At 35.1% G+C, this 72089-nt stretch overlaps 3 protein-coding genes across 6 annotated transcripts; 2 read left to right on the plus strand and 1 right to left on the minus strand.

Moving 5' to 3' along the window:
• Positions 1-18793: 18793 nt before the first annotated feature.
• On the plus strand, positions 18794-22246 carry LOC107951374 (luminal-binding protein 5). Its single transcript, XM_016886405.2, has 8 exons — positions 18794-19011; positions 19526-19793; positions 19887-20101; positions 20203-20445; positions 20529-21008; positions 21115-21269; positions 21390-21472; positions 21560-22246. The coding sequence occupies exons 1-8, from the start codon at positions 18954-18956 to the stop codon at positions 22056-22058; spliced, it is 2001 nt and encodes a 666-aa protein (XP_016741894.1). The 5' UTR covers positions 18794-18953; the 3' UTR covers positions 22059-22246.
• A 389-nt stretch (positions 22247-22635) lies between these two features.
• Positions 22636-24326, plus strand: LOC107951375 (probable nucleoredoxin 3). 2 transcript variants are annotated; one of them, XM_016886406.2, is made up of 3 exons: positions 22636-23021; positions 23168-23653; positions 23736-24326. In XM_016886406.2, the coding sequence occupies exons 1-3, from the start codon at positions 22917-22919 to the stop codon at positions 24315-24317; spliced, it is 1173 nt and encodes a 390-aa protein (XP_016741895.1). In that variant the 5' UTR covers positions 22636-22916; the 3' UTR covers positions 24318-24326. The 2 variants fall into 2 exon arrangements, with proteins under 2 accessions (XP_016741895.1, XP_016741897.1); XM_016886408.2 differs by having other exon boundaries at positions 22882-23021; positions 23145-23653.
• Positions 24327-24508: 182 nt separating this feature from the next.
• On the minus strand, positions 24509-28102 carry LOC107951376 (uncharacterized). Of its 3 annotated transcripts, none has more exons than XM_016886411.2 (11): positions 27737-28102; positions 27485-27637; positions 27155-27208; positions 26954-26980; positions 26407-26518; positions 26274-26330; positions 25972-26082; positions 25335-25406; positions 25028-25138; positions 24827-24878; positions 24509-24683 (listed from the first exon to the last, which is right to left on the minus strand). In XM_016886411.2, the coding sequence occupies exons 1-9, from the start codon at positions 27869-27871 to the stop codon at positions 25107-25109; spliced, it is 753 nt and encodes a 250-aa protein (XP_016741900.1). In that variant the 5' UTR covers positions 27872-28102; the 3' UTR covers positions 24509-24683; positions 24827-24878; positions 25028-25106. The 3 variants fall into 3 exon arrangements, with proteins under 3 accessions (XP_016741900.1, XP_016741899.1, XP_040942224.1); XM_016886410.2 differs by having other exon boundaries at positions 25326-25406; positions 27737-28090; XM_041086290.1 differs by having other exon boundaries at positions 25326-25406; positions 26407-26494; positions 27737-28070.
• Positions 28103-72089: the final 43987 nt, after the last annotated feature.

Here is a 72089-nt window from a genome sequence, read left to right on the forward strand (position 1 = left end):
TAAGATCTGTAAATTTTTCCAAAAACTAGACTCATATATATTTCTATCACAAAATTTTAAGAATTTTTTGTCCAGCCAATAAGTACAGTTTATTATTTAAAGTCTCCTCTATTTTTTCTGTTTGACAGCTTCGACCACTCTTCACTAAAATTTAATTATCTTTTGCTACCAAATTCAAATGAGGTTATTGTTTCTTTCTTCTAAAAATAAATTCAACAAGGAATCCAACCATATAAATTATGTTCCTTAAATTTTTTTTACAATTTTTAATGATTTTTACAATTCAGAACAGAATCACGAAATTAGTCTAAACTAGTCTTACAAAAATATAAATATCTCTAAATAAAGAATTCATTTGTTTTCTATGTTTCTTTTATATGAAAATATATTCAATAATCTTTAATTCCATATCTCATTCCACTTCTAGTTCAACTTCTACTATTTTTGTTGATTTTTCAAATTCACTCCCTTGTTGCTGTTTTAGACTGTTTATCCCAAATTTCATTCTTCACTAAAATTTCTTATTATCAACTTTCAAGACAATACTTATCCATATTCATCTTATCAAAAATTCAATCACATATCTAATCACATATCTAACTCATAATTCAAAACTCATATATTCATATTCCGGTATTATCCCACATTTTTTTTCACGTTAAATTTCATTTAGCAAACTTGCTTCTCTCGGTGAACACTTCGGAAAGTAACAATATCCGGTGGTTGTAGCACATAGCTCCACACTATTGGGCTAACATGTAATTGTGGCATACGCACTTAGCGCCAATTTTCAAATTAACATGTATAACCATAGCATATCCACTTAGCACCACGTTACATGTTTAACCGTGGTATATCCACTTAGCACCACGTTAATGAATCAATATATGTAACCGTGACATATCAACTTAGCACCACGTTAATGAATCAATATATGTAACCGTGGCATATCCACTTAGCACCGCGTTACATGTTTAACCGTGGTATATCCACTTAGCACCACGTTAATGAATCAATATATGTTGGCATATCCACTTAGCACCACGTTACATGTTTAACCGTGGTATATCCACCTAGCACCACGCTAATGAATCAATATATGTAACCATGGCATATCCACTTAGCACCATGTTACATGTATCAATATGTGTAATCGTGGTATATCCACTTAGTACCACGTTACACGTATAACCATGGTGTACCCACTTAGTACCACATTTTTTTATTCTGAAGGTTCAACCGAGATTTCCTCATTTAATCTCAATTCATCAACCAGAAATCACCGTTTGTGTCCATTAATTGAACAATACTAAAACTTATTTTATTTGCACTCTCTTCACTAGTCCATTTCATTTCACATATCAAACATGTACTCATGAGTTTCGAGTACGTACCTGTGCTATCTCTTAGCACAACCACTCATGGAAACAGGATAATCATATGCAAGATCTCATATTCTCGGTAATCACCCATTTCTTTTAAATATCATATTCCATCAAATTTCTATTAACATCAAATTCAATACAATTATAACAAATTATATTTCATGTATATCAATAATAACATGAATAATAGGCTTATTAAATCACGTGAACTTACCTCGGATCCAGAAATGGCAATTTATCATTCTAGTCCATAACCTTGTATTTTCCCGATTTAAGCCCAAATCTCGATTTCCTTGATCTATAATATCACATTTAGCCTACTAATTAGTCACACTATTCATATGGGTCTAAAAAAACATGTTTTTACAAATTTTCATTTTGACCCCTAAACTTTTACATATTTTCACTTTTTCCTCAAGGTTCAGAAATTAAACTTCTTCCTATTTTCTTATGTTTCATGACATGCTGATCATTTTTCCCATATATAGCAACATCAAATTCTCACTCTAGCATGTACTTATGAACATTAGGTATTTTTACTAATTATGTCGCTTTACTCGTTTTCACGTAAAATCGCTTAGCAAAAGTTGTTTAACACAATTTCAAGCTTCATATTCTACCATTAAACATCAAAATACATGAATATAATTCATGGGTAAATTTTTAAACATAAATCCTAGCTCAAAATAATGGTAAAAATGAGCAGATCATGTTACCGGGATTTCAAAAATACATTGAACATTAAAAACGGAATTCGGAATCACTTACTATTAAGCTTGGAATCTTGGTCAACTCCTAACCATGGCTGCTCTTGGTACATTCTGCTGTAGCAAGAAGAAAGGGACACATTTGGGGTTTAAAATTTGTCTTTTAATTCATTTTATCCCTAAATGACCAAAATGCCCTTTTTACTATTCTTTCAAAATTTACTCAACCAAGACCATTTTTGTCCAAAAATTTATACAATGGTTTAATTATCATTTAAGGACCTCCCACGTAAAATTTCATGACAATTAGACATATCTAACATGTAAAACTCAACTTTTGCACTTTTTATAATTTAGTTCTTTTTTCTGAATTAAGTGCCCAAACGTCGAAATTTTCAAACGAAATTTTCACGAAATCATTCCGTGAAATCGTATACCATAAAAATATAATAAAAATGAAATTTTACTTATCGAATTTGTGGTCCCGAAACCACTGTTTCGACTAAGCCCAAAATCGAGATGTTACAGCTCGTACACTTCTCTGACTTATAACTCTAAAATAAACTAATGTTACACGGCCAAGACACACGCTCGTGTGCTTAGCCCGTGTATAATTATTTTCAATTCGAATCTAATGCAGCTTTTTACATGGCCAGGCACATGCCCGTGTACTGTGGCTGTGTTCTTCTCACGACACGCCCGTATGTCTGCCCGTGTGGCCATACCTGAGCATTTTGTTTACCAAATTTTTAGATGCAGAGGACACACAGTCTACTCACATGCCCGTGTAAAGGCCGTGTGTCTCAAACGGTCTGATCACACGACCGTGTGCTAGGCTGTGTTGACTCAAAATGAACCTTATAGTCCAAGTATATCAACCCTGCAAACTTTAATAACAAGCAACATAAAATTCAATCTTTCAACCAATCCAAAACATGATTAAATACATCCATTTCACATTAAAATCATTAATGTTACGATCTAACTAGAGTGCATTAGTAAGTGTTTAACATAGAACCTCCAGACGTATACTTTGGTATCATTCAAAATCAATTCAAATTAAACTATGAAAAGACCATATTATATGGCATAGGTCTTCATATATATATAAACCTTTATCATCCTTACACTAATAACATTTATACTCAAAATAACCTCAAAAGATAACCTAGGTACATGCCATTACTCAAAATAAGATATATCACCAAGTATTTGAGTTCAGGCTTGTCTTGGATGTTGAGTTGTTAGTAGCTTTCGTACCTAACCTGTACACGAAAACAACCGTACTGTAACACCCCAAACCCGAGACCGTCGCCGGAGTCGAACACGAGGTGTTAACAGACTTCAAACCACTTATTAGAAATTTCCCAGACAAGCTGCCAATCTGCGTACGAGTCGCATTAAAATTCATATCTTGAGTTATGAAACTCGAAATCCAGTTATGTAAATTTTCCCTAGAACTAGACTCATATATCTATATGGTAGAATTTTTGTAGAATTTTTGGCCAGGCCAATTAGTACAGTTTATTGGTTAAAGTCGTCCCTGTTCCTGGGTTCGACTACTCTGACCTTTGTGCATTACGACTTAGATATCTCCCTTTACAGAGTTCCAATACTTATTCCGTTGGTTTCTAATGAAACTATACTCAAAAGGGAATCTATACATATAAAGCATGACTTCTAATTGTCTCTGATTAATTTAGGGTGAATTTCTAAAGTCGGGACAAGGGATCCAGAAATCGCTCTGGCCCTGTTTCACAAGAGTTTAATTATCTCCTAACATACAGCTCATATGGTCATTTCGTTTCTTCTATATGAAAATAGACTCATCAAGCTTCGATTACATAATTTATTCATTAATTAATTCCATTCCTACTATTTTTAGTGATTTTTTAATCTCACATCACTGCTGCTGCCAGCATCTGTTACTAAAGCAACTATGCCTATTTCGTGATTTCTCCTTGATCTAACTAGTAATTCATCATACATATCACAAATTATGATCATGACTAGCCATGCCAAAGGCTAATCATTGTCAAACATCTCCCTACTACACTATTGCCATATCATGAATTTTAACACCAAAAATAATCAACCATGACATATGGCATAAAAATCGAATTACCAAGACTTGCGACCTAACATTATAGAACCAAATCCAACCGAACATTTATGCCATTTTCGCATGGCTAAAAGTTTACATACCAAATTTCAACAAAACATATTAGCCTATACATGCCGAAATGTTCTCCTAGACCGACTAAAAAGAAGATACCAAAAGTTGCTAGCCGGTGTGATGACTTCGATGACAGTCCCGAGCACGCAAAAAGACGAGTCCAAGAAACCTAAAGTAGGTGACAAGCAAACACCGAGTGAGTATATAACTCAGTAAGTCATAAGCATTACATTGCCGTTCAGTAATAATATATCATAAGAGAAAATAAATAATGCGGGATTAAAGTCCTCCATCCATACCCAAACTGTGCTATAATTCCTTAGGCATTTCGGTTCGATCTCATACCAAGCCCTACTTTGACATTTCATACATTACACCATATGACATTGGATGCATTTATCTTCAAGTATAATCACCACATAGGTTCAAGACTTACCAAGCTCAATTCCAAATATAAATAAAATGTCTATTCCTCATGAGCTCAAGGTGTTTACTCGTACCGCTGTCCATGATTGACTCAATAAGGCCGCACACTTAGAGCATGTATATTTATTAGAGAATGTATAATAAGCCCGCACACTTAGTGCTTAATAGTCGAACTCGCACACTTAGTGCTATATAATCGAACTCGCACACTTAGTGCTATACAATTTGAACCCGCACACTTAGTGCCAATCTCATGATCATAAATGTTTACATCCGCACACTTAGTGCCGAAACCAACAACTCAATACATCTCACCTCTTTTCTTTTTCATTCAATACTTTCATCACCCCATGCATACATGTATATATATATTTATCATTCCATTCAGCATCATTACATAGACGTTATGACCATTTGAATTAATACAAAATATATGCTTAATGACTTACCTTGTGTTGGGTAAGACGGTTCCAACTCGGCTACTCGATGATCTTTTCTTTGCCTTTGCTTGATTCTCCTCCATTAACTCTTTGAGCTTAATCAATAAATCAACTAGTTTAACCACCTTGCTAAATATTTATAATCCAATTACACATGCATATGTTCGTTAGTATATTCGGCAACCATCCTCACTAATTACCCATTTAGTCGATTATACACATAATCAAAGGTAACCTCACGAATGGGCATACTTATGTATATATATACACTTCCGAATGGGCATCACAATTAGATTTAACACCACCTTCATACTCAATTAGATGGCCGAATGTATGTACAATGTCAACTATAACATCATTTAAACATCTAATTTCATCTCATGAACACTTGATCGAATTTTCCTAATCTAGCATATTTTCACATCTATTTGTAACATCATGTAAATCCACATATAACTACATTTCTTAAGTTCCACATCTTAATGCCTATTATAGCCATTCTCATAGTCTAAATCTAAAAATTGGCACATCCACCTTTCAACCATGTTAGCCGAATACTCATTCTCTTCTTAGTCCTAAATTCGGCACCTCCAACAAAGTGACTTAACAACTTCAACTTTCATGCTAACATAACAAGCAATTTAACACATACATATAACTAACATGTTAATAGCATCAAGGCATCAACTAAAATTTTTAAGCTTCTTAGTCAAAGCCTAACTCTCCGACAACCCCAAATCCAACCATGGGATAGATAGAATTTAGACTCATCACCCAAAGGTTGTGTAAACTTCCAAAAATATCATTGAACATACCTTGATCTAAAGGACCACCTTGGCCGAATCTTGCTTCCTCTTCTTCCTCTAGTTACGACAATTGCAAAAGAAAGAAAACATGAACACTCCTTCTTCCCTCCTTATTAAGCATTCAAACTCCCTCATTTTCATGCCACAACATCAAACACTCCTCCTAGGTACAAGCAATGGCCGAACTTCTTCAAAATTTTTCTCCCTTTCTTTTTCTTGGTTTTTCGGCTAGGAGATGGCAAGTATGAACACCCCTTTTTTTTGTTCACTTTCCTATTATTATTCCCATCATTTGTTAACTAAAAAAAACATATTAAATTAGAATGAGTGGAGCATCATCACTCCTTGGCCGGCCACCATGTATTTTATGGGTAATTTGACATGCAAAGCCATGCTTCCTCTCCCTATTATTAATTACTCCTTATAATTCATCTATCATCTTTTCTAACTTCGTCAACTAGGTCCTTTTCGAATTAATTCACATTCCTAAAGCTAATATTAAGCATTTAATTTCTCATATATTCACTGTCACACAAAAATTTATGTAATTAAAACACAAAAATAAATTTTTGGCTCGGTAATGTGGTCTCGAAAGCACATTCCGACCAGGGTCTAATTAGGGTTGTCACAACTCTCCCCCACATAAGAAATTTTTGTCCCCGAAAATCTTACCGGTAAATAATTTTGGATATCGATCCTTCATAGAGTCCTCAAGTTCCCAAGTGGCTTCTTCAATTTCGTGTTTATGCCACAACACCTTCACTAATGGGATTTTCCTATTTCGCAACTCTTTTACTTCATGCATCAAAAGGCGAACCGGTTCTTCTTCATAACTCAAGTTAGGCTGAATCTCGATCTTAAATGGAGTGATTACGTGCGATGGGTCGGACCTATATCGTCGAAGCATCGAGACATGGAAAACATTGTGAATCTTTTCAAGCTCAGGGGGCAAAATTAATCGGTATGCAACTGGTCCAACTCGTTCGGATACTTCATACGGACCGATGAACCTCGGACTTAGTTTGCCCTTACGACCAAATCTAAGCACCTTCTTCCAGGGTGAAACTTTGAGAAATACTTTGTCTCCAACCTGATATTCAATGTCTTTTCTTTTCGAATCCGCATACGACTTTTGACGATCTGAAGCGGCTTTCAAACTTTCACGAATTACTCGAATTTTCTGCTCAGTATCCTTAATCAAATCAACCCCAAAAATTTTACTTTCACTAAGTTCAGTCCAAAATAATGGGGTACGGCATTTACGACCGTATAAGGCCTCGTAAGGTGCCATCTTAATGCTTGATTGAAAGCTATTGTTGTAAGCGAATTCAATCAAAGGCAAATATCTTTCCCATGAACCACAAAACTCTAAGACGTAACATCTCAACATATCCTAGTGTATCTGAATTATTCGTTCAGATTGGCCATCAGTCTGGGGATGAAATGTGGTGCTAAAATGCATCTTAGTACCCAACGCTTCTTGTAACTTTTTCCAAAATCGCGATGTAAATCTTGGGTCTCTATCCGACACGATAGAAATAGGTACCCCATGCAATCGAACAATTTGGGAGATGTATAATTCTGCCAATTTATCGAGCGAAAAATCTGTACGGACAGGGATAAAATGAGCAGACTTGGTCAATCTATCAACAATAACCCAGATTGCATCTTTCTTGCTTGATGACAATGGCAATCCAGATACAAAATCCATCGTTACCCGATCCCACTTCCATTCGGGTATCATGATTGGCTGAAGTAATCCCGACGGCACTTGATGTTCCGCTTTTACTTGTTGGCATATCAAACACCTTGAAACAAATTCAGAAATGTCTCGTTTCATACCGGGCCACCAAAATTGACGTTTCAGGTCATTGTACATTTTAGTACTACCTGGGTGGATTGACATTCGACTACTGTGAGCCTCGTCCAAAATCATCGAAATAAGTTCCGAAATTCTTGGAACACATAATTGACCTCTGAACGTCCAGCAATCATTGTCGTCAATCCGAAACTCCGATTCCTCATTCAAAGCACATTCAGCTCGTTTAGTGACCAATTCAGCGTCGACTTTCTGGGATTCAAGTATTTGACGAATCAATAATGGTTTGGCCTCTAATTCAGCTACTAGCACCCCATCGGGTGAGACGGACGAGTGAGCATTCACCGCTCTCAAAGCAAACAGTGCTTTCCGACTTAAAGCATCGGCAACCACGTTAGCTTTTCCCAGGTGATAATCAATAACAAGTTCATAGTCTTTCAACAACTCAAGCCAACGTCTTTGTCGCAGATTTAGATCTCTTTGAGTCATCAAATATTTAAGACTTCTGTGGTCCGAATAAATATGACACATTTCCCCAAACAAGTAATGCCGCCATATTTTCAGGGCGAACACTATGGCTGCCAATTCAAGATCATGGGTCGGATAGTTTTTCTCATGCGGCTTTAATTGTCTCGACGCGTAAGCCACAACTCGACCTTCTTGCATCAACACACAACCTAGCCCTAGTAAGGATGCATCACTATAAATGACAAACTCTTTGCCGGACTCTGGTTGTACTAGCACTGGAGCTTCGGTTAAACAGGTCTTTAGTCGATCGACACTCTTCTGACAGTTTTCTGTCCATTCAAACTCAACATCTTTTTGGAGTAGTTTCATCAACGGTGCAGCTATCATCGAGAAACCCCTTACAAATCGTCGGTAGTATCCGACAAATCCCAAAAAGCTCATAACTTCAGTAATATTCCTCGGAGGTTTCCAATCGAGTATGGCTAAAATTTTGTTCAGATCCACTCTAACACCCGATGCGGACACCACGTGCCCCAAAAAGCTAACCTCTTTCAACCAAAATTTACATTTACTGAATTTTGCGTATAACTGCTTGTCTCGCAAAATCTGTAATACTAACCTCAAATGCTCGGCGTGTTCGCTTCACCTTGTGAATAAACTAAAATATCATCAATAAACACAACCACAAATCGATCCAAGTATGGCCTGAATACTCGATTCATTAAATCCATAAATACCGCAGGGGCATTAGTGAGCCCAAACGGCATGACTAAGAATTCGTAGTGACCGTACCTCGTTCTAAAAGCGGTTTTGGGTATGTCCGAGTCTCGAACCCTCAACTGATAATAACCAGATCTCAAATCTATCTTGGAAAATACTGAGGCTCCCTTTAATTGATCAAACAAATCATCAATACATGGCAACGGGTATTTATTCTTTATGGTCACTTTATTCAACTGACGATAGTCGATGCACAATCTCATGGTTCCATCCTTCTTTTTCACAAACAATACGGGTGCGCCCCATGGAGAAAAACTCGGTCGAGCGAAACCTCTATCCATCAATTCTTGCAATTGAACTTTCAATTCCTTTACTTCCATTAGTGCCATACGATACGGGGCTATTGAGATTGGCGTGGTACCAGGTACAATCTCGATGCCGAATTCCACCTCTCGAATCGGTGGCAACCCCGGTAACTCCTCAGGAAAAACATCTGAATACTCACAAACCACTGGTACTGATTCAAGTTTCCTTTCCGTCTCTTTGCTATCAAATACATACGCAAGGTATGTTTCACACCCCTTTTTCACATATCTCTGAGCGGTCATTGAAGATATTATCGCTGGCACCCCCTTCAAATCGGTAGACTCAACTCGAACTACCTCATCATGTGCACTCCTCAAATCGATGGTTTTTCTTTTGCAGTTCACCACTGCATCATGTACGGTCAACCAATCCATACCAAGAATGACATCAAATTCGTCAAATGGTAAAAGCATCAAATCGGCCGGAAAACAGGACTCTCGGATTATTAGAGGGCATCTCTTACACACTTTATCAACAAGTACGTATTGACCCAAAGGGTTTGACACTCGAATTACGAACTCAGTAGACTCAACAGGTAGAGTCTTACTGGATGCTAAGGTTTCACATACATATGAATGAGTAGAGCCAGGGTCAATCAATGCAATCACATTAGTATCAAAGAGAGTGAAGGTACTAGTGATGACGTCAGGGGAGGATGCCTCCTCTCGTACGCGAATGGCATCTGCTCGAGCAGGAGTACGGTTCTCGGCTCGAACAGCCATATCAGAGGCCCCTCTCTGACTACCACCCCTCCCTCCTAAAATTCTCGGTGGTCTACCTCTAGCTGTCACTCCACCAGGTCTTGCACCTTGAATCATATTCTTCTCATCAAGCTCCGTGCAATCTCTAATGAAGTGGTCTTTCGAACCGCATCCGTAACAGGCCCTGTTAGTAGACTTACCCCAACATTCACCTAGGTGTCGTCTTCCACATTGGGGGCATTCAGGTTTCTCTTGACGATTATTGTCCACACTAGCTACCGAAGTAGCTCGGGAGTCCGTCGATGGTCGTGCTCTGATGGAAATTCCGCAGTCGTCCTCGACTTACTAGTGTCCTCCCTGAACTTCTTTACAGCCGAGAACGGAGCTTTACCCGTCGATCTTTTACGATAGTCTCTAGCTTCAAATTCAGCCTTCTTCTTCTCCTTTCCAAGTTCTTTCGCCTTGCAGGCTTGTTCGACTAGTGTTACGAACTCCTTTATCTCCAAAATACCCACTAGTAGCTTTAAATCTTCATTCAATCCTTCTTCAAATCTTTTGCACATAGCAACCTCATCGGCCACACACTCTTGGGCATACCGACTGAGTCTTACGAACTCATGTTCGTATTCAGATACTGTCATACGGCCTTGCTTGAGTTCCAAGAATTCCTTACGTTTTTGATCGATGAACCGTTGACTAATATACTTCTTTTGAAATTCCGTTTGAAAGAAATCCCAAGTAACTCGTTCGTTTGGGACTATGGAAATCAAGGTCCTCCACCAATAGTAGGCTGAGTCCCGCAACAAGGATATAGCACACTTTAGACATTCATCGGGTGTGCATGACAGTTCATCAAACACCCGAATGGTGTTATCAAGCCAGAACTCGGCCCTTTCGGCATCATCAGTAACTATGGCCCTGAACTCCTCAGCCCCGCGCTTCCTAATCAAGTCTACAGGTGGCTTACTCAGCCTCACAGGATCAGTAACTGATGGCATTACGGGCTCTTGGGGTGGATTATTCAAATTCGGGAATTGTTGGACAGTTGGATTGGTTCGGGCATATTGCGCGACCCACTCATTCATCATGGTAAAGAAGGCTTGTTTAGCCCCCTCACCTTGATTATTCGCAGATGACTGAGGTTCAACAGGTGGCGTCCCTTGTGCAGGAGCAGCCGCTACACTTTCAACGTCATCCGCCAAGGTTCTCTCTACACCGGGATCCATTTACTAATCAAAACAAAATTTTAACTGTCAGAAGTCATCACACATTTAAACATTAACATTAAGGCATGTATAGCTAGACTCATACGTGCTATGGTAGTCCTAGAACCGACTAAACCATAGCTCTGATACCAATTAAATTGTAACACCCCAAACCCGAGACCGTCGCCGGAGTCGAACACGAGGTGTTAACAGACTTCAAACCACTTAGATATCTCCCTTTACAGAGCTCCAATACTTATGCCGTTGGTTTCTAATGAAACTAGACTCAAAAGGGAATCTATACATATAAAGCATGACTTCTAATTGTCTCTGATTAATTTAGGGTGAATTTCTAAAGTCGGGACAGGGGATCCAGAAATCGCTCTGGCCCTATTTCACAAGAGCTTAATTATCTCCTAACATACAGCTCATATGGTCGTTTCGTTTCTTCTATATGAAAATAAACTCATCGAGCTTCGATTACATAATTTATTCATTAATTAATTCCATTCCTACTATTTTTAGTGATTTTTCAATCTCACGTCACTGCTGCTGCCAGCATCTGTTACTAAAGCAACTATGCCTATTTCGTGATTTCTCCTTGATCTAACTAGTAATTCATCATACATATCACAAATTATGATCATGACTAGCCATGCCAAAGGCTAATCATTATCAAACATCTCCCTACTACACTATTGCCATATCATGAATTTTAACACCAAAAATAATCAACCATGACATATGGCATAAAAATCGAATTACCAAGACTTGCGACCTAACATTATAGAACCAAATCCAACCGAACATTTATGCCATTTTCGCATGGCTAAAAGTTTACATACCAAATTTCAACAAAACATATTAGCCTATACATGCCGAAATGTTCTCCTAGACCGACTAAAAAGAAGATACCAAAAGTTGCTAGCCGGTGTGATGACTTCGATGACAGTCCCGAGCACGCAAAAAGACGAGTCCAAGAAACCTAAAGTAGGTGACAAGCAAACACCGAGTGAGTATATAACTCAGTAAGTCATAAGCATTACATTGCCGTTCAGTAATAATATATCATAAGAGAAAATAAATAATGCGGGATTAAAGTCCTCCATCCATACCCAAACTGTGCTATAATTCCTTAGGCATTTCGGTTCGATCTCATACCAAGCCCTACTTTGACATTTCATACATTACACCATATGACATTGGATGCATTTATCTTCAAGTATAATCACCACATAGGTTCAAGACTTACCAAGCTCAATTCCAAATATAAATAAAATGTCTATTCCTCATGAGCTCAAGGTGTTTACTCGTACCGCTGTCCATGATTGACTCGATAAGGCCGCACACTTAGAGCATGTATATTTATTAGAGAATGTATAATAAGCCCGCACACTTAGTGCTTAATAGTCGAACTCGCACACTTAGTGCTATATAATCAAACTCGCACACTTAGTGCTATACAATTTGAACCCGCACACTTAGTGCCAATCTCATGATCATAAATGTTTACACCCGCACACTTAGTGCCGAAACCAACAACTCAATACATCTCACCTCTTTTCTTTTTTATTTAATACTTTCATCACCCCATGCATACATGTATATATATATTTATCATTCCATTCAGCATCATTACATAGACGTTATGACCATTTAAATTAATACAAAATATATGCTTAATGACTTACCTTGTGTTGGGTAAGACGGTTCTAACTCGGCTACTCGATGATCTTTTCTTTGCCTTTGCTTGATTCTCCTCCTTTAACTCCTTGAGCTTAATCAATAAATCAACTAGTTTAACCACCTTGCTAAATATTTATAATCCAATTACACATGCATATGTTTGTTAGTATATTCGGCAACCATCCTCACTAATTACCCATTTAGTCGATTATACACATAATCAAAGGTAACCTCACGAATGGGCATACTTATGTATATATATATACACTTCCGAATGGGCATCACAATTAGATTTAACACCACCTTCATACTCAATTAGATGGCCAAATGTATGTACAATGTCAACTATAACATCATTTAAACATCTAATTTCATCTCATGAACACTTGATCGAATTTTCCTAATCTAGCATATTTTCACATCTATTTGTAACATCATGTAAATCCACATATAACTACATTTCTTAAGTTCCACATCTTAATGCCCATTATAGCCATTCTCATAGTCTAAATCTAAAAATTGGCACATCCACCTTTCAACCATGTTAGCCGAATACTCATTCTCTTCTTAGTCCTAAATTCGGCACCTCTAACAAAGTGACTTAACAACTTCAACTTTCATGCTAACATAACAAGCAATTTAACACATACATATAACTAACATGTTAATAGCATCAAGGTATCAACTAAAATTTTTAAGCTTCTTAGTCAAAGCCTAACTCTCCGACAACCCCAAATCCAACCATGGGATAGATAGAATTTAGACTCATCACCCAAAGGTTGTGTAAACTTCCAAAAATATCATTGAACATACCTTGATCTAAAGGACCACCTTGGCCGAATCTTGCTTCCTCTTCTTCCTCTAGTTACGACAATTGCAAAAGAAAGAAAACATGAACACTCCTTCTTCCCTCCTTATTAAGCATTCAAACTCCCTCATTTTCATGCCACAACATCAAACACTCCTCCTAGGTACAAGCAATGGCCGAACTTCTTCAAATTTTTCTCCCTTTCTTTTTCTTGGTTTTTCGGCTAGGAGATGGCAAGTATGGACACCCCTTTTTTTTTGTTCACTTTCCTATTATTATTCCCATCATTTGTTAACTAAAAAAAACATATTAAATTAGAATGAGTGGAGCATCATCACTCCTTGGCCGGCCACCATGTATTTTATAGGTAATTTGACATGCAAAACCATGCTTCCTCTCCCTATTATTAATTACTCCTTATAATTCATTTATCATCTTTTCTAACTTCGTCAACTAGGTCCTTTTCGAATTAATTCACATTCCTAAAGCTAATATTAAGCAGTTAATTTCTCATATATTCATTGTCACACAAAAATTTATGTAATTAAAACACAAAAATAAATTTTTGGCTCGGTAATGTGGTCTCGAAACCACATTCCGACCAGGGTCTAATTAGGGTTGTCACACGTACACTGAGTAATCACTCAATGGTATTTCTATAAATCAATACTTAAATCATTATTAACAAAAAATGCATTTAAGCTACTAACTTTCAAATATAATAGCACTAATTATATTCAAAGTTCTTTCTCAATGAAACATTCTGTTCAAATTAATATCAATCAATAACAATCGATTTTCAGTAAGTAGCACAGTCATTCAATAGTCCAATACGGTAATTTACCCCTATTAACATAACTCGGACCTTGATGGATACACGGATTCCAACCAAACACACCAGTACGGCACTTAGTGTTTCATCGGCATTGCCGAAGAAAACAGTAACAATACTGCACATAGTACCTCATCGGATTAAACTGAAGTATCAGTAACAGTAGACATACAAAGTGCTTCATCAACACAAAGTCGAAGTAATGGTACGACACTATTAGTGCCTCATCGACTCAAGGTCGAAGTATCCCTGTACACTTCCAATCGTATGGCATGCCAATTATATCCAACCTAGCCCGACACTGTTAATAGGGTATTTATTTCACTTAAATTTTTAGATAACAGTCAATATACATTGCAATTCAAATATTTACAACTCAATTCGATTCAATACAATAATAGCATTACTTACCTCTATATTACTTACCATATATATATGTAATAAATGCAATAATAAATTTTAAGTTCGGTTTATAGAAATACAAACCGTAATTTTTCGGATTACTCCTCGTTAACTTTCTCTTTTCCTTTCTTTGTCGATGTCTCCTGTACTACGTTAGATATAGAAATTAAATAATTTATACTATTAATACAACAATAATTCACAACAAATAATTGAATTTCTATTTAATTCATACCTAAATTTTTCAATTTAATACTAATTAACACATTTACTTTTATCACTCAATTCATACTTCATTTCTATTCGATTTCCTATCATATTCTCCTTAAACATTGAATATTCATATAAAGCCCTAATCTCAAGTTTCCTTCGACTTAGTCCCTCAAACATAAAACTTATAGCTTCTTTTACAATTTAATCCCTTAATCAATTCTAACTTGAAATTTATTCAATTAAATCCCTAATTCAACAATTTTTTCAACATAACCCATATCTAAAGATCTATTAACTTTCAAAATTTCCATTTACATCAAGTAATATTTGTCTCTAGGATTCCAAAAACATCAAAATTATAAAGAAAGGGACTTAATTGACTTACCAAATTAAGCTTGAAGCTTCAAATCCCTAATTTTTTTCTCCCAATTCCTTCTCTGTTTCGTTTCTATTCTTTTTATTTTCTTTTTTTTATTTCTTTTATGTCTTATTATATGCTTTATTTTATTATATTATTTTATATTAATATATTATTATATTAATTTCTTAAATACTGAGCATATAATATATGTACATTATACATACACATGGAATAATATTTTCCATACATTTGACACTATTCCCTTTTTGGTTTATTTACTAATTTAGTCCCTTTCAATTTTCTTTAGTCTATAATTAAACTTTTACACTATATTCAATCTAGTCCTTACACTAAATTAATCTTAATTCAAGCTAATTCACCCAGCCAAAATCTAATTAATCACTCAACAAACATTTGTAAATATTTCTAATAAATATTTACGAACCCAATTTTCAAAAATAGTAAACCAGAAACTCGATTTCTGATACCCATAAATTTCAGGTCATTACAGACCATTTCTCCTCATCACCAATTCAGTTGACCATATGTGGCGTCGCGGTGTTGACTGGCTTGACATCGTGATATGACAAACTAGTTGGTGACGTCATGATGTCAGCCCTGAACTTTTAAAAACTTTGCAATTTGGTCCTATTTCGTGCTCGGGTTAATAAAATAGCTTTCATAAGCTCGATTAAGACCTGTAATTGATATTTTAGCACGAAATGAGTGTAATTAATATTGAAATTGCATGTTTGGATGATTGTTATATTATGTATTTGATTGTAGTTGCTACAACAACAGATGTAGTATTCTGTAGCTCAGATCTAGCGATCGGGTTGGGCGAGGAGTGTTACAAGTTGTCTTTTCGTATGATGATCCGACCACATAATACCACTTAGTATTAGATTAAACATTAGACAACCATTGAGCTAATATTTACTTCTATTTTTCTTTGCATGCAAAAACTGTACGAGGAAATTATACAAAGAATATTAATGTAATCCATGAATCATTTAATTAACCAATTTGTTCAAAAACAATTTATAAGTGTACATAGACGAAAATACTATACTTAAGGTAACAGATCCAATATCTCGGTTGAGGCAAGTCATAATAGGGGCAAGTAATAGTGGTGGCCTTTTATAATCGAGATGTACAAGAGAGAAATACAATTAGAGTTAAAGGGACAATAGAGACATAAATTGAGACAAATGTTTTAAAAGGGTGAACTAGCCAATAGAGAGATTAGTTGGGAATCAGCCGAGGCATTGAGACAGTTCCGAGACAATCAAACAAGTGTCATTCCGAGGACGCAAAAAGGGCATTGCAAAAATGGGTGAGGGAGAATGTCACGGGGCGAGGACCAAAGTGCATGATGAATGCACGCAGAGCATCCCATGGATGTCAGCTGATTAAATAGGGCTTATTTGACCCACTTAAACTGGCATCGATTTGTGGAATCCATGGAGAAGCCTATCTACTTGAAGCCTTAGTGGCCCAATGAAACACTCCAGTAAAACTAGAGTTACCATGGTTAATGTAAATCCTAAAGGATAAGATTGTATAGAGTTTAAATCCCTTAGGTCTCTCATCTTGTAGATAGACACTAATATTAGTCGTTGATGTAATTTAATCTATTCCATTGAATCTAGGGGAAGTAAATTATAAATAGAGGCATTCCCTCTCATTTATAATCACTTCATCCCATTGTACTTCATTTATTCTTAAGTTATTTGAGAGTATTTACTCAAACACCTTATGTGCATATCTTTCTTGTGGCTTTTTAGTTCTTTTGTTGCTTTTGTCTTTAAGTTGCTTCCATTATATTTTGGTGCCTTAGAGAATTTTTGTAAGAGTTTTCATCTTTCAAGAGTTCGGCTAACTTAGGCAGATTTAAAGCAAAAAAAAAAAAATTGCCTACAGTCGCACGGTTTGCAAAACTTAAGTTCTAGCCTCGTGACACATAGTGTTGAATCTCCCACCTATCAATATGGATCCTATGGCATGCCAACTATACCAGTGACTTTATCTGACAATGTTAATAAGGCAAATGTCGTCATTATTAATAGTATAACATCTTCAAGCATATATATATGTATATTCATTCAACCAATTGATCACAAATCACCCAATCAAGTATATACATATGTGTTAAACACATTCTTATTGATAGTAAACCACTTCCAAACATATATCAGTTTAAACATATATATTTAATTATTTAATGAACTCGAGTTATGAGAGCACAAACCAGAATATATGTTCGTCGGTGGCTTTGGATTTCCCTTTGGTTTGAGATGGTCCAACATCGTTTTTAACTACGAAATTAAATTCGAATATGAAAAATTCATTGATTGCATAATTCAAGCACAAATAAATACATTATATACATGAATGCATTCTATTCAATTTAGTCCCTATACACACGAATATCCGAAATGCTAAATTCTTACAACCTACCCGATTGAACTTTATAAATATAATATAAGAACCTTTTTTTATTATTTACTAACAAATCTCTAAAATTTTCACACTTTTCAATAAGGTCCTCAATAATACATAATTTATCAAATAATCAAAGCTTGATTTACTATCATCAATCACACTTTTAACATGCTTTTTCCGTGAACTAACTTTACTCATGAATCTGTTTAAACTTAAACATTCAAATTTCCTTAAGCATTCAACAATGGAGATTCAACTCAAACTCCATTTCTCTAATCTAATACACATTAATCTAAAGTCATGATCTTATACCCTTAAAGTTAGCAACTCTCAGAAGAACTTTCTTGCATCTTCTTACAATCTAGATAGCTTTATACAATATTTTTAAATGATGGAAATTAATAAATATAAAAAATTGAAATATTAATATTTAAAATTTCTTCATTTTAATTTTCAAACTATAATTCTTTTATAAAAATTAAAATTAATCTTCCTCTTATGGGAAAAAAGATGGTAATATATTTGTACAATGTTTTCGTAGTGATTAAAACCGTAATGAGTACTAATTTTAGCATTTCAGGTTTTGAGCCGGTCAAAAACGACTGAGTGTTTGCGCGTTGTGAATATCCTACTTTTAATAATTTAGAAAAACGGAAAAGCGGACACGGAAAAGTCACAGAGAATAAACGGCCAGGATCTCCCCAGCACAAGATCTAATCTCATTGGCTCAACAATTCCCTTCTTGAATCCTTATTGGTCCACGTCACCAGTGATGACATACACCCATCTGAAATAAGTTCGCGTTTGATGCGGGCACTCCACGTATAAAAACCTCGAACCGCGACTTCCTATCACAGATAAAAAGAAAAAACAAAGCGAAGTGTCATTTGAAAATCACTCGTCCTGGTATCAACGGTACAGCGTTTCGATTTTCATAGAGAAACCTCGAAACTTCTACGTAGTGAGAGGAAAGTTTGAGTACGTGCGATGGCTCGCTCGTGGAGAGCAAGCGGCTCTTTGGTGGTTCTAGCTATAGTCTTGTCCGGTGAGTGCTATGCTGTTCCTGTTTTTTGCTAGTTCTGTTTGCTTTCGCTTGATTTCGTGATCTCTGATTCTTGATCTGTTTTAGTGAAAATGTAGTAGATCTAGTTCTGTTTGGTGATGTTCTTCCCGTGAATCGATGCATTTTTAGATCTGATTTATGTTTTTATGAGTTTTCGAGATGCATTGGATCGTCGAACGAGCGTTTCAGCGATCTCATATCATTTCATTACTCTCCGTTGAATCGAGAACTAGAACTCTCTGGATTTTGAGGATAACGACTCTCTAATTACTTTGCCGGGCTAGAACTATGATCTAATTATTTAAATGTGAACTAAACAGTGTAAATTTTCTCCTATTTAGGGTGCAATAACTTTATTAGATTATTAAAATTATGCACGAGAATGTTCTAGAAATTTCGTTAGGATTCTTGATCTGTGGTTCACGTGGCCCTTTCAGTAGAGCCTCTATAACTATTAACTATAATGGTTTTAACATCCTGTAAACTCTGCAAACAGGATGCTTCTTTGCAATCGCAATTGCCAAGGAGGAAGCCGCGAAATTGGGAACAGTCATCGGAATTGATCTTGGTACAACCTATTCTTGTGTTGGTGTATACAAAAACGGTCATGTTGAAATTATAGCCAATGACCAAGGTAACCGTATTACTCCATCGTGGGTGGCTTTCACTGACAGCGAGAGGCTCATCGGTGAGGCTGCAAAGAATCAGGCAGCTGTTAACGCTGAAAGAACCATCTTTGACGTCAAGAGACTTATTGGAAGAAAGTAATTGACATTCTTCTCATGTTTCTTCTTTTGTTTTTTTATGGTTTATTGGTATATGTAATATGCTTATCAGGGCAATTTTGTTATTTGCAGGTTCGAAGATAAGGAGGTCCAGAGGGACATGAAACTTGTTCCGTATAAGATTGTGAACAAGGATGGCAAACCTTATATTCAAGTAAAGATTAAGGATGGAGAGACCAAGGTCTTCAGTCCTGAAGAGATCAGTGCTATGGTTCTGACTAAGATGAAGGAAACAGCTGAAGCTTTCCTAGGGAAGAAAATCAAGGACGCGGTGGTTACTGTTCCAGGTGAGTGCATAATAAGAAGCAATGCTCTCTGTTGGGGAAAAGTTGTTCGCCTGATCCTTGATTATTCCTTTATGCTCAATACATTTATGTTTTATTTGCAGCTTACTTCAATGATGCCCAAAGGCAGGCCACAAAGGATGCTGGCATTATTGCCGGGCTCAATGTTGCTAGAATTATCAATGAACCAACTGCAGCTGCCATTGCCTATGGTTTGGACAAGAAGGGCGGTGAGAAAAATATTCTTGTCTTTGACCTGGGTGGTGGGACGTTCGATGTCAGTATCTTGACAATTGACAATGGTGTTTTCGAGGTTCTTTCAACAAATGGAGACACTCACTTGGGAGGTAAGGATATTCATTGTTTGATTTAATGCTTTCAAAAATTGTTTTTACAATGCATTTTGCTTATGGTCATATTCTATATGTAGGTGAGGATTTTGACCAGAGGATTATGGAATACTTCATTAAATTGATCAAGAAAAAGCATGGAAAGGATATCAGCAAGGACAACAGAGCTCTTGGGAAGCTTAGGAGGGAAGCTGAGCGTGCCAAGAGAGCTCTCAGCAGCCAGCACCAGGTCCGTGTGGAGATTGAATCACTTTTTGACGGTGTTGATTTCTCCGAGCCACTGACCAGAGCTCGCTTTGAGGAATTGAACAATGACCTGTTCAGAAAGACCATGGGACCTGTGAAGAAGGCGATGGAAGATGCTGGTTTGCAGAAGAGCCAAATTGATGAGATCGTTCTTGTTGGTGGAAGCACTAGAATTCCAAAGGTTCAACAACTCCTCAAGGACTACTTTGATGGAAAGGAGCCCAACAAGGGTGTTAACCCAGATGAAGCTGTTGCTTATGGTGCTGCAGTACAAGGAGGCATCCTGAGTGGAGAGGGTGGTGATGAAACGAAAGGTAAGTAGTTTTGTCTATAATGACGATACGTGACTCCATAGGGGATGAAACCTTTCTATAACTGAATCGACTTGGCTGATATTTGTGTTTGATGCTTTCTGCACAGATATTCTTCTCCTTGATGTGGCTCCACTTACCCTTGGCATTGAGACTGTTGGTGGAGTAATGACCAAGTTGATTCCTAGAAACACTGTTATCCCAACCAAGAAGTCACAAGTTTTCACCACTTATCAGGACCAGCAGACTACCGTCTCCATTCAGGTACACTTAGTTATGCTTGCCTACATGTAAAATACTCAAGAATTGGATTTTCCTTTCCTTTTAATGCTAATAACTGTAATACTTTGAACCTTTATTTGAATTGCTGTGGTTTGATGTCAGGTCTTTGAAGGTGAAAGGAGTCTCACAAAAGATTGTAGGTTATTGGGAAAATTTGATCTTACTGGAATTCCTCCAGCCCCAAGGTTTGCTCTCCCCACCAATTCTCATTTGTATTTTCTGCATTTCTTCACCTGAATTATTCATTTATGGTTTGATCCCTCAATTTACAGAGGAACCCCTCAAATTGAAGTCACATTTGAAGTTGATGCAAATGGCATCTTAAACGTCAAGGCAGAAGATAAGGGCACTGGAAAATCTGAGAAGATCACTATCACAAACGATAAGGGTCGTCTGAGCCAGGAGGAGATTGAGAGAATGGTTCGTGAGGCAGAAGAATTCGCAGAGGAGGACAAGAAGGTGAAGGAAAGGATTGATGGTCGCAACAGCCTGGAGACCTATATCTACAACATGAAAAACCAGATTAATGATAAGGATAAGCTCGCTGACAAGCTTGAATCTGATGAGAAGGAGAAAGTTGAAACCGCAGTGAAAGAGGCACTTGAGTGGCTTGATGACAACCAGAGTGCCGAGAAGGAAGACTACGAGGAGAAGCTCAAGGAGGTAGAGGCAGTATGCAACCCAATCATCACAGCTGTGTACCAAAGATCTGGTGGAGCCCCAGGTGGTGGATCAACTGAAGAAGATGATGATTCTCATGATGAACTTTAAAAAACTGGTAATGACATTTTGATTGCTGAAACAAGCAAAGCAAAGCAAAGGGTGAGAAGGATGAGAGCATAGGTAGGTGAGATGAAGATATACAGGAATTTTTCTCCATGGTAGAAGTTAAAAAAGGGAGAATTATATCCCCCTTTGTTCGGATGTTATTTTTGGGTGAATGAATACGTTTTAACGGATATTATTTTTTTTGTTTTCATGACTCTCTCCCCTGGAACTTGTGATCTCTTTTATCTATGATTGAATCTGGTTCTCTTGATCCAAGAAAGAAAAATCCAGTAAATGTCCATGGTAGAAAATGTTAGTATTTCAATTTATTACGACTCCTATATTCAATTAACTCTTATAAAATTCTCTTGTTCTTTTTCTCTTAAATAGTAAACCCATAGAAGAGGGTGACAAAAGATGGAAGGCTTTTAACGTTGCTTTCCTGAAAGCCAAAAAGAAAAGAATGATTCTTGTTTGTGCCTCATTTTTACGCATAAAAATATTAAAATAAGTAATAAGTGGGCTCCATAAGAGATGATGGATTTGAATCCAAACTTCGAACCTATCCCGAACCTATCCTTATAAAAAAGAAAGAGGGCCGACGAAACATGAGTCAATGTCATGAATATATCCGTAGAAAATTGGATATGTTCCTCCCATTTATGGCTTAAATTCCCTGAAAATTGCTCATCGAATATTCCTGGTTGCGTGATGAGAATAAAACTTTTTCATCAAGTTAACAGTAAGTCGCGTAGCAGAATATAATAAACCTTTTATACCTAGCGTTTGCAATTCAGGTCACCCTGCACAAAAATAACCTCCCAAACTTCCTGTTTTAAGCCTTGTAACTACACAGTTGCCATGTCAAAGCCTGATTATCAGGCCACAAACTTGCCCCTTTGGGACTTCCTCACCATCTTGGCATCTGAAGGGGTTGACTTCCTGTTATCCGGTGAAGAAGATAAGGTACTCTTTGACAAAATTCAAATACCCCTTTTTTGCTTTCTTTAGTTGTCGACAATTTTTGATTATCTTGCTTGGACCATATGGATAAGATTAGTGATTTGATTATCCTAAGAAAGCGGTTAGTTCCTTTGCTGTGTGTTTTTTAGGTAACCTTGTCTTCATTTGATTATGAGAAAACGACGATCTGCCTCTTCTTCTCTGCAAACTGGTGCAGGCCCTGCCAAAGTTTTACCCCAAAGCTGGTGCAACTATACAACATGTTAAGAACAATGGGGAAAGAGCTAGAGATTGTGTTTATTTCCTTGGACCACGATGAAGATGGATTCAATGCTCACTTCGAGACCATGCCTTGGCTTACCGTTCCTTTTGATGTGAATTTGCATAAGAAATTACGTGAAAGGTTTCATGTTGTTCGTATTCCCTTTCTTGTTCCTTTAAACTTAGATGGACAATCAGTTGAAGAAGACTTGATTGGATTGATTGAAGATTTTGGCGAAGATGCATTTCCTTTCACCAAGAAGAGAAGAGAAGAATTGAAGGCTATCGATGATTCAAAGCGTCAAGGAGGAAAAATCGATCAACTTTTAGCTCGTCCAGGACGGGATTATGTTGTTGCTAGCGATGGTGGAAAGGTAAGATTATCTGAGAGTTTTTTTATATTAATGTAGGGTTAAGATATTATTTATGAGCCCGGTTATGTTTCGGGTTTTGTAGGTTTTAGTATCGAAACTTATTGGGAAGACAGTCGGCCTTTATTTCGGCGCACACTGGTGTCCTCCATGCCGTGCTTTCACTGCTCAGCTTGTAGAAGCTTACAACCAGCTATTGAGCAGCAGGGGAGACTGTTTTGAGGTTGTTTTGGTTTCTTCAGACAGAGACCAGAAAGAATTTGATGTCAACATAAGCGATATGCCATGGCTGGCACTTCCATTTGAAGACCGAACACGACAAGATCTGTGCCGAATCTTCAACATCAAAGCCATTCCTGCACTAGTTTTTATTGGACCGGATGGGAAACCGATTAGCACAAACGGGAAGAACATAATCACCCTGTATGGTGCAAAGGCTTTCCCATTCACTCAATCAAGCATTGAAGAAATTGAAGAAAGCTTGAGAAAAGAAGGGGATTCATTGCCTACGCAAATCCAGGACATAAAGCATCAACATGTGCTTAAACTGGACATGGCTAAATCATATGTCTGCAATTATTGCGAAAGACAAGGGAAGTTCTGGGCATTTTCTTGTGATGCCTGTGATTATGATCTTCATCCTACTTGTGTGGAAGAAGCAAGTTAAAAGTCTCAATGATGGGTAGTTCTATTTGTTTCCAAGGCAAATAAATGCTCCACCATACTCAAATTTGAAACCTTAGCATACAACATGACACATCATTATTCAAATTAATCTACAAAAACTGATATTTAACTTCAAAGGAAATTGGAAACCATGCGTGTCAAAGGTGACTCAGTCATCAAGAGAAAGATGTCTTAAAAGTACCAACTGAATAATCAAGCATCTCTATTAACATATTCAAACTGATCAATCAAAAACGCAGTTGCAAAACAATGGAGGAAAGACTATGGCGATAATAAGATATAAATAAAGGATCTGGGGGCCATTGCCAAAGTGACTCCGAAGATGGATTTTCACAAAGCTGAAATCCTAAATTAACAAGAAAATTAAGCAAGGATGAGGGAACTTGGGAAGCCAAAGAGAAGATATTGCACCATCAAAAACATGTAAAAGGAGAAATAAGAAATAAACAAGATAAGTCAATATGATAAATGCAAAACATGATTTGTTACCTGCATCAAGGAAACAGGGGGAAAGGACCACCTTCATTCTCATGATTATTTCCTGCAGCAAATCAGTGACAACTATTAAATTATTAACCCAAAAAAGAAAAAGAGCATGTAATTTCTTTGCCAATTGTAGGGAAGAACTTAAAAAAAAGTATAAACCAATATGATGAATGCAGAAAAAAAAAAAAACTCTCAATTTGTTACCATCAAGGTCATCGATTTAAAGGCAAAAATCCCTGCAAAGGAAATCTTCATTGTTGGGGACACCAAACTCACACGAGTCTTAATTTGCAGCATCAGACTTAATCCAGACTCCTAAACAAGAAAGTAAATTTTGGAAGCCATGAGAAGACCTTATAATCAACAATAAAATTACCCAAAATAAAAGCAAAAACTTTAATACCCGAAAAACAGGTAAATCATTTACCAAAATTTGGGGGAAAAAAAGAAGAGTAAGATGTAAACAAGAAAAAGCAAAATATATGATGATGAATACAAAAACCTGCTTTACCATGACCATTTGGGGGAGCAGAGGAGGTGCCAGCAGCAGCACTAGAGGCAACAATGCTTGTGTAGTCCGGGCCTGAAAACATGTTAAAAGTCAATAATATAACGCTGTAAAGGATTCTTTTAGTATGGTGAGAAAAGGTTACAATCTAACAAAACTAGATGTCCTGGAGAGATGGCTAAGAAATGGAACATTTTCAGGGTAATATGAGATACCAAAATAGGATTCTCATATCTGGATTTCAAATATTACCTTAGCCGATAATCTCAATTCACATTCCCAACAATCAAACAACTGTCAAAAAAATGGATAAAAATGTCTTTCCCTTTTATATATTTATTTATCATTTTGGTCAAATTTACCTTTAAACCGTAGTTAATAATATGTTTTAATAATAAAAAAAGTTGGTAATTTATGTCTTTACATTCCATCAACCAAATAACAAAATCTTATCTTCCACTAACCAAATACCCTCTAATTGATTAAATTTTGTAAAACAGCTCTGAAAGTGAAATTTTTTTAGCATGATAAAAAGTAAAAACATGTAATTAGTTTCTTTGCCAATTGGAGGGCTGATTTAAAGAAAATACAATAAACAAGAGAAACCAATGTGATAAATGCAAAAATATAAATTTATTACCACCAGCAAGGTCACTGCCGAAATGGTTACCAATGTTGTTCGGATCACCATACTCAGACAAGATATCATTTGTACCAAAGGGAGAGCGTGCAGCACAATTAATCCAAACTCCTAAATTAACAAGGAAATTTAGAGAGACATAAGAAGAGCTTGTAATCAAAGAGTTAAATTAACCAATTTTCACATTAAAGAAAACAAAAACTTTAATACCACAAAACATGTAAATCCTATGCCAAAATTTGAGAAAAAAACAAATAAGATCAACAGGATGAACCAAAATATATGATGACAAAACCAAAAACCTGCAGAAAAGGATGAGCCAGCAGCAGTAGAGGCAGCAATGCTGGTTTGGTACTGGCCTGAAAACATGTCAAAAGTCAATAATACAACACTAAGCAATTTAATCAAGGGGTGGCTTGTGGCTTATAAAATTACCAAGAGCCATTGGCTGACAAAAATCAGCCGTGGAAGTTTGAAAGTTGGCGGTCACAGTTGCTGAACCTTGATGATCTCCCACATACTTCTGCGCCAGAAACCATTCTTCCATCTGCAATGAAGAATAAAGGTCAACACTAGGGGTGTAAATGAGCCACTAGTGCTTGTAAGTTACTCAAGTTCAACTCGAAAAAAATTTGAATTCAATTTGGTAATTATTGAGTTGAGCTCAAGCAACTCGAGCTATCTATCGAGCCAAACACAAGTTTAGTAGTACTTGACTCAAATGCCTCGCGAGCCTTATCAAACTTTTCATATTTTTATATTACTAAATTACATTGTTGCCCTTAATATATATTATTAACCCTAAGCTTAATTATTGAGCTGAGCTTGAATATAAAAATTGGTAAACGAGCTTAAAAATAGATGTTCAATCGAGCTCAAACTTGACAGTATTCAGGCTTGACTTGGCTCAATTACAGCCCTATTCAGCACTCAACAAATGTATCAGAAACTCAGAATTATTAAATACAAATAATTGGCATACCTTCTTAAAAGAAGTACAGTTAAGCCCCTGCAATTGAAGAGAAATGAATTACTCATCCGAATAGAAGATAACATGGATTTAACCAAGTGTTGGGTACTAAGTAAAAAGCATATAATAAATATATTGTTATAAAAATATATAAGCAACAGATCTTTAGTAAGAAAAAGAGAGAAACGGTTAATACTATACAAATTTCCGTACCAAGTGTGCCATTATATGAACGACGGTTTGCTCCATCAATTCCATGCTTGCTTTCTGAAAAAAACACAATTATCATATAAATGCTTAGGGAAAAAGCACAATTCTTTATTTCCACTTTAACCCTAGGTTTCCAGTGTTCCACTGAAACTATGTGATTTAAGAATCAAGACCAACCATGTTGCAAAATACTCTTAATTATAATCATCATATATTAGTACATTGAAAACCAAGCATGTGATTCAAACTAATTTATGATTGTTTAAGCTAATTAGTACTACCGACATGACACCATATTAGTGTAAAAGGAGAGAGAAATGGGCAGTGAAGAACCTGTGACTCAAGAGTTGCCTTATGCTGTTGGATCTCATTTTCCTTATCTCCAAGTTCTAATCTGCATCGCTCCAGCTCATTCTTGTTCTCGGCCAACTCTTGAAACTTTTCATGATAATCTATTTCGACGAGTTGAAGCTCCTCAAACATCCACTTTAGTCATGAAAACACAAGGCAAGGATTGACTAATTAATAAAGACATATATAAACAAAGGAAAAAAAATCGATGATGTTTTAAGGAATCACTCTTACGTTTTTTATCTCTCGATACAGTTTATGCCTTTCAGGATCGGTACGAGGTCGTTTGGAATGGCTTCCAGCTTCAGCACCGCCAGCTGTACCCTCCATCTTTGCTCGATGCTGTTTTCTTCCCTTTTGCTCTTCCATTTTGAGGTTTTGAATAAAAGAAACTGATTATCATCCTAACGAAAGAAAAAGGAATTCGAAGAAGTAGTCTAGATCTCCATTGCGGGAGCGTTTCCATCGCGCCAGAGTTCAATTGGAATTCATATTCACATTGTTTAAAATACTCGGTTATCTCACTTTCTTTTTCAGATATTTACTGTCCACGGCCATGCCAACCATTGTTTTTAAGAAAAGTTTTAGAATAAAGAATAGTCTGGACATAAAAATATTTTTACCCAAAATATTTTAATAAAAAACATATTTTTTGAAAGCACGGTTAAACAAGATATTTTAAAAAAATATTATTTTTTAGAAACAATTTTTTAATAAAAACAGAAACAAAGAATTTTAACTTTTCACTCAAAAACATTTTTAAAAATAAAGCTAAATATAGTGCTTTCTTCTCACCAATAGCTTAATTCACTTCTTTTCCAACTATCCTCTAAAATTATTTTCTTTTCAGCCAACTTATCAGTTTCTTTTTTAATGATTTTATTTTCATTTTTTCCCTGAAAACATTCTAAATTCTTATTTTTAACTTTTTTTTCAGTTAATTTAGTTTTAATTTTTTTGAGTTAATTGCACAAAGTATCCTCAAATCATGACCCTCATTCTAAATTAATCCCTAAACTTCAAAATAATCTAATTATATCTCCAAACTATTGATGTTAGATCAATCAAGTCATTTTATTATTAAAATAATAATTTAATGGTTAAATAACACGCCAAATCTTATGTGGCAAATTTTAACATAAAAATTAAAAAAAAGCAAAATGTTGTTACGTAACTTTTAAAAGTAAAAACTAAAATAAAAATAAAACTAAAAAGAAAAAATAGACAATAAAGCTTTCGTAAAAGCTTTGAAAGCTTAAAAACTAAGATTTTTACAACATCCATTTTCATAATATTCATTTTCTTTACAATTTTTATTTTAAATTATGTCACATGATGTAGGAACTCTAATCTAACAATTAAATTAACATTTTAAATAATGGAAGAACTTTATTGATATAACTTTGATAGTTTGGGGATGTTCGGTGTAATTAACTCTAAATTTTTTATAATAATTTTGTCATACCCCTATATGATTGGGACACGTGGCAACACGAGAATCAACCTGAGAGACACCCGCAATTGATCTCTACCTTGTACCATCTGGATTGTCACTTAGTAATCGACTACCTGCGTGCCTCGTATCCCCCACGGGAGGGACGGTCTATCCTTAACTACCTGATTGGACCCTCTGTTGGCTCTCAGCCGCAACAAGGGTGAATCTGCCTTCCTCCACTGTAACATCCGGATTTTGGGCCTTGTCGGAATAGTGGTTTCGAGACCACAAATTCGATGAGGAAAATTTTATTTTTATTATATTTTTATGGTCTAAAATTTCACGGAATGATTTTGTCTAAATTTTGTTAAAAAATTTTGACGTTTGGGCACTCAATTTAGTCAAAAGGACTAAATCGTAAAAAGTGAAAAAAGTTGAGTTCTACATGCTAGAGGTGTCCAATTGTTATGAAATGTTAAATTGGAGGTCCTTATATGGTAATTAGACCATTGGTTAAGTTGGTGGACAAAAATGGACATGGTTAGGCATGCTTCCAGAGTTTTTCACTAAGGGCATTTTTTTCATTTAGTTATTAAAAAAATTAAAAACAAAATTAAAAGCCATTTTTTGTCCATCTTCAACCTCTTGGCCGAAAATTGCATGGAGAAACCATGGCTAGGGTTTTTCAAGCTTCCAAGCTCGATTGTAAGTCTGTTCTAGCCCCGTTTTTAATGATTTTTACGTTTTTGCAATCCCCGTAACAAGATCTATATATTTCTACCATTAATTTGAGCTAGGGTTCATGTTTAAGAATTGACCCATGTGTGACTTGCATGAATTTTGATGTCTAATGGTAGAAAATGAGAATTGGGTGTTAAATAAATGACCTTTACTAAGCAATTTTCGATGAAAACATTTGAAAGGACCATTTTGTAAAAGTTGTAAAAATGGCATAAAAGGGTGTTTTGATGAGAATTGCAATTTTCTATGGTTATGAAAATGGTTCGTCTAGGGCTATAGAGTGAGAAAATTGAATAAAAATCACTTTACAAGTCTAGGGGAAAAAGTGTTATTTTGACAAAGTTTAGGGGTAAAAACGCAATTTTTTCAAAATATAGTTTTTGGATCACATTAAATAATGTGAATAATAATTAGACTAAATGTGATATTATAGATTAAGGAAAACGAGGATTGGACCTAGATCGGGTGAAAAATGGAAAATCGACGGTTAGGTTCCTTTTTGCTATTTTGGTGCCGAGACAAGTTCGTGTGTCAAAAATATTGCAATGCTATATTTGAATTGAAAATTATATATTATTATTGCACGAATGACATGGTTTAATATATATTGAAAAGTGATGAAAGAATGGTAAATAAAATTTGTGAGAACAATGATATATGTCTAGTAGTACATGAAATGTTTGATGGTTCAATCATTGATGGCTTGCTATATAATAGCTGAATATATTGAGAATTTGATATAGCATGATGTTTTATTAAGTTGGATAACTTGTGAAAGAGTGAAAAGGAAGGTAAGTCCATTTGTAAGTAAATACAATGTGTGAGGTATGTTAATTGCTCAAATGATGATTATGTGATAAATGTACGTTCTTGACAAGGATATGATTTGAATGCTCAATGTATGAAAATCTATGAAACATTGACATGATTGATAATAAGAGGAAGAAAAATCTCGGTTGAATGAAATAGGATATTCGATGGATTATTGAAAAGGAATTGATGGTAAAAAGGATCTATCCTAGACGGGTAATCCAATCCCTATATAGCCTTCCTGAAAATACGTGTGACCGGATTTACTGAGACGGGTAGTCCAAATTAGGTTCTGAATTTAGCTTGGACTGGTAATTCAGATCTGATCTCATTTGAGTATTTGTCGTTGTAGGGGATTTAGCCTGGACTGGTAATCCCGCTCTAAGAAAGGAGGTTCGCGGGAGTGTGCTTTTTAGAAAGGGAAAATATGAATTGACGGACATGAACTCGTAAAGTGATCTAGCCTCCCGAAGAATATGGGTGCAATATGGATTTAGCCCGGATTGGTAATCCGATTAGGGTCAGAATTTAGCCTGGACTGGTAATTCAGATCTGAGTTCATGAGAGTAATTTTCGTTACAAGGGATTTAGCCTGGACTGGTAATCCCGACATTTACTCTATAAGTTTATACTACGGGGGATTTAACCTGGACTGGTAATCCCTCCGTAAGATGCAAGGTTCGCGGGAGTGTGTACTTGAAATGCTCGCTTGTACGATTTGACGGTACATGGGATATCCATTGAAATTTATGAGAAAATTCAACGAGATTAATATGAGAAATGAAATAAAAAGGTTTTTGCCATGATAAACTCATCTATGTTATATGATACTATTATGATGCATATGAATTGTCATGTTTGGATGAGTGTTGTGCTAAATAATAGCATAGGTAAGTACTCGAAACCCATGGACTTGTGATAAGAATGAAAATGAATGAGTGATACTTATGAGAGTAATTTCATGAAAATCTTGTGATGGTATCATTATATTATACTAAAACAGTTTAGACAGCAGCTGTAGTCCTACTTTGAAAATCCACCAAAAATTGTGGAAGTCGAATTAAAGGCTGAATTAAAAATGAAATGAAATCTTATTGAGTCTAGTTTCACAACGGTACAAGCAAAAGAATTTAATATTATGAGATATTCAAATTCTTGTGAGACAAAGTCAGAATGAGTTCGGAATAACTTGTTCTAAATTGGGAAAATCACTAGAAATTGTAAAAAAATAATTATGGGTTAGAATTCATATGATTAAGTCCTTGATGAGTCTATTTTCAAGAGAATTAGACGGTAACATTGTCCAAATACCGTACTAAGAGATAAATAAAAATTCGTGAAGAAAGGTCAAAACTATGAAACAACAAAACGGGGGAGATTTTAAAGAATAAACTGTACTTATTGGCTTGACCAAAAATTCTGAAAATTTTATGGTAAGAAGATATGTGAGTCTAGTTTTAAGGAAAATTAGTGGATCTTAATTTGGAGTTTTGTAGCTCCAGATATAAATAATTAAGTGACTATGACTTGAGAAAATAGCTTAACTGGACTTTGAATAAATAAAGAGAAATTGAAAAATAGCATGTTAATACATTGCTTATTATTTTCATACGAGCTTACTAAGCATAAAGATTACTCCCTCCTTTCCATTTCTTTTAGTGTTGTTAGGTCGGCTTGGGGTTAGAGATCGTCGGAGGCAGCATCACACTATTAAGCCAATACCTTTGGAGTATTGATACACATGTTAGAAATATCAAGCGAGTGGCATGTATAGAGACCTAGTTGTATGGCATGTGTTATTATGATTTGGCCAAATGCATTGGCCTATTTTTAGCTATTGTATATGGCCATGAGATGTGGCTCATATTGTTTATGGCTTGTAAGTCTAGCTAGTCATGTTATGATTTATTGCTTATTATGTGAAGATATGATTATGTTTGTTTGTCATGTATGGTTGGCAATATGTCGTATGTGTTGAATGCATGTTTTATGACCATGAATTAAATGTGTAATAAGGAGATAAAAAAATAATGCTTTGAACATGAAACTTTAATGATAAGTTGAAATAAATTGGCACAAAGATAATTGTGGTATAACTAGTCTTGGTTTAATGTGAGAATGTGTAACACATGCATGTTGATAGGTAAATGATATGTTTGTATCAGTATTGAGAATGTTGAATGCCATTGGGTCCATGTATATGTGTGTGCATGTAAGGGTGACAAAGAGGCTTGGAAAATAGCCTAAGAGTTAACTACACAGGATGAGACACAGCCGTGTGTCTCAACCATATGAGAGACACGGGCGTGTCCCTGTGTCCACACGGGCGTGTGACCCTGTTTCATGAGAAAAATTTCTAAGTTTTCCCGGAACTTTCCAAAGTCCTTAGTTTAGTCCCGAACCTTTTCTAAAGTATGTTTTGGGTTTCGTAGACCCAAATAAGGGACTATGTGCATGTGATAGAAATTTAAAATATGAATAAAATTTTGTGGCCCGGTTTGCATGATTGTTTGTGTTTAAGTTTGGTAATGCCTTGTACCCTGTCCCAAAGTAGGACACGGGTAAGGGGTGTTACATCCACACCATCCCCTCTCTACTTTCTTCACCCACGATATCAACGAATGTTGCGGTAAGCGTAGATTGAACACATAACCTTCATATCTCATTCCACCATTGTCGTCACCATCGTTTAGGCCTCTCTGGTTACAAATAATCACAGCAACAACAACAATAAGAAAAAAGCCATTCAATATTGTTTTTCACTCTCTTTTCGATGCTCTTACTCTTTTTTTAGGTGAAACCAAAATGGTGGCCGAGCTGTAAGTGGAGTGTATTGATGGAGCATAAGGGTAACAAAAATCACCTCTCTACTCCACATGACCCAGTGATGGGTGTCGAATCCACCAAAAATAATATTTCTATGCCTAAACAGTAAATAAATAGTAGTATAGGGAGTAGAGTCGATCTTACAGAGACTAGACATCTAAAATTATTGTTCAATTCAATTAGGTTCTGCGTCTATGTAGTTGTCATGTGCACAACGTGCGACAGTTTGTGCAAAAATAAAAAGGGAGGATTTAAATATGATACATGTAAAAATAATAAAAATAATTGAAATCAAAATAATAGTTAAAATAAGAATAAAAGAAATTTAATTGAATAAACTAATATGATGAAATTCCAACTTCAAACTTGATTTTGCTCTATTTTCAAACCAATAATTGATAATAAATTTTCTCCTTAACTGATAAGTTAGTTATAATGACTAAGAACGCTTCATACCACCAACCCTCCCGTGTATAAATTAATTGCAGGAATGCTCAACAATTAATCTTATCAAATGAACAACCAAGAAATATGTGTCCACGATTTAGCTTTCTGGTAGCCTTGCGAACTAAAAAGGCCTAACTCGAACCAACAACCTCAACCATGCAGGTAATTTAGATATGATTGTTATTTCCTTTGACGAAATCCAACCAACTACTTAATTGAACACACCAATGTGTTTTTCAATAGATAGAATACAACATACAATCAATTCGGTACTTCCAACTGTATGCCTACCAACACCGAACCAACGAACTCTTTTTTATTTGGTGACAATACAACTTTGTGAGATAACGATGTCTATCTCCTAAACTGGAGAAGAAAACAAATACTAGAATAAAGACTTTTAAGTGCGAGTTTGAATCTCACTACTCTCTACCGGATTATTAATCGGCCTAAAACTAAATATAAAATTTAATTACTCGTGAAAATAAATATGTTTAAGGAGGTTTTATGCAGGATTAATTAAAAAAAGTAAAGGAAAGAACAATAAAAAAATGCGTAATATTTTGCAGGCAAAGAAAGAAACAAAATTGAACACCAAAGTAAAAAATTGAATTGAAAACAAAAAAAAAAGCAAAGTGTACTTAAAATATGTATTTTGGAAAATCGGCGTGACTTTAATTAAAAATTCAGCAGGTAAATTAGTTCCCACTCGGGTTCAAAATGAGTGGAGAGTTTGGATAGCTACAAGAACTTGAATGCTTTAACTCGAAAAGAACACTTTACACTTTTTTCATTAACCAAATACTCGAATGCTTAGCCAGTAAATATCAGTATTGTTGTCTTGATGGCTATTCAAGTTTCTTCCAGATTCTAGTGGCACTGAAAGACTAAGAAAAGACGATGTTTACGTGTTCTTTTGGCACATTCGCCTATAGTCGGATGCCGTTTGGACTCTGTAATACACCGGCCACATTCCGGAGGTGTATGGTAATTATGTTTTCTGACTATGTCGAGAAAATAATTGAGGTATTTATGGATGAATTAATGGTGTATGGTAATTCTTTCAGGGAATGTGTGTCAAACTTCACTAAGATTTTGGAAAGATGCCTGAAATTTAATCTCATTCTAAACTATGAAAAATGTCATTTTATGGTTGATAAGAAATTAATTTTTGGTCATGTTGTCTCTGTTGAAGGGATTGCTGTCGATAAGGAAAAAATTAACATTATTAACTCACTTCTGTACCTGATGATTGTAAGGGAAATCCGTTCTTTTCTTGGCCATGTAGGTTTTTATAGGCGTTTTATTAAGGATTTTTTGAAGATTTCACAACTGCTCTATAATCTCTTGTAAAAAGACAAAGGGTTTGAATTCGATAAAGTGTTTAAGGATGCATTCGATACTCTTAAGAAGAAGCTTGTTTCAACTCCCACAGTGCAACCACTGAATTGGGGTTATCCCTTCAAGATTATGTATAATGCAAGTAGAAGCTGTCCTTGGGCAGAGAATCGGGAAGGAACCGCACGTCATCTCTGATGCCTCTAAAACCTTAGATACCGCCCAAAGAAACTGTTCTATCGTTGAAAAAGAATTATTAGCTATTGTTTTTGCTTTGGAAAAAAATTAGATCATATTCGTTAGGAACTAAAATCATTGTTTTCTCTGACAATGCACCTTCAAAGTATTTGATAGAAAAAGAGAAGAAACCAAGGTTGATTAGATGGATTCTGCTTTTACAAGAGTTTGACCTCGAGATTAAAGATAAGAAAGAGTGCGAGAACTTAGTAGTGGACCACTTAAGTCTGTTGTCGCTCTCAAAAGACAATATGCTATTAAAGGATAATTTCTTAGACTAGAATCTACTTTCGACACAAGTTGTTTATCAATGGTACGCGAATATGGTAAATTACCTCACTACAAATATTATCTCTTATAACTTACCACACTCTAGAAAAGACAAAATCAAATGAGATTCACGGTACTACATCTAGTATGACCTCTACCTATGGAAACACTGTTCCAATGAGGTAATCTAATAACTTGTTACAGAAACCAAGGTACAATCTGCTCTAGCCTTTTGTCATTCTTATGCTTGTGGAGGGCATTTTGGCCCTAAATGTACAACACATAAGGTACTTGAGTGTCGATTATTTTAACCACGTATTTTTCATGATGTTTACTTACTTTGTAAGACTTGTGTACGGTATCAAAGGTGCATAATTTGAGCCGAAGGAATGAAATGCCCCTCACACCTATACATGTGTGTGAAATTTTTGATGTGTGGGATATTGATTTCCTGGGTCCATTTGTTTTTGTGACAACCCATGTTTAGTGAAATCGGAATAGTGGTTTCGAGACCACAAATTTGAAGTCAAAAAATTTATTTTATTATTATTTTATTGCCTACAGCATGATATTAGTACTGCATAAAAATTTTGTTAAGAAATTTTACCATTTACATGCTCAATTTGATAAAAAGGACTAAATCATGTAAAGTGAAAAAGTTGAGCTCTAATAGCTAAAGGTATTAAATAGCTATAGAACTTTATAGTGGAAGTCCTTATATGGTAATTAGACCATAGTGGAATATGATGGCTTGGCATTTTGTATAATTTTTAAAGTTTTTAAAGGTTAATTAAGTAAATTGGTAATTAAATGATAATTAAAAATAGGTAAAATGCTTTCACCTTCTTCATTTCATCAAAACACCACTGAAATTTCTTTTTCTTCTAAGATAGGAATTCATCCACCTTCATCTTTGCTAAATTGGTATGATTTTTGTCTCGTTTTTATATATTTCTATGTTTTCGGGATAGTTGTAGCTTAATCTAGCTAGCCCAGGGACTAATATGTGAAACTGTTAAACAATTAGGGTTTTTCCACTGTTGAATATACATGAGTTTTGAAGTTTGATGTTAGAAATGGATGGTTAATGTTAGATAAACAACATTTGTAAAGGAATTTTTGGTGAAATCGTCAAATAGGGACTAAATTAAAAAATAGAAAATTATATAGGGTGAAATTGTGAAATAGGCATTCTAGGTACCTAGTTGATATTCGATCATAGTGGGTTGTAGTGAAATTTCATAAATTTCCATTTTTATGAGCTAGGGACTAAATTGTAAAGAATGAAAACTGTAGGGGCAAAATGGTAATTTTGCCAAAATATGATTTTGGGTTAAATTGAATTAAAAATATATTGAATTGAGTTAAATTTATCCGTATAGATTAAGACAAACCTTGTATGATTTTAGATCGAGGCAAAGAGAAAGTTTCAGATTAATTGCCTTCAGATCTACGTAAATTCGTCGAGGTAAGTTCTTACGATTAAGTTGTGAATATATGTTTTATTTTGGAATATGCATGAATTGTAAATTTTCTATATGTATACACGACTGCATATCCAACGATGTACGACTATCGAGCCCCGTTTGAACCTTAAGAATCCGTAAGATACAAATGACATGTCATTAGGGTTTACATGATTTGGGTACTGGTCCTAAACGTCCTATCGATGGCTGAGGTCCTGCATGTGTTGCAGATACTCCACAGCTTGTGTGAGCAGCATTGTGTAGCTACGTTCCGACCCACAGCTTGTGTGAGCATACCGATTTATAGCTCGTGAGAGTATACCAATCTACAGCTCGAGTGAGCATATTGATTTAAAGCTCGTATAAGCATACATGTACATGAATTGACGAATTATAGTTATATGAGTTGGCACACTATGTGTGAGCTATCTTGGGTATCCAACGGTATTCTAAACGATTCAACGGGCAATGTTCCGATACGAAATAATAAGAGTTCGATACGAACTATTATTGGTATACACATGAATTACATGAAAATGTTGTCACATGGTATATGGGAACTTGAATTGGTTGATACATGTATATGGAACTTGATCAATTTTTGTGTTCATCTATGTTTATTGGCTTATATGCGTGTTTACAAGGCTAGCATGGTTGGTGTATATGTTCTTAGGCATTTTGCCGAATTGTGTTGGGATATGCTTTGTTTACTTACATATTATATGACTAAATGGTAAGTTAAATTTTATGTTATACGAACTTACTAAGCTTAAATACTTACTTTGTGTTATTTTCTGTGTTTTATAGTGGATCAAAAGCTCGTTTGGGTTGGAAGCTTGTCAGAGCTATATCACACTATCCATCGGCTCTTTTGGTACATTCGGTTGTTAAATTTTAGTAATAATGACATGTATAGGTATTTTGGCTAATGTTGGCCTATATGTCTTGTTGTGAATATGGCCAATTGAATTGTCTTATGTTTTGGCATATTTTGGTATGTATATAAGTAGCCTTGTCCTGGTTGATATGTGGCTTGTTTTGTGTTTGAATAATAAAAGGTAAAATGATGGTTAAATGTGTTTTATGGATTGATGAATTTGTGGTGAATTGGTACTTTTGTATGTAATTCTTATATGGTGAGTTGGTACTAGTTTAGAATGGCATATTTGGTACCAATTGAGAAGTTTTGGTAAGTAAACTAAATGGCATGAATTGATGCAAATATGCTTAGTAGTTAGTTGATTATTTTTCCAAATAGAGTACATGTTTATATATGTTTTAATGTTTTCATTTGAGGTACCTAAGGGCTTATTGGTTGTATAATATTATACCATATATATAAGATTTGTTTATGCTTGATTTGGATGCCTTGTTATGGCTTATTAGTATGTGATGTTGTGTGTAGGTACATGCCAAATTGGTTGAGAAAAATGGCTTGTAAAATGACCTATTTTCATCCACACGTACAGAGACATGGGCGTGTATCTCAACCGTGTGTGACACACGGCCAGGTGACCCTTGTAGCTTTCAAAGGGTTGCATGTTAGGCTGTTACACGACCTAGCACACGACCTGGCACACAGGAGTGTGACTTGGCCGTGTAACCTAAGTCAGTGAGTTACACGAGCACGGACATAGGTTGAGACACGGTCATGTGTCCCTACTTCGAATGTCCACATGGCCTAAGACATGGGCGTGTCTCTTGGCCGAGTGACCCCTGCAGTGTTGAAAATTTTCATTATTTTCTAAAAATTCTCTGAGTTTTCAATTTAGTTCCGAATTGTTTCTAACGTATATTTAAGGCCTCGAGGGCTCGTTTAAAGGACAATATGTATGTTTTGACTTGGGTTTAATATATTTATTATTATGATATGAAATGCTAGAAATTTTTGTCCGTTTGAATTGTAAACTCTGGTAATGCTCCGTAACTCTGCTCCGGCAACGAATACGAGTTAGGGGTTTTACATTGATTAGTATCAGAGCTACGGTTTAGTTGATTCTTGGATAGAACGTAGCATGTATGAGTCTAGCTATACATACTATTATATAACCTGTGATAGTGTGATATCTCCTAACTGTTTTAAAACATGTTTTCATATAACAATGACATCTAACCAAGCTAACTCTGATGAAGTAGAGAGTAACGCTCAAGCCTTTGTTCACGGAGTAGCGTTGAGTGGTACAAGGCCTATATCTGAGGGTCGAGGAGGAGAGGCTAAAGAAGTTTCTTCCAGATGATGAGTGAAGAGTTCACCAAGTTCGTATGGACGAACCCGGCTGCTCAATGACCACCATCCCCTCCTGCTTCCTAACCAGTTCCCATTATTCCTCAAGGTTTGGAACCTGTACAAATTAATAAGCCGCTACAGGGCTGAAGAATTCTGAGCTACTGCTGAAGATGATCTAGAGAGAGTAGAATTCTGGTAATTAAGGTTTTAGATGAACTGTCTTGTTCACCAGTCAAGTGTGTTAAGTGTGTGGCATCGTTATTGAAAGATTCGGCTTATCAGCGGTGGAACACGTTAATTTCTGTTGTGCAGAGAGAGCGGATCACCTAGGAATTTTTCTAAACTGAGTTCCGAAAAAAATATATTAGTCAGAGGTTTCTGGATTAGAAATGTAAAGAATTTCTCAAGCTTAAATAAGACCGTATGTTTGTATCAAAGTACGAGCATAAATTTGTTAGACTGAGCAAATATGCCCTGGAATGTATTCCGACCGAGACTATTATGTGTAAGAGGTTTGAAGAAGGGCTAAACGAAGACATAAAGCTTCTGGTCAAAATTCTTGAGCTAAAAGATTTGTTGTCCTAGTTGACCGAGCACATAAAGCTGAAGAGCTGAGTAAAGAGAAAAGACATGCTGATTTTGAAGCCAGAGACTCGAGGAAGAGATCGACTGGGAAGTCATATCAATCAACATCAAAGATATCAAAAGAACATCACAACCATTCTACAACTTTAATGGGGTACTCTAGTAGAGATAGAGGCAACTGATGTTCGAGTCCAAAACCTCAGGCTACATCTGTAGCAAGTGTGGGTAGTGTTAGATATGTTTGGCCCGAGTGCAAGCACTATAAAAGACCACATTATGGTGAGTGTCGATTAATGAACGGAGAGTGTTTCATGCCTGGTTCCTTAGATCACTATCTTAGAGATTACTTAGAGAAATCAGAGAAAAAGAAAGCTCAAACCACGAGGCCGAGCAATACTGCTGCAAGAGGTAGACCACCTCGTAATTTTGGAAATGTGAGTGGTAGATGTGTTGTAACAAAAGATTCTGCTGTGAGATTCGAGGCATGAGCACCAGCTAGGGCTTATGCTATTCATGCATGAGAGGATGCTTCTACGCCGGATGTTACTACTGGTACTTTCTCTATTTTTGATACTGATATTACTACTTCGATTGATCTGGAATCAACTCATTCATATGTGTGTACGAATTTAGTGTCTAGTAAGAATTTACCTGTTGAGTCCACTGAGTTCGTGGTTAAAGTGTCAAACCCTCTAGGTCAGTATGTGCTAGTCGATAAAGTCTGCAAGATTTGTCCTTTGATGACTCGGGGTTTCAATTTTTCGGCTGATTTGATGCTATTACCATTTGACGAATTTGATGTAATTTTGGGCATGGATTGACTAACTCTACACGATGCTGTTGTGAATCCTAGACGAAAGCTTATTGTATTGAAATGTCAGAATGGTGAGACATTTCATATTGATTCAAATAGTCCGAGTGAGTTGCCTGTTGTTATATCAGCTATGTCAATGCAAAAATATGTGAGAAAAGGTTGCAATGCTTACCTTACTTATGTGTTAGACACTAAAGTATCTGAGTCGAAACTTGAACCAGTGCCGATGGTTTGTGAGTATCCTGATGTATTTCCAGAGGAGTTACCAGGATTACCGCTGATCAACATGATTGAGTTTGCTATTGAACTAGTATGCTATTGAACTAGTATCGGGGACATCACCGATATCGATAGCACCTTACAGAATGGCTCTTACTGAGTTGAAAGAGTTGAAAGCACAGTTACAAGAATTAACAGACAGGGGGTTTCGCTCGACCCATTTTTTCACCTTAGGTGCATTTGTTCTATTTGTTAAGAAAAGGGACGGATTAATGAGATTGTGTATTGATTACCGTCAGTTCAATAAGCTTATAATCAAGAACAAGTATCCACTGCCTCAAATTGATGATCTGTTTCATCAGTTGAAAGGCACCACAGTATTTTTGAAGATTGATCTTTGTTCTGGCTACTATTACTTACTAGTGAAAGATTCGGATGTATTGAAAACTGCATTTAGAACCAAGTACAGACATTATGAATTTCTTGTGATGCCGTTTGGTTTAACTGATGCACCTGTAGTATTTATGGATCTGAGCAACATAATAACTAGACCATATTTAGATAGATTTGTTGTGGTATTTATTGATGAGATTTTGATATATTCACGAGACGAGTTCGAGCATGCTAAACATTTGAGGATTGTGTTGCAAACCTTGCGAGATAAACATCTTTTTGCTAAATTTAGAAAATATGAGTTTTGGCTCTGAGAAATCAATTTTCTGGGACATATAGTATCGGCTGAAGGCATCAGAGTTGATCATTTCAACAGTTGTTGAATGAAAACCACCGAGAAACGTATCCGAAGTTAGAAGTTTTATGAGATTAGCTGGTTATTACCGAAGGTTTGTCAAAGGGTTCTCGATGATAGCTACACCAATGATGCGACTCTTACAGAAAGATGTGAAATTTGAATGGTCTGAGAAATGTCATCAAAGTTTAATTAGAAGAAAGCACTATTGACCGAGGCACCAGATTTTGTTCAGCCTGAATCGGGTAAAGAATTTGTGATTTAAAGTGATAAATCTTTAAATGGTTTAGGTTGTGTTTTGATGCAACAAGACAAAGCAATCGCTTATTTCTTCTAGATAGTTAAAGCCACACGAAAAGAATTATTTGACACATGATTTCGAGTTGGCAGCTATTGTGTTTGTGTTGAAATTTTGGTGACACCATTTGTTCGGCGAAAAATGTCATATATTTACCGATCATAAAAGTTTGAAGTATCTAATGTCGCAGAAATATTTGAAGTTGAGACAGCGTAGATGGCTCGAACTATTAAAAGATTATGCGTCGATCATTGATTATCATCCGAAAAAGCTATTGTAGTTGCTGACGCTCTAAGTAGAAAGTCTTTATTTGTTTTGCAAGCGATGAACACACGACTAGCATTATCTTATGATGGTTTGATCTTAGCTGAGTTGAAAGATAGACCGATGTTTCTACAACTTATCTATGAAGCTCAGAAATGTGATGTTGAGTTACTAGCTAAGCGGGCACAATGTGAGTCGACTTCTGATTCAGAATTTCAGATAGGATCTAATGGTTGTTTATTGTTCAGAGGTAGAATTTGTGTATCAAAGAATCCAGAGCTCATTTAGAGAATCTTGCATAAAGCTCATAATAGTAGCTTGTTTGTTCACCTGAGGAGTAATAAAATGTACAGTGATTTGAAATAGATGTATTAGTGGCCGGGAATGAAACAAGAGATTTCTGACTTTATATCTAGATGCTTAGTTTATCAGCAAGTTAAAGTTAAACATCAGGTATCTTTTGGATTATTGCAGCCAGTCATGATATTGGATTGGAAATGGGATCGAGTTACTGTGGAATTTGTGTCGAGTCTACCCCTATCTCCGAGAAAGAAATATGTCATTTGGGTTATCGTTGATCGTTTGACGAAGTTTGCACATTTTATTCCGGTACATACAGATTTCTTCCTTAACAGATTAGCTGAGTTATATGTTTCTGAAATTGTCAGATTACACGAAGTGCCAGTCTCCATTATTTCGGATAGAGATCCGCGGTTGACATCACAATTTTGTAGAAAGTTACAGGAAGCTCTTGGTACATGGTTGCATTTTAACATTGCATTTCATCCTCAAATCGATGGTCAGTTTGAGCGAGTAATTCAGATTCTTGAAGATATGCTTCGTTACTATGTATTAGAATTTTAAGGCAATTGGGAGAAATATTTATCGTTGGTTGAATTCGCCTACAACAGCAATTTTTAGTCGAGTATAAAGATGGCACCGTATGAGGCTCTATATGGTCATAAGTGCCGAACTCCGTTATACTGGACCGAAATCAGTGAGAAAAAGACACACGAGGTTGATTTGATTCGTGAAACCAAAGAAAAGTAAAGTGATCCAAGATAATTTGAAAACAGCTTCAGATCGTTAGAAATCATATGTGGGTCTTAAACGTAAAGACATAGAGTTCCAAGTCAGTGATAGAGTATTCTTGAAAGTATCGCCTTGAAAGAAAGTTCTTCGGTTCGGTTGCAAAGGAAAGCTAAGTCCGCGATTTATCGGGCCGTATGAGATTACTGAAAGAACCGACCTATTGCGTATCGATTAGCTTTACCGTCAGAGTTAGAAAAGATTCATAATGTTTTTCATGTGTCTATTTTGTGACGGTATCAATCTAACCCTTCACATGTTATCTTCCCGACGGATGTCGATATTCAACTTGATATGTCGTACAGTAAGGAACCGATCAGAATTTTGGCACGAGAGGTGAAACAATTGAGAAACAAGAACATAAATTTAGTAAATGTTCTCTAGAAACGACATGGAATAGAAGAAGCCACCTGGGAACCCAAGGAAGCTATGAGAAACCAATATCCGAACCTCTTTTCTAGTAAGATTTTCGGGGATGAAAATCCCTTTAGGGGGAGAGTTGTAACAACACATTTTTAGTGAAATCGAAATAGTGGTTTTGGGACCACAAATCCAAAGTCAAAAAATTTATCTTATTATTATTTTATTTCCTACAGCATGATAGTAGTACCGCATAAAAATTTTGTTAAGAAATTTTGCCATTTACATGCTCAATTTGATAAAAAGGACTGAATCCTGTAAAGTCCAAAAGTTGAGTTCTAATAGCTAAATGTATTAAATAGCTATAGAACTTTATAATGGAAGTCCTTATATGGTAATTAGACCATTTAAGTTGATAGTGGAATATGATGGCTTGGCATTTTGTGTAATTTTTTTAAGTTTTTAAAGGTTAATTAAGTAAATTTGTAATTAAATGATAATTAAAAATAGGTAAAATGCTTTCATCTTCTTCATTTCATCGAAACACCACTGAAACTTCTTATTCTTCTAAGCTAGGGATTTGGCCATCTTCATCTTTGCTAAATTGGTATGATTTTTGTCCTATTTTTATATTTTTCTATGGTTTGGGATCATTGTAGCTTAATCTAGCTAGCCTAGGGACTAATTTGTGAAACTGTTAAACTATTAAAGTTTTTCCATGGTTTGATATACGTGATTTTTGAAGTTTGATGTTAGATAAACAACTTTTGTAAAGGATTTTTTGGTAAAATTGTCAAATAGGGACTAAATTGAAAAATAGAAAATTATACAGGGTAAAATTATGAAATAAATAAAATATAGGGCATGATGGGGACCTAGTTGATATTCAGCCATAATGGGTTATAGTAAAATTCATAAATTTCAATTTTTATGAGCCAAGGACTAAATTGTAAAGAATTAAAAGATAGGGGCAAAATAGTAATTAAAAATATGGTTTTGGGTTAAATTGAAGGAAAACTATATTGATTTGAGTTAAATTTATCCGTATAGATCAAGATAGACCTCGTACAGCTTTAGATCGAGGCAAAGAGAGTCTCAGATTAATTGCCTCCGTATCTTCGTAGACTCGTCGAGGTAAATCCATGTGATTAAGTTGTGAATGTATGTTTTATTTTGAAATATGCATGAATTGTAAATTTGCTATATGTATACACAGTTGCATATCTAAGGATGTACGGCTACTGAGCCCCGTTTGAACCTTAGGAGTCCGTAGGATACATAAGACATGTCATTAGGGTTTACATGATTTGGGTACTGGTCCTGAACGTCCTATCAATGGTTGAGGTCCTGTATGTGTTGCAGATACTCTATAGCTTGTGTGAGCAGCATCGTGTAGCTACGTTCTGACCCACAGCTTGTGTGAGCATACCGATCTACAGCTCGAGTGAGCATACCAATTCACAGCTTGTATGAGCATACATGTACATGAATTGATGGATTACGTTATATGAGCTAGCACACTATGTCTAAGCTATCCTGGGTATCTAGCGGTATTCTAAATGGTTCAATGGGCAATGTTCTGGTATGAAATGATAAGATTTTGATACGAACTATTACAGGTATACACATGAATTGCATGGAAATGTTGTCACATGGTATATGGAAGCTTGATCTATTATTGTGTTCATCCATGTTTATTGGCTTATATATGTGTTTACAAGGCTAGCATGATTGGTGTATATGTGCATAGGCATTTGGCTAAATTGTGTTGGGATATGCTTTGTTTACTTACCTATTAAATGACTAAATGGTAAGTTAAATTTTGTGTTATACGAACTTACTAAGCATAAATGCTTACTCTGTGTTATTTTCTGTGTTTTATAGTGGATCGAAAGCTCATTCAGGTTGGAAGGAAGCTTGTCCGAGCTATATCACACTATCTATCGTCTCTTTTGGTACATTCGGTTGTTAAATTTTGGTTACAATGGAATGAATAGGTATTTTGGCTAATGTTGGCCTGTATGTTTTGTTATGAATATGGTCGATTGAATTAGCTTGCATTTTGGCATATTTTGGTATGTATATAAGTAGTCTTGTCATGGTTGATATGTGGCTTGTTTTGTGTTTGAATAATGAAAGGTAAAAGGATGGTTAAATGTGTTTTGTGGATTGATGAATTTATGGTGAATTGGTGCTTTTGTATGTATGACTATATGATGATTTGATACTAGTTTAGAATGGCATATTTGGTACCAATTGAAAAGTTTTAGTAAGTAAACTAAATGACATGAATTGATACAAATTTGCTTAGTAGTTAGTTGATTATTTTTCCAAATAGAGTATATGTTTATATATGTTTTAATGTCGTCATTTGAGGTGCCTAAGGGCATATTGGTTGTATGATATTATACCATATGTATAAGATTTGTTTATGCTTGTTTTGGATGCCTTGTTATGGCTTATAAGTATGTGCAATGTTGTGTGTAGGTACATGCCAAATTGGTTGAGAAAAATGGCTTGTAAAATAACCTATTTTTGTCCACACGGGTAGAGACATGGGTGTGTGTCTTAGCCGTGTGTGACACACGGCTAGGTGACATGCCCGTGTGTCCCCTATAGCTATCAAAGGGTTAAAAGTTAGGCTATTACACGGCCTGGCGCACGGGCGTGTGGGGTTATTGCAAAGGGTACACGGCCTGACATACCGGCATGTGACTTGGCCGTGTGACCCAAGTCAATGTGTTACATGGGCTCGAGCACGGGTTGGGACACGGTCGTGTGTCCCTACCTAAAATGCCCACACGACCTATGACATGGGTGTATTTCTTGGCCGTGTAAGTCACATGGCCTAGTCACACGGCCGTGTGACCTCTGCAGTGTTGAAAATTTTCATTATTTTTTTGAAAATTTTCTAAGTTTTCAATTTAGTCCCAAATTTTTTCTAATGTATATTCAGGGCCTCGAGGGCTCATTTAAGGGACAAATGTATGTTTTGACTTAGGTTTAATATGTTTATTATTTTGATACGAAATGTTAGAAATTTTTGTCCGTTTGAATTATAAACTCCGGTAATGCTCTGTAACCCTATTCTAGTGATAGATATGAGTTAAGAGGGTTGCAGTTTCATCATTTGGTAATATTTATATTGTTCTCATTGTTGATTACATATATAAATGAGTAGAAGCTAAAGCCACCCATTGAGATGATGCTAAAATTGTAGTGGGATTTCTGAGAAACTCTATTTTTTTTAGGTTTGGCACACCAAGAGCATTGATCAGCGATTGAGGAACACATTTCTGTAATAAGATAATCGATGCACTTATGAAGAAGTATGGGATAAAAGAATGAGTGGCCACAACTTATCACCCACAAAAAAATGGTTAAGTAGAAGTTTCTAATTGATAAATTAAATCAATTTTGGAGAGGACCGTGAAATCGGATAGGAAGGATTGGAGCTTATGACTAAGTGATGCACTGTAGGCATATCATACAGCTTACAAAGGACCTATAGACATGTCTCCTTACCAACTCGTATTCGGTAAACTATGTCATTTTTCGATAGAGCTGGAACACAAGGCATAATGGGCTGTTAAACAATGCAATATGGAGCTGCACGTCACAGGTGAATATCGAAATTTACACATTCAAGAGCTCGAACAAATCCTGAATGATGCATATGAGAATGCCCGAATTTATAAAGATAAAACCAAGGAGTTTCATGATCAGAAGATATCCCGTAAACAATATTTAGTAGGACAAAAAATGTTGCCTTATGATCCCACACTAAGGATTTTTGGAGGAAAACTTCGAACCAAATGGCTAGGTCCTTTCGTTATTACTCAATTGTTTCTTCATGGCGCAGTCGATATTAAGAGTGAGGAATCTGGAAAGTGCTTCAAAGTCAATAGGCAAAGGTTGGAACCTTTGTACAAGAACTTCCAAGTGCACGTGGTGGAAGAATTAATTCTTGAGAAGCAAAACAAATAAATTCTTAGGACATCGAGCTAATGACGTTAAACAAAAGCGCTTTTTGGGAGGCAACCCATAAATATTTATTTTAATTTATTTAGTTTTGAATTCAATTTAATTTATGTCAAAAATAAAAGAATAAATAAATATATATATAATAATATATAAAAATAATATTAATATAAAAATATAAAAATATATAAAATATTTAGAATATATATAATAAAATAGATATAATATATAAATAAATTGAATATAATATTAAATAGATAAATAAATTAAACCAAAAGAGTTTCCTTTTTTTTCTTGATTTATTCTGCAAAGATCTAACTCCTCAAATTGATCCTTAATTGGAAAATAATAAGATTATTATTCAATCTATTTTAATGCATTTTTTTAGGAATAATAGTGGAGGCGACAAGCTAAAAATGGAAAAACATGCTTTCAGGACGTGCCCACATGATAAGTCAACTCCGTGGTTGAGGTTTGTAGATGCTCATTAAAAATAAGTAGCGGATTTTGTTTATGGTGTGGGCATGTGATATGAAATGTTCATGGCTGCCCTTTTACATCCAAGAAGAAGTCAGAAGTGAATTTCTTCTATGGCGTGGGCATGCCTTGTCAAACTTCAGTGCTGCCATTTGCTGAAACAAACACCCAAGACTACCAAATCAGATTGGACTGAATCGACTAGAATCAACTCGAACCGGTAGCCATAAAAAAAACCCTTTCCTTTTCCTTTTTTCTTTTTTCTTTTTTTTTCCCAAACAAAACTCATCACCTTTCAAACTCACCAGCTTCACACGCCACCACCATACCCTTAACCGAAAACCCAATTCTGTAGCACCTAAAATGCCGTCAACACCAAAACCTGAGAAATGATTTGCACTAGAAATCAAGCAACCGATGAATTTTCAGCTTCTCTAAATAGAGGCTGCAATTGGTTTTCAGCACCGCTTGTCATCACCATTGATGAAGATAATTTAGAACAATCTCAGCCACCACCAATGCAACTTGTTGGACCTAACTAAAACCACCATCGAAGGAGCCCAGCACCAATCGGGATAGAGCACACACAAATTAGTTCGGATGCTTCTGAAAGAATTGAATATGACGTCCCAGACCTCTAACCTATTTCTCAATTGCTAACACATCAAATGTATGTTCAGACGAAACCAGGACATTTGAGTAGCATGGCATAGAACCTTCAAATCAAAACGAGCAACCTCCTATGCGCCAAACAAGGTCAGCATTGCATGTTCACGACAGCCACCACCACATTAGCCAAGTAAAGAGCCAGTAATAGCTTTGAACAATAGTATTGAAGCTGCTAATATGCCGAGTCTGCCAAACAGTATGCCCAAAGAAGAGTTTCAAACACCTAGAGATAATAAGTGCAACCAGCGAGGGTGTTCTTACACGATGTGGCGAAGGCAAGACTTCGGGGATTTCTAAATTTTACAACCCTAGAGCACCGCACAAGATATGATGAAATTTGACATCACCCAATCCCGGTTTGTAAGAGCATCCCTCTTTTTACCCTTGATAATCTAATTTTACGTGATGCTGTATTTAATTATTTCAATACTATTGGTTGGAAATCGTATGCAAATATTAAGTGTTGCATTCTTCAAACTCATATGTGAATTGTATTCAACATTTAGTTTCAATATAAATTCCATTAGGACTGTTAAAACTCAGGACATCATTTGCTTTAGATTGCTTGGTAATTCTTTTAGAATATCAGTTTCAGATTTTAATATAGCCATAGGTTTCGCTGACCCTGACGATGTTCAAACTGACTCATACCATTCAGCTTTACTTGATATACCTAGTGATTTTGATGTCGATGCCACTTACTTGGCTCTAACTCACTCTATACACTACTCTTACAATTCTAAGGCCTTTAAAGTCTTACCAGTGCATGAACCGACCTTAAGATACACTCATAGATTTCTTTTTTTTAGCTATTCGGTTCGTAATGAACCTTCATCTATCCTAACAAAGATGAAATTGTTTTTCTTATGGTGTATGCACTCCAATTATAAGGTCAATTGTTTCTGTACCGTTTTACATGCTCCCTGGTTACTCATACTCGCCCTATTCAGTTCATAACGAACCTTCATCTGTCCTAACAAAGACAAAATTGTTTTTATTACAGTGTATGCACTCCGATTATAAGGTAAATTGTTTTTTTACTGTTTTACATACTCACCAGCCACTCATACTAGACCTATATGTCACACATTTAGCCACACAAAATTTTCCATCCGGAATTGATTTCTCATCTCTTACATGTACATATACTATGGATCATTTAGATGAATATTGTTTGGATTCTATAGGTTTGCTTGTTGGCACCCTTGCTGTGTATTATTTTGTTCCCCCCAAGTATACGAACTGCTTGCAGCGATAGACTTTTTCACTGATGCCATATCTGGCTCTTAGGGAGTAAGAGGAGCAATCCCATTCTGATATGGAAAAACAACTAAACCGTATCGAGGCTTGCCTTGACACAATAGCGGCTCAAATCTCAAATATCCTCGCTATATGACATGCCATGATGCTATTTTCTCTTCATTGCATATGTTAATTCTTAAACTGAGATTATTCCTTAATTTATTTAAAATTGATCCTTTAATTCCTATACTTAGATAATTCAAATGGTTGGGTGATTCGTGAATAATTGCTCATTACTTAGTTTGATTGGCAAGTGTTTTGTAGAAGTGAAAATATTGTGAAAATTTCTAGTTCTTTAAACTTGCTTAATAAAAGTACTCGTATATCATTTTAGTCATTTTATTTTATGTTAATATAAATTATATATGTATATATATACTACTCCACTGATGGCTTAATTATGAGTGAACATTTTGGAAATGTGACCAAATGGAGTAATCGAGATGAGGTGCTTAGGTTGTCATCTCACCTCGCATCAAAAGATCCAAGTGACGGACCGAAACTTGCAAACACTCCGCTAACCAAGCTACCATGAGTAGGGAAAAATAATCTGTTTGGAGCCATATCAAATTGAGTAATTTGGGTGAGCTGCTTGGGTTGTCATCTCATCTCGCGCAAAAAAGATTTGACTATGTCCCAAACTTGTTGAATAATTTGATCGGCAAGAATTACCTTGCAAGTTTGATTAAGCTTCAAGTAAGTGAAATGGTTGATTTCGTATATTGTTAGAATTTTATAAACACTTGTTGGTTAAATTAAGTAAATTCTTATTCATGCTACACCTAAATTGTTTGCATTGCACATGGCTGTTGAATGAGACTTAATTTTGGGAAAAATTATTGAATCACTTCTAGTATGGGAGTGGACTTATTGATTCGCTTCTAGTAAGGGAGTGCACAATATGCTTGAGGACAATCATAGGCTAAGTAATGAGAATTTGATAGCAAGTTAATTTTATATGTTTAATGTACCTAATTTTGGTCAATTTTTGAATAGAATGCTACTAAGCTTGTGATTTCTTGCTTAAATTTTATTAGGGATGCAACTCGAGTGGCGACATTAAAAAAAAAGAAAAAATCAAGCTAAATTGGAATAAAAAGTAAGTTAGGGGTTGAATTGAAAATTGCAGAATTATTTTTAGGCGGATAAAAATATCAGACTTTTAACTTTGACAAATTCTATATTTAGAAAAATTTGATTTAGTGGTTGGTTGTTAAGCATGATTTTTAGGTGTAAATCAGGTGAAATTGGTTCTTTGAGAGATGTATATAAAGGCTTGTAATTGTGGCCTTAGAACACACCTGAATTTAAAAGACATTTAGCACATTCTTTCGTCAGTAGAATTTATGCATTCTGCCATTTCTTTTCTCTTTCTATATTTTGATGCAATTGCCCTTTTAGTCTCCTCGCTTCTTTACCTATTATCTTTCATTAAAATCTACTCTTATAATCTAATAAAGTATGATTAGTTTCATGATAAACTAATCTCTATTTAGCTTTAGGTTGATTATCATTATGATTGAGAATTGTGAGAAATGAACCCGCACTAAAACCTTACAACACGATATTCATTATCTCTCTGGAATATAGAATAGTTATAATCATCCCTTAAAGTTAATTCAATTTCAACTCAAAAAGCGTGCATTGGGTTATAGTTGTTTAGCGTACAGTTGGGGAAACAATTCAGTCATCTGTCAAATTCGGGTTCCCATGAACAAATTGTTGTGTCTAAGTGGGAAAATGCCAGTTAGATTCCCTCACAGGAGATAGTGATCAGATTTAAATGACCCACGCGATTGAGGTCGTTAATTCAAGTTGGGCTCTTCTAGGTTGTAAGGGCTTTCGGGATCTTAAATTACAGATGCGTGTTACGCCTTAGATTGTCGGTAAGGGTTGATTTGCAGGACGCCCTGAAATCAACTACACAAGGAAGAATTGGCAGTTAAGGCATCCTTGATCACTATAACCAGCTTACCGTTTGGAAGGAAAAATTAACTTTTAATGATTCATTCGAGTCTGGAATATATCGAGTCTAAGGCTAAAAGTTCACATATTTGATTATCTAATTTTAATTTCAGTTGTTTTATTTTATTTTGCATTTATAATTCAACTATTATTTTATTCTATTTATTTCTATATTTTTAACCTTAATCAAATAAAATCCCCTTTATTTTATTTTCAGCGTATCACGTTACAAGTCGTGTGCACGACAGCTTCCATGACTTTAGAATCTGGTCACACAAAAAATGATATTAGGAATCCCATGTTGTAAAAACGAGTTTGGAAGATGCAGCGGAAAATAAATTTAGAGAAAAACCAGAGTTTTAATTTTTTTTTCCAAAATAAGATCTTGGTTGTGATATCTATAGTAATAAATATTCAATCAAAATTGTACCTTTTTGATTCATCTAGAATGAGCGCTTTGACTGAGTAGTCTCCTCCATCATTCTCAAGCTCACGTCTGTCGAGTGTGGGCTCACTTCAAATCAGAAAATCTTTCACAAAAATTACCAATGAGCTAATTTTGTAATTTCTCTAAACTTTTGGGTCAAGTTGTAAATAAGAAAATATCTCTAAAATTTTTTTGGAATAATCTCTTCAGAGAATCTTCTCTCTACAACTTTCTCTTAAATTCAAGTGTTTGTAAATAATGACCCAAGGCTCTTTATATAGAGAGAGTTTAGAGAGTTCAACTATGATTTAACTTAATCACATAAATATTATATTAATATAACTTATTAAAATAATAGAATGTTTATCTACAAGATAAACATTAAATTAAATTTAATATTAAGATAATCACTTTAATATTAAATTAATAAAATACTATTAAGATAAGTATTAAATTTAATTTAATATTAAACTATTAAAATAATATTATTTTTGGAATAATTAATCTGAAATTAAATTCTCTGGTAGAGTTTTAGTAGGAGTGTAACTCTTCCACTGCTCAACCATCGATTACCAACCGTCGTCGGCCACTGGGATGCCACCGTCGCAACCACCGGCACTGTTGTGTCCGGTGACGCAAGTGCAACACCTTACGGCACCCCGAGTTGATTCTGTTCCTACCAATTCGTTCCCAGTCAATGATGACCTGCTTAGTCCGGTTCAACAACGACTAGCTCAGTTCGGTCTAGCCACCGGTTGGACCATCGACTTGGTTTCACATACTGGGCCTGGTACAACTAGTTTTTGGGTCTTGGGCTCGATTTTGGGCTCTCGGGCCCAATTTACGATATCAGGTCCAATTTTCAAGTTCAATTTCCCATTGGGCCAATTGTCTAACTTGAAAATTAGTTTCCAAAAATATCATATTAAATTTAATTAATTTGATTAATTTGATTTTACTTGATCAAAATTAATTTTTCTAAAAATCACTTAGATTTTCCAAATTAAAATTTCAAGAAAATTCTTTAATTAAATTCTCTAGTTGAATAATTCTCACAACCACCTATTTTAATTCAACATGGAATAAATTGACTCAATTAAATTATTCCCAAAGTCGAAGAATTTACATCTGAAATGTGGTTCGGTCGAGCTTTTGTTGAGCAAGCGAAGAGACCAATTGAACATATACAATTAGGCTCTAGTGATTGCAATTATGTCCAGAAGCATCATTCTGATAATTCGCAATTACTTAATCATGAAGTCAATCCACAAGAAGTACCATAATTGAAAACTCCTTATTGTATACTCTTTACTAAAGCAATTCATCCAACTGCTTTATCCAATAACCTCGTCATATGTGTGTTACCCTTATATAATATCCGTGATTCCTTTGAGTTAAATATGTTCATTCAATACAACCCTATTTTATCTCATTTTCACCATTGTGTTTTCTTAATGATTAATATGATCATTGTCAACAAATGACTGTGATAAATTACTCATTTGAGAACAAGCAACTCGTGGTCACGTTCCATATTTATCAATCCACACAATGCCAATGAGAGGATATGACTAACTCTTTAATTGAGCTATGAATTCCACTATTGCTAGTAAAGCCATGCCATACATAAGTCATGTACCCAACATATCGACTATGGGCTCGATCATCTTTAGAGCATAAGCCTCTATTTATATCAAAGCACATGAGTTGCATACGCATGGTCAGTGACTAACTCAAGATTTAGGCAAATCACATCATGAACGTCACAAGTGAATTAATTCAAAAATGGATTTTAAATCAATTCATCTTGGGTCCAGCCCAATGTATCATTCTACCAATGAATACATCTATGTCTCTACTCGTGGAGTCAACTACTCCGATAGCCAAGACTAGCCATCTCCCCAATTAGAATTGTGGACGACATAATAATCCTTCTCAGTATTTGAATCAAATGCTCACTTTGATTCTTTTACAGGATTACAGATTCATTTAGATTATCTACTGAAGTAAGTTCTCTTCCTCGCTATGTAAACATTCTTTACAATGTCACTTGCCCAATTTATTTATTCGTCGTTCAAATAAATAGAAAACAATTACATGTTTAATCCAAATGAACACATTTTCCAACAATCTCCCACTTGCCTTAGTGAAGTAAATTTGTCTTGTTTGCATTCCCATATCCTCGACTTGTTTGTTAAAACTCCTAGTTACATGAGTCTTAGTAAACGGATCTGCAAGGTTATCTTTAGAAGATACTTTCATCACATCTACAATTCCTTCGACTACTAACTCTTATATCAAGTGATACTTCCGATCAATGTGTTTCGTCCTCTTGTGACTTCTCATTTCCTTGGTATTAGCTATTGTAGCACTGTTATCATAATATAGTATTTTAGCTTTTTCCATACTAGGAATAACTTCAAGTTCGGTTAAGAACTTTCGAAGCCATATTACTTCTTTCATTGCCTCAGAAGCAGCCACATACACGGCCTCCATAGTAGAGTTAGTGTTGTAAGTTTGTTTTACACTTCTCCATACTATGGCTCCATAGCCGAGAACGAATACATTTCCTGATGTTGATTTTCTCGAATCTTTACAAGTTTGGAAGTCTGAGTTTGTGTATCCAACAGGAGTAAGGTCCTCCCCAGAATACACAAGCATATAATCTATGGTTCTTTTAAGATACCTTAATGTATGTTTAACAGCTTGCCAATGCTTGAGACATGGATTCACTTGATATCGACTAACCATTCCTACTGTGAAACAAATATCTAGATGTATGCTAAGCATCGCATACATAAGGCTTCCAACTACCGAAGCATATGGAACTTTACTCATATGCTCTCTTTCTTCCGCTGTCATAGGACAATCATCTAAAGAAAGATGAAAACTTGATGCAGTCGGTTGAATGTTTGGCTTTGCATCGGTCATTACAAAACGTTTTAGTACCTTTCAATGTATGAAGCTTGAGATAGAGCTATCATTTTATTCTTTTGATCCCTAAGGATTCGAATTCCAAGAATAAAACTAGCTTTACCCAAGTCCTTCATGCTAAATTGTTGAGCTAACCACAGTTTAACCTATGACAATTCTCCTACCTCGTTTCCTATAAGTTATAATAGCCCGATTTTAGGGCTAGTTGAAACAATAGTTTCGAGACCACGGATCTGACAGAGTAATATTTATTTTTATTATATTTTTATGGCCTACAGTTTCACGGAATGATTTCATGAAAATTTTGTTCGAAAATTTTGATGTTTGGGCTATCAATTTAGTCAAAAGGACTAAATTGTAAGAAGGGCAAAAGTTGAGTTCTACATGTTAAAGGTGTCCAATTGCTATGAGATTTTAAATTAGTGTTCTTTATAAAAATTAGACCATTTGTTAAGTTAGTGGACAAAAATGGACATGGCGAGATAAAATTTCAAAAAAAGGCCTTAGGGGCATTTTGATCATTTGGTTAATAAAAGAATAAAAAGGCAAAATAAAGCCAAAATTTGCTCATCTTTCTTCTACCTTTTAACATCCTGAAATAGGGCTTAGCCGGAACAGTAGTTTCAAAACAAAAAATTCGAGGTTGAGAAATTATTTTAATATTATTTTCTTATGTTATAGCATGATTATATGAGTGCATGAAAATTTTGGTGAATTAATTTTAGTGTTTGTGAGCTTAATTGCGAAAAAGGACTAAATTGCATAAAGGGTAAAAATTTTGTTTTACTACCCAAATATGTTAAATAGCCAGAGAAACAAAATTGGAGGTCTTTAAAGTGCAAATAGGCCATTTGGGGAGTGATGGTCGGCCATAGGGGACAAGAAAGTTGAAAAGTGAAATTTGGTGGGCATTAGGTGACTTTTTTTGGTAATAAAATAAAATAAAGAAAAAGTTATCATCTTTTTCATTTCTTCTTCTTCTTTCATCGCAAATGGTAGCAAACATGGGGGTTTTGAGAGATTAAATTTTCAGCCACTTAGTTCCCTTGCAAGTAAGTGATTTTGAAGGACATTTTTGATGATTTTTGTATTTTTAGAACCCTTGTAGCTTAATCTAGTTAATTGGGGGATTATTTTGCAAAATGGTTGAAAATATAGGGTGTTTCCATGTGAATATTTTTGATGTTTGCTGAATTTTTATGGAAGAAAATAAGTCATGGTGGTGTAATAAACAACTTTTGTGAAGTGGTGTTCTTGAAAAACACCTAAAGTGACTATTTTGTGAAGTCTCTAAAATAGTGTGAAATAATTGAAATTGTTAGTTGCTATAGTTATAAAAAGAATTCGGCTAGGCTTGGTAAGGGAGGAAATTCGATAAAAATTGATTTACAAGCTAGGGGTAAAATCGTAATTTTTGTGAAAGTCTAGGGGCAAAATGGTCATTTTGCCAAAGTATAAATTATGGAATGTATTGGTTAATATGATGATTGAAGTAGTAAATTTTATCATTATAGATAAATAAAATCAAGATTCGGGCTTAAATCAGAAAGTACGAGGTTAAGGACTAAAATAGAGTAATTAGCTGAAATTGCTTTCGAGGTAATTTCGTGTGACTAAATAAACATGTTATCCATGTTATTGTTAATATACTTGAAATCTATTTGGCTATGATTGTATTGAATTATATGTTGGAGTTATGTATGAGAAAGTGATGCCCAACGTTAATAACATTTTTGTGATGATTGAATACATTGGAAATTTGATGGGATATGATATTCCATTGAAATGAGTAAGTTGTCTGTAAATAATGCAACTTAGTCGTATTTATGAATTGAATATTTGATTATGTATATAATGCTTGAATGTACCTATGAGTAATATACGGTGAGATTTAATATGGTAAAAACTCCCTGTTGTACCCTAGGAATAGATCGGATATCCTTGCCATGGCATTTGGGTGTTATGGATGTGTGCTAGTGTAAAACAAGTCTAAGGACATGGCATCGATATTAAGACGAGAGCTAGTGTAAGACATATCTGGGACATGCATCAGCCACGAGATATGCAATCTAGTGTAAGACCTGTCTAGGACATGGCATCGACATCGATAGATGAGAGCCAATGCAAGACCTGTCTGGAACATGACATCGGCCTCGATATATGAAAGTTAGTGTAAGACCTGTCTGGGACATATCATCGACTTAGATGTGTAAGCCAATGTAAGACCATGTTTGGAACATGGCATCAACATCGTACCCTATGTTTGAGGCTTAGTTATTATCCTATAGTATTCCAAATGGTTCAACGGGAAATTTACGATTTTAGTTGAAATGATAGAGCTTATGGCTATGTTGTGAGTGGTACAGGTACTTACATGAAATTGATGAGATGTGAACTCAATTCATGTTGTATAATTAGTAAGGAATGAATATGAGCATGTTGAGTAACATAGGTATTTATGCCAAGCTCATGAGAAATGATTTCGATTTATGATGCACATTTGATGAAAATGTACATGGGTAATTCATGCTTATGAGAATGATTTTCTGATGATCTTTTGATTATAGGTCTATACTTATGATGTATAAGTATGTATTTTTACCAATGTGGTGAAAATGAATTAATAAGATGTGATAAACTTAGTATCATTAATTTACACTAAAACAGTTTTGGATAGCAGCAACAATCCAAATATGAAAATCCACCATGAATTGTGGAAATTGAGTTAAAGGCTGAATAAAATATGAAATTAAATCTTAATAAGTCTATTTTCACATAGAGGAAATAGTGCATGCAAGAGAATTTCATATTATGAGATGTTTGAAATTTTGTGAGACAGAGTTAGAATGATTTTGAAATCCCTTGTTCCAATTTTGGAAAATCATTAAAAATTATAAAAAAATATTTATGGATTATAATTTATATTATTATAATACTTAATGAGTCTATTTTCAAAATAAATAAACGAAAACATCATCCGAATCCCGTATGGGGAGATAATTAATTTTTAGTGAAGAGGGGTCGGAACTGTCAGATAGCGAAATAGGGGTGAATTTAAAGAATAAACTGTACTTATTAGCTAGATAAAAAATTCTGAAAATTTTATGGTAAGAATATATATGAGCCTAGTTTTAGGAAAAATTAGCGGAACTTAATTTGGAGTTTTGTAGCTCCAGATATAAATAATTTAATGACTGTGACTCGAGAAAACAGCTTGACCTAAACATAAATAGAAGTACAAATATGGTTGTATTACCTTGAGAAGCAAGTTCATAAATTGCTTATTATTTTCATACGGTCTTACTAAGCTATAAAGCTTACTCCCTTCCTTTCCTTTTTTTTTAGTGTTTTCAGGTTAGTTCGGGATTGGAGATCGTCTGAGGTAGCATCACTCTATTAAGCCATTAGTTTTGGAATATTGATATTTGTTAAGCATGTTTAGCTGTGTGACATGTATAGAGACTAGGTTTTTATGATATGTGTTATTATGATTAGTCTAATGTATTGGTCTATATTGAGTTATTGGTATATGGCCAAGAGGTGTGTCTCATATTGATTATGGTTTGTGAACCTATCTATCTATGCTATGTTCTAATGCTTGTGATGAGATGATGTGATTATGCTTGTTGGCCTTATATTGTTGGTGTTCATGTTATGAATGTGTCTAATATGAGATTCTAAACTATTAAAATGGTGTCATGATATCTGTCCTCGGTGTGTATAAAGATGTGAAAGATTAAAGGTAACATAAAGGCTTGGAAAATAACCTAAGTGTTGGCCACACTGGTTGAGACAAATTATTCGCTGTGTCCACACGCCCGTCTCAACCAGTGTGGCCAACACTTAGGTTATTTTCCAAGCCTTTATGTTACCTTTAATCTTTCACATCTTTATACCTTTAATCAACCCGTGTGGCTTGGCCGTGTGGTTCAAATTATTCGCTGAAGTTATAGTGAGAGAGTTATAAGGCCTGAGGACACGGGCGTGTCGAAGGCATACGGGCGTGTCCCTGTGTCCACACGGGCGTGTGACCTTGTGTCATGGAAAATTTTTTTAAGTTTTCCTAAAAATTTCTAAGGTTCTCGGCTTAGTACCTCATGTTTAGGGCTTCGTAGGCCCGTGTATGGGACACTATGCATGTGCATGAAAAGTTTTGATACGAAAAAATTCTGTAGCCGGTCTTTGCATGTTTGTGAACGATTAAGTCCGGTAATGCCTCGTACCCTATTCCGGTGTCGGACACGGGTAAGGGGTGTTACAACCTTGGCCAAATTTCATAAGGGCTCCATAGCTAGGGTTTCTTAAACTTTCAATCTTGATAGTAAGTGCATCCTAGCCCCGTTTTTAATACTACTTACATTTTTGAAGTCTTCATAACCCGGTTTACCTATTTCTACCATTATTTTGAAGTAGGGTTCATGTTTAAAAATTTACCCATGTGTGACATACATGTATTTTGATGTTTGATGGAAGATATTGTATGTATAAGGTGTGATAAACAACTTTTACTAAGTGATTTTTCATGAAAATACCTAAAAAGGACCTATTTGTAAAAAGTTTTAAAATGGGTAGTAAAAATCTGATTTGATGAAAAGTGTGGGCTGATATGAGCATGTGTATGGTTCGGCTAGGCTTGGGTAACAAATAAATTGAGTACATGTCATTTTACAAGCCTAAGGACTAATTTATAAAAATGTGAAACTCTAGGGGAAAAAAGGTAATTTTCCATAATGCGATGTTTGGAATGATTTGAATAATTTGAATAATTAAATAAGTTAAATTTGCTATTATAGATCAAGAAAAATGAAGTTCGGACCTTGATCGGGGAAAGAACAAGGTGTTTGATGATTAAATCCATTTCTCTTATTTTTTTACCGAGGTAAGTTTGTTTGTAAATAATGCATTATTATTTATGCTTTAATTGTGTTATTATTGTATGAATTGTGATTTGCTCTTTGAATGGATTCGAAAAAGTTTCGACAAGTGAGAAATATCTCGATTGAACCTTAGGAATAGATAGGATACAAATGTCATGATATTAGGGTTAGTTGAGATTACGTGTAAGACCATATTTGGGATATGGTATCGATATGAGATTTGTAAGACCATAGATGGGCTATTGGTATCGGTATGAGATCCCATGTAAGACCATATTTGGGATATGGTATTGGTATGGTACATGTGTGTGAGATTTCCTGAGTATCATTTAGTAATCCAAGTGGTTCAACGGGAAACTTAACGGCAATGTTAAAGTTAGGAAAGACTATAGTATGTTGTGAAAGATTATGGTGAGTTGCAAGTTGGTACATGTATGTACATAAAACTCGTGCTTAATGAGTTCGATATGTGTTGAAACCTAGGATTGGTTTAATCTAGTAAGTTATGATGTTAAGATTTTAAATACATCTATACTATGCTCGATTATGAATTCACAATGACATTTATGTTAACTTACTTTATGTTAAATATATGTTAAAGTGTTTATGACGCCTATTATTTGCATAGGAACTTACTAAGCTTTAAAGCTTACTCTCTTTCTTTTCCCTTGTCTTATAGTGTCATCAAGCTAGCTCGTGGATCGAAGACAGTCGAAGATCTATTCACACTATCAAATTAACATTTTGGGTACCAATGACTTTAATATTTTGTGTTATGGCATGTATAGGGACTTGGACATTTTTTTATGTGTAATATTTGATTTGGCCAAATGTGTTAGCTTATAATGGTTGATGATTCAATTTGTAAATGGCCATTGAAATTGGCTAATATTGGTGAAGTATATATGAATATGAAGATGTCTTTCATGGATGTGGATTTTGCATGGTTTGAATTGATAAGTAGGTGATGTTTGTATGTGGTAGATGGTTGCATGTAAATGATACATTGATATCTTGTTTGTCCCTGAATTAGTTTTATGAATATCTTGGATTGGTGTTCCTTGTTGTTGTGTAGGTTGGTGCAAGTAAGGGTAGCAAAATGGCTTGGTAAATAGCCTTATTTTTGTCCACACGGGTAGACACACGGACGTGTGTCTAGACCGTGTGTGACACACGGCTTGCCCTATGGGTGTGTGATCCGACCATGTGTCCCCTGCATTTCAAATTTTAGCTTCGAATTGGCCACATAGAAACACGGCCGTGTGTCTCAGCCGTGTGAAGGACACAACCTAGGGACGTGGGCATGTTCCCAGGGCATGTGAAGTCTGCACCTATTTTATGAAAAACTATGAAAATTAAATCACCCACACGGCCTAAGCACACGGGCATGTGACTTGGCCGTGTGACTTTAAATTGTTGATGATGTCATAAACAAAGAGTTACACAGGTTAGGTGTAACACCCCTAACCCGTAACCGTCGCTGGAATAGGTTAAGAGGCGTTACCAGACTTGTAATTCAATTCAGAACAATCATATATCCAATAACATCTTATTTTAGTCAATATCATTCATTCAAATTCAATATGTACTTAAATCGAGCATACAAAGCTTTAATCTAGCATTCGGGACTAAATCGGTAACATATTAAAATTTTGGAAACTTAAAAAAATTTGAACAATTCAAGTGTCACATGCCCGTGTGAATAGGCCGTGTGCCCCACACGGCTAGTAGACATGCCCATGTCATAGACCACGTGAAAACAGGGCATACATACTGACTTGTGTCACACGGACGAGGACACGCCTGTGTGTCAGGCCGTGTGAAAACTGGAGAGGTTACTGACTCGAGTCACACGGCCGACGACACACCCATGTGCCAGCCCGTGGGTCTAGGCTGTGCCAAACCTGTAGGGTATATTGACATAATTCGAAAGGGTACCCCAGGGGACACACGGTTGTGCAGCATTCTACTCGTGTGGACAAAAAAAGGCTATTTGTAAAGCCATTTTACCACCCTATAAACACAAGCATTAACAAGCATAAATGAACACATTTTTACAACTCAATAGGCAGAAAAAATTACCATTTCAATACACATTATTTGCCATATCAAACCTAACATTTACATACCCAAATACCTATTCAACATCATGCATAATCCATTCATTTAACAACTACATATCAAAACTTCACTTGCATAATTTCATTCCATCATTACCTTGCCAAAACATACCATAATTGAACACATAGTTCAACCGAAACATAGTAATAAGCCAAATCACATGGCTTAACTTATACACAAAAACATACCAAGGTCATGATATCAAATAACATAACTAACATATTTTAAACTAGCCTATACATGCCATATTTACATATATCCACAAGATCAAAAGTACCAATTGGAAATTGGATAGTATGATGTTCAACTTTGACTTGTCTGAAACGAGCGAACTAACGAGCCTCTATAAAACATAGAAAAAGAAACAGAGTAAGCTTTATAGCTTAGTAAGCCCATATAATTCAGAATTGAAATTACCATTTATATATAATCAAAGCAATACTTAAAGTACAACCAATTCAATTAACAACCACCTAATCACAAGTATTCATCACATGTTAGTCATTGTAAAATTACATGAAACCATCCATTAATACAATACTTTGCATCATTCCAAATTTCATATATCATATACAACATTAGAAACATTTATAAACCGTAACTCATCCGTATAAACAATATTTGTGCCCAATGAACCTATTAGAAATTCAAAGAATACTTAGGTGAATAACATCAGTAATCTGTCAATTCATTATCATTTATGCTCTTTCAAGCAATGATTGCTAAGCTCTTCCTGAGCTGATGAATAGTAAGCTTTATTGAGCTGAAACGGTAAGCTCTATCGAGCTGAACAGTAAGCTCCAATAAGCTGAAACAACAAGCTTTAATGAGCTAAAATAGTAAGCTCTTACAAGCTGACATATCAGTAAGCTCATACGAGCTGTGATGAATCCACAACAAATGCAGGAGCTCGACCAAATTGGTAACCCTAGTGACATGTCACTCGTATCCTATGAATTCATATAGTTCAAACAGGGCTCGGTAACAAGTATAATAAATATCAATAAGGAAATTGCTTTTTAAATATATCAATCACTCAATCACAAATATTCATTTCAAATACTTTCAAATATATAGAAGTTCGATTCTAATTATACGAACTTACCTTGTATCCTCAGATAAAACTATCAGCTATTCATCCACTTTTCGTTTTCCCCGATCTAATTTCAGTATTTGCTTATCTTGATCTATATAAGATCAAATTAACTCATTCAAACTTTCATTCAATTCAACTTAGCCTATAACATTCATTTTGGCTAATTTACAAATTTACCCTTTGACTTTTGACTATTTTGCAATTTAGTCCTTAACACATAAAAATGCAAAATTGCATAATTAGGCCATAACCCTGATAGCCAAATTTACTATGTACCACTAACAGCCCATATCTTTCATTAATTCACACTTGTAACCACTAAATTTACAATTTCACAATTTAATCCCTATTTTGCATTTTTGTCAAAAATCACTTTACAAAACATGTAAAACTATCATCAAGCTTTCATAATCTATCATTAAATATTAAAGAACTCAAGTATTCAAAAATGGCACTTTACAAAATCATGAACAAATTCAAAAATTAAGGTACGGGCTAGCTAATATATGAAACAACGATCTCAAAAACATATAAATCATTAAAAATCGGGTTAAATTTGAAGAATTTATGCTTGCCGAATGAGAAACCCTATATTAACTTCTTCTTCATCCAATTTTCGGTGCATGTAGACGATAATAATGCCTAATTTAACTTTGTTTTATTTTATTATATCATTTATTAAGCATTTACCATTTTAACCTTAAAAATAATTCAAAATTACACCATTTGCCATGCTATCATCATCCACTAACCACAAATGGACTATTTATCACTTAAAGACCTTTACTTAAATGTACTATAGCTATTTGATACATTTAAACAATAGAACTCAACTTTTACGCGTTACGCGATGTAGTCCTTTTTACTGAATTAAGCATTTAAATAGTAAAATTTCTTTACGAAACTTTCACATAATTAATCTATCATGATGTAGACCTTATTAAAATAATAAAATAAATATTTTTACTTCAAATTTGTGGTCCCAAAATCGCTGCCCGAATATGTTGTCCCACAACTCTACCCTTTAGGGATTTTCGTCCTCGAAAATCTTACCGGTGAAAAGGTTAGGGTACTATTTTTGTATAGCTTCCTCAGGTTCCCACGTAGCTTCCTCTATACCATGTTTATGCCTGAGAACTTTTACTAAGGCTATGCGTTTATTTCTCAACTCTTTGATTTCACGAGCCAAAATTTTGATTGGTTAGTCATTATACGACATATTGGGTTGAATTTCAACATCTATCAGAGAGATCACATGTGACGAATCGGATCTGTAACGACGTAACGTAGAAACATGAAAGACATTATGTATCTTTTCAAGTTCTGACGGTAAAACAAGTCGATGCTACTGGTCCTATTCTTTCAACGATCTCATACGGCCCGATGAATCACTGACTTAACTTCCCTTTACGTCCAAAACGGAGAATCTTTTTCCACAGTGACACTTTTAAAAAACACTTTGTCTCTGAATTGAAATTCAATTTCTCTACGTTTCAAATTTGCGTAGGATTTTTGTCGATTTGAAGCTGCTTTTAAATTGTCGTGAATTGTTTTCACTTTTTCTTCAGTTTCTCTGATCAATTCAAACCCGTAAATATTTTTCTCACTCAATTCAATCCTATATAGCAGAGTTCAACATTTGCGGCCGTATAAAGCTTCATACGGTGTCTTTATACTCGTTTTGAAACTGTTGTTGTATGCGAATTCTGTAATATCCCGAATTAGGGCCTAATCGGAATAGTAGTTTCGTGACCACAAATTTGAGATAGAAATAATTATTTTATAATTATTTTCAGGTTTATGATATGATTTCATAATTGTGTGAAAATTTCGTGAAGAAAATTTTGGCATAACGAGTTTAATTTAAAGTTAGGGACTAAATCGAATAAGTTGCAAAACTTGCATTCTAGAAGTTTTTAGTATGAAATTGCTTTGAAATATTAATTAGGAGGTCTTAAATGGTACTTTGACCAATTTTAAGTTCATGGACAAAATTAGGACATGGAAGGAATTTTTTTGAAAGTTTAGTAAGGAGGGGCATTTTGGTCATTTGGATATTAAATGAAATAAAAAGGGAAAAATAACACAAAATTGGTTATCATCTTCCTTAGTTGCTGCCGAATGGTCCCTCTCTCCATAGCTAGGGTTTCTTCAACTTTCAACCTTCATAGTAAGTGATTCCAAGCCCCGTTTTTAATGATATTTACGTTTTTGAAATCTCGGTAACTCGGTATAGTTTATGATAGTAATATTTTGAGTTAGAGTTCATATTTGGAAAAATACCCATAGGTGAAATTTGTGAATTTTGATGTTTTATGATAGAATATGAGGTTTTAAATTATGTTAGACAACTTGTGCTACTCGGTTTTGAGTGAAAACGAGCAAAAGAGCTTAATCGGCAAAAATACCTAATAGTCATAAGTACATGTTAGGGTGAGTATTTAATGTTGCCATAGAATGGAAAAGTGATCAGCATGTTATAAAAGATAAGAATAAGGAATTAAGTTTAATTCCTGAGATTTGGGGCAAAAGTGTAAATATGCAAAAGTTTAGGGGTAAAATTGTAATTTTGCTAAAATTTGAATTAAAGACTAATTTGATAATGTGAGTATTAAATAAGCTAAATGTGTTATTTTAGATCAAGAAAGACGTGGAATCGACCCCAATCGAGGAAAAGAAAAGATTGTGGACTAAATTGCAAAATCATTATATTTTGGTACCAAGGTAAGTTCATGTGTGAATAATGTAGCATAATTGTTATTTATAAGTTATTGATGTTAATTATATGATATGCTGATTTTTATCATGAAATATATGCTTTGTGGTTATTTTCGAATAAAATGCAAATTATGTGTATTATTTGTTAAATATAAAGTGCTACCGAGTATTGGTTTTGGTATTTTACGGAAGATGGCAAGGATATGTGTTCGATGAAAATCCCGTTTGAATCTTAGGAATAGATTAGGATACAAGTGACATGTCACTAGGATGGTTGAGCATCCGAACTCGTTGAGTTGAGTCCGAGTTCACTTACGGATGCGAATGCTCGAACTCATTGAGTTGAGTCCGAGTTCGTGAGATGTAACTAGGCATCCAAGCTCGTTGAGTTGAGTCCGAGTTCACTTATGGATGCGAACGACCGAGATCGTTGAGTTGAGTCCGAGTTCACTTAGGGGCGGGTTACATGATTTCTTGATTACATGTGTGGCACTTATGTGCAAATTATCCATGTATCCGAGTTATATTCCGATGTGTTCAACGGGTAAAATTTCTAGTGAAATGGAAGAACACTTAAGATGCAATTGAAATTTTGGTAATTGCTGTGAAATGGACACTTTGGACAGGTATGTACTTAACCCTCGGGTTGAAAATATATACAACAACGATAAGGTGGTAAGATGATGAATGATGTTTAGAAATGTGATATATGTTTTGGTGATACTATGCTAAGGTTGTTTGGTATAATTATATTGTTATGTTACTTGTTATTTGCATATGAACTTACTAAGCATTTATGCTTACTCCCTCCTTTTTATTCACTGTAGTTTTGAACAAGCCGGCTTGGGAATCGGGACAGGTCGAAGGTTCGATCACACTATCCGAAGGACAGTTTTTGGTAAATGGCTTGTAAAACTTAAGTATGGCATGTATAGCAATATACCTATTTCGTGTAAATAATTTTGTGATATGGTAGTGATTTGGTTGAGAAAATGCTTGATAATGATAGGTCATGGAAATGACTAATTTAGACCATGTTTGATGTCATGGAAAGTTAATAGGTTATCTAGTCCATAAAAACTCATGAAAAGATGAAATTTGCCATAAACAGAACATTGCAGCAACACTGACGTGAGTTTGAAAATTTACTAAAAATCATAGAAATCGAATTTTGTGATGGATTTAATATGGAAATGAAACCCAATATGTCTATTTTCTCATAAAACAAACGAAACAGATAAAAGAATTATATGTTAGAAGATATTTGAATTTTTTTGAAACAGGGCCAGAGTGATTTCTGGATCCCCTGTTCCAACTTTAGGAATTCACCATAAATTGTAAAAAAATAATTAGGTGTTGTAATTTATATTTTTGGAATCCTTATTGAGTATAGTTTCAGGGTAAACTAATGGCATAGTCATATAAAATTTTCACAGAGATAAATATGGTTCATAGTAAACAGAGGTCAGTCTAGTCAAGTCCTAAAACAGGGGTATCTTTAACTAATAAACTGTACTAATTGACCCAACCAAAAATTATAGAAAAAAATTAGTAAATAGATATATGAGTCTAGATTTAGGGAAATTTACGGATCTTGATTTCAAGTTTCGTAACTCGAGATATGATTTTTCTTGTAACTATGATGCAGGTAGCTAGAAAGCTATGGATGTAGAAATAAATGATTCGAAGTTCTTAATTTGATAACTTATGTTCAGTAACACCTCAAGCTCGACTCCGGTGACGGTCTCGGGCGTGGGGGTGTTACAAATTCAATCAACGGTAAGTATTTTTCCCAATTTCCCACAAACTCTAAAATACAATATCTCAACATATCTTTGAGAATCTAAATGACTCCCTCAGTCTGAGCATCAGTCTGAGGATGAAAAGCAGTACTGAAACTCAACTTCGTTCCCAGAGCTTCTTGCAGTTTCTTCTAGAATCGCGACGTAAATCTCGTATCTCTATCAGAAATAATAGATAGTGGAACTCCATGTAACCGAACAATCTCATAAATGAACAATATTGCTAATCTATCAAGTGAGTAATCTGTACGTACCGGTATGAAATGAGCATATTTTTTTAGTGGATCTACGACTACCCAAATAGCATATTTCTTTTTCGGAGTTTAAGGTAATCCTGGCACAAAATCCATTGAGACTCTATCCCATTTCCACTCGGGAATCATTACAGGCTATAGTAAACCCGCTGGCACTTGATATTCAGCTTTGACTTGTTGACATATCAAACATTTCGATACAAACTCTAATATATCCCGTTTCATACCTGACCACCAATACATTTGTTTCAGATTATTATACATCTTGGTACTACCTGGATGAACAGAAAAAGGACTATTGTGTGCTTTATGCAGGATTTTCTGAATAAGCTCTGTTATTTTTAGTATACAAATTCTATTTCTAAACATTAAACAGTCATCTGTTCCAATATGAAATTCTGAATCAGAAATAGACTCACATTGAAATTGTTTTGCTTGCAATTCACGGTCATCTTTTTGAGCTTCACAGATTTTTTGAAGAAATACCGGTTTAGCTTTTAATTCGGCTAAAATAGACCCAATGTAACATCTTGATTTTAGGCCTAGTCGGAATAGTAGTTTTGGGACCACAAATTCGATGAGGAAAATTTTATTTTTATTATATTTTTATGGTCTAAAATTTCACGAAATGATTTTGTGAAAATTTCGTTCGAAAATTTTGACGTTTAAGCACTCAATATAGTCAAAAGGACTAAATCGTAAAAAATGCAAAAGTTGAGTTCTACATGCTAGAGGTGTCCAATTGCTATGAAATTTTAAATTGGAGGACCTCATATGGTAATTAGATCATTGGTTAAGTTGGTGGACAAAAATGGACATGGTTAGGCATGTTTCCAAAGTTTTTCATTAAGGGCATTTTGGTCATTTAGTTATTAAAATAAATTAAAAACAAAATTAAAAGCCAATTTTTGTCCATCTTAAACCTCTTGGACAAAAATTTCATGGAGAAACCACGGCTAGGGTTTTTTAAGCTACCAAGCTCGATTGTAAGTCAGTTCTAGCCTTGTTTTAATGATTTTTACGTTTTTGCAATCCCCGTAACAAGATCTATCTATTTCTATCATTAATTTGAGCTAGGGTTTATGTTACCCATGTGTGACATGCATGCATTTTGATGTTTAATGGTAGAAAATGAGTGTTGGGTGTTAAATAAACGACTTTTACTAAGCGATTTTCGATGAAAACGTTTGAAAGGACCATTTTGTAAAAGTTGTAAAAATAGCATAAAAGGGTGTTTTGATGAGAATTTTAGTTTGTATTGTTATGAAAATGGTTTCTCTAGGCTTATAGAGTGAGAAAATTGAATAAAAATCACTTTACGAGCCTAGGGGAAAAAAGTGTAATTTTGACAAAGTTTAGGGGCAAAAACATAATTTTTCCAAAATGTGATTTTTGGATCACATTAAATAATGTGACTAATAATTAGACTAAATGTGATAATATAGATAAAGGAAAACAAGGATTGGACTTAGATTGGGTGAAAAATGGAAAATCGACAATTAGGTTCCTTTTTGCTATTTTGGTGCCGAGGTAAGTTCGTGTGTCAATAATATTGCAATGCTATATTTGAATTGAAAATTCTATATTATTATTTCACGAATGGCATGATTTAATATATATATATTGAAAACTGATGAAAGAATGGTAAATAAAATTTGTAGAACAATGATATATGTCTAGTAGCACATGAAATGTTTGATGGCTGAATATTTGATGGCTTGCTATATAATAGCTGAATATATGGAGAATTTGATATAACATGATGTTTTATTAAGTTGGATAACTTCTGAAAGAGTGAAAAATAAGGTAAGTCCATTTGTAAGTAAATAAAATGTTTGAGGTATGTTAATTGCTCAAATGATGATTATGTGATAAATGTACACTCTTGACAAGGATATGATTTGAATGCTGAATGTATGAAAATTTATGAATCATTGACATGATTGATAATAAGAGGAAGAAAAATCTTGGTTGAATGAAATAGGATATTCGACGAATTCTTGAAAAGGAATTGATAGTAAAAAGGATCTACCCCAGACGGGTGATCCAATCCCTATATAGCCCTCTTGAAGAATATGTGTGAACGGATTTAACCCGAATGGGTAATCTGAATTAGGTTCTGAATTTAGCCTGGACTAGTAATTTAGATCTGATCTCATTTGAGTATATGTCATTGTAGGGGATTTAGCCTGGACTGGTAATCCCGACAATACTCTTTGAGTTTATATTACAAGGGATTTAACCTGGACTGGTAATCCCGCTGTAAGAAAGGAGGTTCGCGGGAGTGTGCTTTTTAGAAAGGGAAAATACAAATTGACGGACATGAACTTGTAAAGTGATCTAGTCTCCTAAAGAATATGGGTGCAATATGGATTTAGCCTGGACGAGTAATTCGATTAAGGTCTGAATTTAGCCTGGACTGGTAATTCAGATCCGAGCTTATGAGAGTAATTGTCGTTACAAGGGATTTAACTTGGACTGGTAATCCTGACATTTACTCTATAAGTTTATACTACGGGGGATTTAGCCTGGATTGGTAATCCCGCAGTAAGATGCGAGGTTCGCGAAAGTGTGTCCTTGAAATGATTACTTGTACGATTTGACGGTACACGGGATATCCATCAAAAATTCTGAGAAAATTCAACGAGATTAATATGAGAAAAGAAATAAAAAGGTTATTGCCATGATAAACTCATTTATGTTATATGATAATATTATGATGCATATGAATTGTCATGTTTGGACGAGTGTGGTGCTAAATTATAGCACAGGTAAGTACTGTGATAAGAATGAAAATGAATAAGTGATACTTATGAGAGTAATTTCATGAAAATCTTGTGATGGTATCATTATATTGTACTAAAATAGTTTGGACAACAGCAATAGTCCTATTTTGAAAATCCACCAAAAATTTTGGAAGTCGAATTAAAGGCTAAATTAAATATGAAATGAAATCTTATTGAGTCTAGTTTCACATAGAAGAAACGGTAAAAGCAAAAGAATTTAATATTATGAGATATTCAAATTCTTGTGAGATAGAGTCAGAATGAGTTCGGAATCCCCTATTCTAACTTGGGAAAATCACTAGAAATTATAAAAAATAACTATGGGTTATAATTCATATGAATAAGTCCTTGATGTGTTTATTTTCAAGGGAATTAGATAGGAACATTATCAGAATCCCGTACTAAGAGATAAATAAATATTTGTGAAGAAAGGTCAAAACTGTCAAACAGCAAAACAGGGGAGATTTTAAAGAATAAACTGTACTTATTGGCTAGACTAAAAATTCTGAAAATTTTACGGTAAGAAGATATGTGAGTCTAGTTTCAGGGAAAATTAGCAGATCTTAACTTGAAGTTTTCTAGCTCTAGATATAAATAATTTAGTGACTGTGACTTGAGAAAATAACTTAACTGGACTTTGAATAAATAAAGAGATACTGAAAAATAGCATGTTGATACATTGCTTATTATTTTCATACGAGCTTACTGAGCATAAAGCTTACTCCCTCCTTTCCATTTCTTTTAAAGTTGTTAGGTCGGCTTGGGGTTAGAGATCGTCGGAGGCAGCATCACACTATCAAGCCAATACCTTTGGAGTATTGATACATATGTTAGAAATATCAAGTGAGTGGCATGTATAGGGACCTAGTTGTATGGCATGTGTTATTATGATTTGGTCAAATGTATGAGATGTGGCTCATATTGTTTATGGCTTGTAAGTCTAGCTAGTCATATTATGATTTATTGCTTATGATGTGAAGATATGATTATGTTTGTTTGTCATG

The sequence above is a fragment of the Gossypium hirsutum genome, chromosome A02, assembly GCF_007990345.1.
Source record: "Gossypium hirsutum isolate 1008001.06 chromosome A02, Gossypium_hirsutum_v2.1, whole genome shotgun sequence".
Lineage (NCBI taxonomy): Eukaryota > Viridiplantae > Streptophyta > Magnoliopsida > Malvales > Malvaceae > Gossypium > Gossypium hirsutum.

Excerpts from the sequence above, each read along its gene's own strand:
- LOC107951375 (XM_016886406.2), top strand. The coding sequence starts at position 22,917 with ATGTCAAAGCCTGATTATCAGGCCACAAACTTGCCCCTTTGGGACTTC. Across the intron at positions 23,022-23,167 it reads TATCCGGTGAAGAAGATAAG|GTAACCTTGTCTTCATTTGA; the intron begins GTACTCTTTGAC and ends TGTGTTTTTTAG. Across the intron at positions 23,654-23,735 it reads TTGCTAGCGATGGTGGAAAG|GTTTTAGTATCGAAACTTAT; the intron begins GTAAGATTATCT and ends CGGGTTTTGTAG.
- LOC107951376 (XM_016886410.2), bottom strand. The coding sequence starts at position 27,871 with ATGGAAGAGCAAAAGGGAAGAAAACAGCATCGAGCAAAGATGGAGGGT. Across the intron at positions 27,209-27,484 it reads AGGCAACTCTTGAGTCACAG|AAAGCAAGCATGGAATTGAT; the intron begins GTTCTTCACTGC and ends TGTTTTTTTCAG. Across the intron at positions 26,331-26,406 it reads TTGTCAGCCAATGGCTCTTG|GCCAGTACCAAACCAGCATT; the intron begins GTAATTTTATAA and ends ACATGTTTTCAG.
- LOC107951374 (XM_016886405.2), top strand. The coding sequence starts at position 18,954 with ATGGCTCGCTCGTGGAGAGCAAGCGGCTCTTTGGTGGTTCTAGCTATA. Across the intron at positions 19,012-19,525 it reads TCTAGCTATAGTCTTGTCCG|GATGCTTCTTTGCAATCGCA; the intron begins GTGAGTGCTATG and ends CTCTGCAAACAG. Across the intron at positions 21,473-21,559 it reads GGAATTCCTCCAGCCCCAAG|AGGAACCCCTCAAATTGAAG; the intron begins GTTTGCTCTCCC and ends CTCAATTTACAG.